The following is a 72,089-nucleotide window of genomic DNA, read 5'->3' on the forward strand; positions in this document are numbered from 1 at the left end:
CATATCGTTGCTCTCAGACTAAGGACATTTTTATACAAGTCAGAGCGGAGTTTAGCCTTTTTCTTTTTTTTTAAGTCATGAGAGAACCAGCCCTTGTAAAATATGTATCTTACCAGACAATCAAAGGGCATCTTTAGTTTTCTAAAATGATCTTGCACAAAAACATGTACATATATGTCATTCGTAGTTGTAAGTGGAAAACATTTTTGGAGTCTTCAATCATCAGATTTCCGTTCTATTGAGTCGATTTGGCTTGTTAATATCACCCAGAGAGCTTACTTATATAAGCTTACTTATATCACCCCATGAAGCTGTCGCTTCTCTCTGTGCCAAATATTCATGTATTTATTCTCCCAGGTAGAGACTGATTTCCTGACTATAGCCTACAGCTGTTTAGGTATATTAGTTTCCAGCTGTGTGTGTGTGTGTGTGTGTGTGGTGTGTATGTAGCCCGGGGAACATATTGCCCATAGCCTCTCCTGTTGTTATCACTACTGGGACGGTTTCCCTGCAAAACATGGTCAAACGCCACCCCATGCCACTCTGTCTTCTACCTCCTGTCAGTCTCACCCTGGGGGCTTACAGAAACTTCACTCAACTCTTTAATTCAATTCAATGTTGCTCTTGGGCAAAGGCATTCCATTCACCTCTGTGTATTCCTGAGAGGGTCATGAAGAGACCAACACAATGGAGAAAGCCAAGGGCCATTAATTCTCTCCCATTTACCTTTGTTTGGGTTTCACTTACCCCTTATATAAATTCAGATCCAGCCAGGAAGAGCAAATGAAAGGAGTCTTGTTAGGCGATAATTATTCCGCTAATTGCTTTAGGATTTCACCATTCTCTTAAAGTCAAGGTCAAGAGAGACTGTTAAGGTGGAGAAAGCTCTCATTTGTATGCTTGAATTAAGAGGTGGTGATCTGGTGCCAGGGGCTGGGGGGTGGGGGGGTTGGGGCGAGGGGGGGTTCGGGGGTTGGTGTAGTGATGAAATAAATAGTATAATTCTCCTGGCAACCAGTAATGTCAACTCACTTTGATTGAAGGCATTCCTAGTAATGGGACCCAGGGCACACAGATCAGTAGGAAGTAAGAAGCAGGGAAGAATAATGTCTACCCGGGCCACAATGGAAAGGTCAAGGACATTAGATCTTACCCTCGTAGCTAAAAGCCTGGCCCACCCCCCTTTAAATGCCATTTTGATTCCTGTGTCATTGTTAGATATGTTTTGCCCTTTCAATCTTTTTTCCATGCCGCCTTACAAGAGCACAATAGTCAATTTGGCCTCTGTGTGTGGACCTAAAAGGTTTGACTATTGTTCCTTGCTTTGATCTCCAAGTGTTTTATTCAAAATAACCTCCGCTCATGCCCTCTTGCTTCTCTCAACCAACGGGCTCTGGAGAAAGATGTGGTTTGTTTTGGGCCCTGTGTACGTATGTAACTGTTTTCTGCCCCCTCACAGAGACATCACATCAGGGGTGAGATTGACAACCGGCTGGACAAAGGAGGGTAAGTTACTTCTGTCAGGACTGTTTCCATGGATACCACCACTGCCAGCGCTACCACAAGCCCTTGGGCAGCTTCTGGACTGTATTACCACCAGGGAGGATAGGTGATCTTTCAAATCATTTTGCCCGGCTGCTGGATCACCTGCGAGGATCTGAAGGCCTGTTCTGGTTGTACTGTAGCCCTCTCAGAGTCTCAAAGCAGTGACTGCATTATCATTGGCTGACAGTTACAGTTTCACTAGGCCTCTACCTTCATGGTCTCAGCCTTTACCAGTGGATGTTCTACTCTGACTGGGATTCATGTCAAACCAAAGGAAATCAAGGAATACGCCAAAGGAATTGGAACACACAAAATCCTACCCTTTATAATGATTTGGTTTCATCCTCTTTTTACTTTTGATAACCAGCTCAGTATTGCAGTATTCTGCCATCTATGATAAACAGCAGGGCCTTGAATTCCCCAGGCCACCTATTCTGTATTGCCTTTAATGGTCGTTCTATGAGGGGGAAAACTGAAGTTTGACTTGCAATTTACAATATGATTTAGCATGTGGCTTTACTGGAGGTTGAAATAAACTTTCTCAGAGAAAAGTCGAGAAGTAATTGATGCCTCCCCTGTGCATTATGCAGAAGCCAACAGCTGATTTACAAATGCTGGTTTTATCTTCTCTTTTAAACAACCCTAGGGCCCTTTTAATTTAGGCTTGAGATTAATAATCCAATCACAGTCTATGATACTTATTTATTTATATTTGCAGGATTAACTATTACCTATTTTCACAGATAAAAAAACAGAGACACTTAAAACACCTTGCATTTAAAATTAATGGACCCAGTGGTATCTTTTCTATTGTATAAAAAGGTGGACTATTTTAGCTTTTCTAAATGGGGCAATATCATTTAATGTCTTTTCATGGTCAGGTGTCAAGATTTAGTAGTAGTACGATTTTGTGCCTGTACATGCAAACCATAAAATATGACACATTTATTGATTCTGTGCTGTACAGATCTTATTTATACATGCATTTTCTTTTCTTTTTTTCTTCACCATATAATGGACACCAAAAAGAAATGGCTTTTTTGAAGGCGATCCAAGTTCATCTGTTGCCATTTTAACTTATTTTGGCATTTAAACATCACAAAACTGACCTCTATCTTTTCTCACTAAATGGAATTCATTCCAACTTCAAGACCTTTCACATTTGATTTTCAATTAAGCGTCTACCCAACCTTTAATAGACAAATTTGTTATACCCACATGATTCCCCCACCCCCCAAAACAATTTCTACTCATATGAATAACGCCTGTGCCTATTTCCTGTGACTGGCCTTTTCCTTTAACACAGGTACATTTAAGTGACAAATCACACCACCACAGACATCTTGGCATGCCTACTGACTAATAACTAATGGACAGTATTTTCTCTCAGTTTCTAGCTTTAATTATACTGCAGTCATATGCAAGTCTGAAACATTAATCAAACAAAGATATTTTTGTAAGCTTGCACTATAAAGATGAGGTGCGTTATTAAGAATCCAACCCCCGCAGGTTGTACAATATTTAATATCAATGATAGGCGAGTAGATATTGCTTCTTGTTCTTGTCTAAAATAAACCAACAACAAGTAAATAAAGTAAATATTCAACCATTTTAACCAGAATTGAAGTCAAATAATAATGGACTTTCTGAAAGGCACAGTTGGTGTTTCATACTTTAAGTTAAACCTTCAGTAAACCATTAAAAAATCTACCACATTACTCACCAAGAAGAATAAAAAACTGAATCAGAAATAATGGCAGAGTAATTGAATGTGCCTGAGAAGTCTGCTAAGTGATAGCAGATAGCCCTCAGCAACTGAGTCCGGCCATTACTGTGTGTGGAACATTATATTGCAGGCTGCTAAATTGCAGTAATGTACCATTGTAGTAAATTAACACTGAATGGAGAGAGTGCAATTGTAAAATCTGTCTTGCACATGTTCATTTAAAGAAGGCTTTATTATTCTTTATCTTACACATATTAGCTTAAAAAAGGCTTTCTTATTCAGTAACATCCAAACAATAAGCAAACTACCCCATTCCCTTGCTAACTCTAGAAAGATGTTACATCCCATAAATTGTAAGTATCACCCCATTCTTGACACCTGCTTGAAAATGACATACCAAAATGAAAGTGGTAACTATTCTTGAACCCTTTTGACTACGGTGTAATTCTGGTCTTCTGAAAGCTACTAAAACAAAGGCGCAGAAGCTCAAACACAGTGAAAGTGGAAGCTTTCTCACCAAAACGATTTTCTGTTTTTGAATGGATACAGGTTGTTGAGACTGCGGCTGGCGCACTTAGAAACACGATGGAATCAAGTCACAATACTGGACAAATCCCCTTTCAAATTTGAGGACAATATCACCATAAATGAGCATTTTGCATTATTTTTTCTAATCTATGTCTAGTCAGGTTTTCAAAAAGGACATTTGGAGAGTCCAAAAGGACACATGAAAACAAAATTTTACTGCATTTTTATTATTAAACTATACAACACTTTTTATCCTGAAAAACTTCCCTCTGCCTGTCACCTTCCGCCTACCTGTCTGTCTCATCCTCCCTCTCCTTGCAGCTCTCCTCAGACAGCAACAGGCTGAAAAGACCATAGACAAAGACAAAGAAGTAGAATAATCACAATAATAGCGTCTTGCATACGAAAACTGGGCGGGTTAAGCTGAATCTATCAGCAGGGAGCGCCCCCCCCACTACACGTGGCTTAGTTGGAACAACTATTTTTCAGTCCATTTGTTTCGCCTTCAGGAACGATGGAGGGAAAAAACCCCACCCCTCTCTTACTTAAAACCGCCCGCCATATCATTTCTTTCCCTTCCACAGTCCTCGCACCCAAAAAAAGAGGGAACCGCTCCGCTGCGCTTTACGTCCCATAGCTCGTGCCAAAATAACTACACGAAAAAGTGCACAAATGGAGTGTGTAAGTGACCCCAGCTCCTGGGACCCCTAACACCTAGTACACAAATAAAACTCTTGGAACGTTAAGTGCACCGTGAATGAACAAATGCTACAGGAAGGGCTACTGCTCTGGGGGGTGGGGGGGGGGGCTGCACTGGAATGGAGGTTCAGCTGAGGATCTGCTTTCTGCAGTCCCCGCACTTAACACTGTCATAGTGACAGCCTCAGTTCCTAAACCCCCCGTTGTGTTCGTATGAGTGTAAAGGTACCAATCCGGCTGTTAAATCAATGAGTTTGGCACATCAAAAGAGCCCTTCTGAATATCAGCGTGCGTGCTTCTGCGTAATATGACAGTGAATACTCCCTCTGCTTCGCCAATCCACTGGGGTCAACCTGACAAACACATACAATGATTTGTCTTCAAAGAACCCGTAAGATATTTATAATAAATATGTCATGAAAATTAAAGCGTGCGTGCATATGCACACATGTACACACACACTCACACATCCTCTCTCTCACTCAGATCACAGACATCTGATCATTCACACTCCAGTTAATATAATGGAATGGATTTAGTGTAATGAATGAGGCAAGAGACCACAGCTACAGTAACATATTTAGTTTGGGAGATGATATTCCCAGGAATAAAAATACGTGGATAGTATAGGGTAGGCTATGTGTTTTGGGAAGAATTTTGGGAACTGTGCAAAAGACCATATTGTCAACATTGTAGCATTTATTTGAACTGGCATCTAAAAATTTAAGGAAAGCAATGAACCACTGTTTTAGGATCCAAAATGGCCCTTTCTTCTTAAGACATAACATACATTTTTAATGCTGTTGAAACATAATTGCTTTCTGGCGTAACAAGCTCGGACATATTTTGTTTTTATTCAGTATGTATTCCTTAAAACGGTAGTTACTTTTCAGTAAGACAGTGTAAACAAGAATAACTACAGAGGTGAAGCGATTTGTTAAGTGAATAGTTAATGCAAATACTCATTGTTTTCTTTCAATTCAAAATCTTAATCTACATATTTATAATGTGTTCTGCACTTTCATCCATTTATCCTACTGTATACTCGGATGGTCTGTAAACTTGTTTGTCACAAAGCAGGCAAATATTATGCACCCAGTTGATGATTTATTCAAACAAATGCTTGAAATCCTCGCTGAGCAAACACTTGCCATCACTGTAAATTGCTAAAGATAAGTCCACACCTTTCAGCCAATGTGTTAATCTTACTCCTTTTAGCATTTGCTTGCCGTGTAGGTTGTAGGTTTCATACTTGACAAGTGCTGCGTGTTTGCGACATCGATGTCAGAAATAATGATATGGTCCACAGTTGTGCAGCATGCATGGTAATGTACGCCGCATAAGATGGTGGAGATTTTCAAACTAATGGAGAATTTACTGGGTATTACTGAGTTGAAACCAAACAATATTACATATGAATATGTACATGAACATTCAAGCAGCAAAATAAGGATCCTGATAGTTATCTCGAAAACGAGCCGGCTAGCCAGAATTGTTTTGATTTTTCAGTTGTGTCTGACAGCATGATCTTATTTCTTAGTTTAAAAGGTAACTTCCTGAACAATTTCCATGTCACATCTACTTCATACATCATATTGTTGTATTCTAGCTGCCAACTGTGGTATGCTAGTTTGAAAGTTGATTGTACTCTTCAAGGGTTCTGAATTTCTGTATGTTTACACTAGGACTCGGAACTGTACTGTCCTCTCAGGTCCACTTTGCACTTGATTTGCACTTTGTTGTACGTCGCTCTGGATAAGAGCATCTGCTAAATGCCACGTAATGTAATGTAATGTAATACATATACTCACTGAGCACTTTATTAGGTATTTATTAGACTTATTGTTTAGACTTCTACTGCTGTAGCCTATCCACTTACACTTATGATGCGTTGTGTGTTGAGATATGCTCTTCTGCATACCACTGTTGTAATGAGTGGTTATTGGTGTTACTGTCACCTTCTAGTCAACTTTGGCCATTCTCCACTGACATCTCTCATTAACCAGGCATTTCTGTCTGCAGAACTGCTGCTCACTGGATTTTTTTGGTTGTTTTTTGCACCATTCTTTGCAAACTCTAGAGACTTATCTGCGTGAAAATCCTAGGAGATCAGAAGTTTCTGAGATACTCAAACCACCCTGCCACCGACAATCATCCGACGGTCAAAGTCACTTCAATCACATTTTTCCCCAATCTAATTGTTGATGTAAATAGTACCTGAACCTCCTGACCTGTATCTACATGATTGCATGCATTGCACTGCTGTCACACAATTAGCTGATTAGATGATCGCATGAATAAGTAGGTGTAATAAAGTAAAAGTGTTCCTAATAAAGTGCTCGGTGAGTGTATGATTAGACATGTTGAATGGAGCTAGTGGCACACAAAAGGTTTTCTTCATCATGTTTCCATTTTTGTCAAAATATTTTCTTGACCACCTAAGGAATTACTAATCAATCATTCAAGAACTATAACTTCTTTAATCACTGAGTAAAATAGCTAACTTGTGATATGGTTGGGGGAAAAAATCCCACTGATTGCCATAAAAGAAACACACAGTGGCAGACAGACACGCCCAGCTAAGGGGGAGAGACGTGTTCACGCTTGGAACCACACGCAGCCAAATCGTGTCAGTTGGACTGAGCTTCAAGCATCACAGTGGGAGACTTCTTCCCCTGTTAAGTGGTTCAGGCCTTTTAGCAATGCGGCTATGTCACTGGCTGTGGCTCTGCAAATTGGGGTGAGATTCCCAGTAGATTCAGATTCCTCTTTTGATTCATCTCCCTGTTGCTGACTCCACACACTTAAAAGATACAACTTATTAAGCTGTTATGCTGTTGGACAGTGCTCTGACGCTTACGCAATGTGTTAAAGTGAACCCGGATGAGCTCCTCCAGCTCTGAATGAATCCACAGATCTCTTCAGGAGAATCCATTGCCTTTCATAAGGGGGCACGGCATAATTCCTAGACAGAATGATTGCTTTTGGGTGATCGGAATTGTAATTCCGATCCGAGAGCCTGGCCATAGTGGAAACGCATTGTCAGAAGACAGAAAACGCTCTATGTTCCAGAATAACTCTGTATAAACCGAATGTGTAGTTAAAAATCTGTTATTAATTCTGCACTGATTTAGTAATGAACATATAGCACCCTCCCTGTGTCCTCCTCTGCATGTAAAATGTGTTCAAGGCCAGTCTTTGAAGGATAAGCAGCAGGCTGCTTTGCAGTTATCATTTTCTTCAGCATATAAGCAGATCATCAACACATTTTAAGGCTGGAACATGTCAATATGTGCACTTAGTTTGCAGCAAGCAGCAGAAAAATATACTTCGTTTACGGCATACATCATAACTTTTTATTTCATATTCGGCTAACGTATCAAAGCAACCACGCCTGGTTTGGCTAATGCAACCAGAACCACCCCTGCTGTTTTTTCAGCTTGAAACACCTATGCATTGTGCATTGTAGCTGTACGCTCCATTTCATTCCTTGAATATTATGCGTTTGTCTTTTCCTATTTCAATTCTTTCTTTTTCTCTGGCTTGGGATTGCTGGCATGCTTTTAGCCTAATCAGCCTACAATGCATGAGATGTGAAAATAATTAGCTAATATTGTACAGCTGTGGTCAAAGAACCATGCAAGAAATTCAATTGAATTGCTTCCACACCACAGTTAAACTACACTTATTAAACGAGCCCTGCAGTGAAAATCTATAATTTATCTATACCATCCGCTTTCTTCCCACTGCCTTTACAGAAAGATATCAGTGCTGCTATTTTCCAACTCCCTGGGTGGGGGAGCATGGTGGTTAACACCTTGGGGCTAAACTTAGCCTCTTTCTAGTCATCAGGGTGATGTTCCATACACACTACTGCTCTATACAAACTGCACTCCTATGGAATGGGGAAATACAGTGAGTGAGAGTCATAGCCCATGTTTCCAGTCCAGAGTCTGATGTCCTGATGGTTTCTCTTCTCCTCCACACTGGTAAATTCCCCATCAGTTTGTGTGTGGTTTCTCATCAAAACAATGCTAAACAATGTAAACACCTGTCAGATATTGCCACTGGTTCACAAGCTGAAAACAGTTAAAAAGGGTTAGCCGGCCTAGCCAGGGGCCAGCTGGGTAACAGGTACTGTGAACATACCGTTGCCGTTTCGAAAAAGTTTAGCTTTGTAATTTACATTTTGGGTTGTTTGTTGCTTTCCCCCTGATTTATTTATTCATTCATTTATTTTTGAAGGTTGCCACTTTCCGGAGGGAAGCTGAGTGTACTGTCGACCAACACAAAAAAGACAATGTTAGCGCACTCAGGGATGAAAACATGCTTCCCATTTTTGCTCCGTCCCGGGATTCCATACTGAGGTGTACAACTACTGCCATCTTGTGGCTACAGAAAAAAAAAAACCCAACGCTGTCTTACTGAGACCTAAGCCATTACTCAGAGTCATTACATCAGACGATGCCTGGGATCAAGATTTCCCGTAAACCCCCAGTCTGAACTGTACAGACAGGTTTTGGGGGAAGTGATGGTTTTGTATTGGATGATGGTCAGAAAAATTTGTCCAAAATCCAGGCTAGTTTAAAATACTGACATTCAGCAACAAAACCAGTTTTATTAATCCCATTCGAAACCTTACTCAAAATAGAACTTTTGCCCATGCAAAACCCATACAATATTAGCTCAAGATCAGCTCCGTGTGGTTTGTTAGTTACATGAACACATTAGTTATAGTGGGCTATTGTAAGGCGTGGCCAAAACGGCCCATCCACGCATGATTCATCCTCCCAGCTCATTAATTTAGCTCCACAAATTCATTTAGCCTTTAGACACCCACCTTCTAGGACAGACTCACTCGTCTCCAGTAAGACCGCTCTCTCTTCTTTTCCAGGGGGAGCTGAGAACAGCAAATGGAGTCACCGTAACACATGACAGGCGGGGGGGGGGGGGAGGGGGGATTTACCGGGGTAATGTTTTGGCACGGTGGGGCCGGCGCTCTCGCGACTGACTTATCCGTCTTCGGCTCCCGCCGCGGGCTCGGAGCCATGACAATGGCGGCCGTCATCCTTCAACCGCTCCCGGAGAGAGACGCGAGATTGCAGTAAACACTCGCTCTCTCGCATTGTGCCATCAGCCGCAAGCGACTTGTCGCCTCGCCGCAGAAATAGTCTGCTCGCCGAGGCTATTTATAAGCCTGGAAATGACCCTTAGGTTCCCGGCTCACTTCGGAGGTGCCAAAGCTAGCTTTCCTTTACCGAAGTATCGAGCGCTATAGGCCTGTAGGCCCTATTAACTATTATTCACTTGGTTTCAATAGCAGTCGCAGCCCTGCCTGTATTAAGTCGAGGCTGCGTGTTCCAGGCCTACACTTGCTACATTTGTTCCCTGTCGCCGCTTGGTAGCAAAGCGATCCGTCATTTTTGTCCCCCGGAAATTAGCTGCATCTAATTTGTCACCGTCTATGAAAATCAAAAACGCAGGTAGCCCATTGCGGTTATTTCGGTTTAAATCCTAACTCGCAGGCGTAGAAGCTGTCGAGTCTCGCTGGCCTAGTTTTTTTTTTGGTTTTTTTTCGGCCTGGGCCCCATGGCGGCAGTGTGCTGGGTGGTCCACAGCTGTGAGGGGGGACCAGGGGCTGGGCAGAGCCAGGCCCCGCTGCCAGACTGCTGGGCGAACAGACTCCCTCCCACACGCCCAAGGCTTGGTCCCGACCCACTGCTTCTCCCCTGGCCAATCTGGAGCCTCTGACAAGTCGCTGCCGCACCGCCGCGCCAAGTCACACGCTAATGTATTCATCTACAGCTGCCGAGGGTGGATTAAGAGATATGAGCCCTTCCTCTCGTCCCTTCCCAGCATCCTCCCCCTCCTTCACCTGCTTCCTGTAAATATCGCAATATGGCCACAGCTTTCCTCCATCCATCAGACCCGTTTTACATCCGCGCTTCGCCGGGACGGCGGGTTGAGTAATTACACTGTGAAAACAACACCTATGTGACCCTTAAGAAACAGCACCGTCTCTCCATATGTCAGTTTTTTTGGGGGTTGGTTTTTTTTTTTTTTTACTCCCTTGGCCAGTTCTTTGCCATGAAAAATATCCCCAACATCCCTGTTCTATTTACTGTTAGCTTAGCCTATATTTTGCCGATTTCTTCTTTCAAAACAATGAAGACATTTTGCCGTAGTTTAGTCACTGCGCTAGCTACACAGCGATGAACAGATGGCTTGAATCAGCCTCCCTGGCTCCAGAAGTCTTTCAGCAAGGTGTTGAGAAACCTGGGAGCAGCTCTGACCTCACGGGGAGCTGGGTGCTAATGTGGATTAATAGGCAACAGAGACTTCTGAAGTGTGATGCAGAACAGAAGAAAGCTGTCTCTATCAGTATGACAAAATGGAAATCTCACTCCTCATTAGCCTACTATTGCCTGAACAACAAACAATATATGTCTGCTCAAAATTCAATATCTCGCCAGTGAATGAATTTTCCCATACACTACTCGTTATTTTGTTTAAAAGCAGAAGTTGTTTTATTACATACAAAATAGTATGCACAGAGGCAGGGAAAAGCATGTGAAAAGGAACATAGAGAGGAGAGCTGACAAACCCCAGCCCCAAAAGGTCAAAGCCTCACATGGAGATGGGTAAACTAGCACCGGTGAAAGTATGCAAGAAAAGCGATGGTTGTGCCTTAGCAGAACACGGATTGCAATATGGTCTTGGTGCTGTTGCCAAGGAGGCAAACCAATGTTATCCCAATGATTCCACCTCCATCAGTGCCAGGTTCAATTAGCCGCACACTTCTGCCCACTGAGTTCTGTAAACGTTTAATACAATAGCCCGCAAAATGTAGGCGTTGGCCTATAGACCAAATAGAATAACCTCGACCTACTAGGCAGCCATTTGTAATCCGTGTGCGCATTACGCTCGATTGTCTATCGAAAGGAATCACCTTTCGTTGGTATGTGAACCGTTTTCTTAAGGCGGTTACTCTGACCGACCGTCTAATTCCCCCACTATTGGCGGTTGAAACGAGGTCAGGCGCTTAACGCTCTCATACAGACCGCCCCAGCCCCCCGCCACCAATTTAACAGGAATTGAGTCGAGGATCAATATGGTTTCGGTGGCGCACAAGCTCCTGTTGGAGATGGCGATGATTAAAAGCCCCAGCCTTTCAGACCCCTCCTTAACAACTGACACTCTGAATAAACACAGGAGAGGCATCGGAGGCCAGGGGAGTTTAATCGGAGCAGGGCAGGAGTTGAGTGCACTGGATAAAACACAATATTTACAGGATTTAGTGGCGAAAAACCAAGGCCAAGCCTACTTAACAACGAGTATTACTTTTACAGGACTGTTTTTCTATTTAAGTAGCGGTGTTACTGGAGAGTGGGGACCACCGGGATTAGATTGTCTATATACGGCTACGGAATGAGACATGGGTCAACAAGGGAGGGTCAAAACGGAGCCTCTCTGTTCTGATAGACTGCTGATTGAGGCGGGAGTGTGTCAGCTGAGAGAGTGAACCCCATGCATGCACGCTACACTTAAAATACGGAATGAAAAAAGGCCGCGGTAAAAAAATATTTACATTCCAGATGACAACGAAGGACTGTTTGCGAAGGAAACGAGACACATTCATGTGAGATCGAGATTCTTTCCAGGTTTCGCCGGTAAGAAAATATACAGAAAATGGCCAGTTCGGTGGAATGCTCAGAAAAACTATGTTCATTTTTTTGCATTTGAACAGAATAAAATTTTACTTTTCAATAATTTTAAAATATACTTTGTATACTATTCCTCTATAATAGAATGTGCCTCAAACTCACAATTTATTTTGTAATACAGAATTCCCAAAAAATAAATTAAACTGTGGTCTTGAGTTTAATCTTAATAGCATATTTTAATATATATTTATTCCATATAAACATGTTTAAAGCTTTACTAAGAGAATATGAAGCGGGTATATTTCACCAGCCAATTAAAAAAAAACATGAATATCATTGTCTTTTTTTTCATAAAAAGTCTACAGCTATATACATACACATGGCTATAATCACTGTCTTGAAACAGGACTGGGAATGCCCGTATCCATGGCAACACAAAGCTTTAAGGCCACAAGCAGCAGAGGCGAAGATGCACCTCACTGACACTGCGATGACGGGAGTGGAGGGAAGTTCAGTAGCCTATCACAGTTCATTCTGTCACAACAATCTGCAGCCTCTGTTATGACCTCCAACATAACACTAGGAACAAAGGAAAATATTCATGACTATTTTTAACCGTTTACAGAGCACGTTTTGGTACCGGTCTGAGAGTTCGGTTTTGATTATGAAGGCTTTCTGCCCATTCTTTGGTCTTTGCCACGTCGATAGAAGAGTGGAGGAGGGAAACACAGAGTTTTTTTGGGGGGGTTTTTGCAGTCCACTGTTGTTTTGCATTGTTTTCCCGTCTTCTCTTTTTGAAGACTGGTTTGGTTTCTTACGTAGCGTAGCTGGAAGGAGCTCTTCCTCACCACGTTCCACAGTCCTTCCGATGAGACTCAAATAAATATCATCTAACTGGCACACGGGTGGATGTATCCTGCTGATCCAATGGCTGATGGCCATTCAAGGCGTTTCACAGAGATCACACAAAGACAAGGCCCTTGCAAGGGCATGACAACAAGCCCTATCGTTAAAAAAACAACAACAACAGATAATCCCTTAACATTAAAATGTAGGCACAACATTTCATAGTAAACAAAAAAAAAAAAAAAACCCAGGCCAAGAAAAGACCTGCAATTAAGGGCAATAAATTACAAATCCCCTACTGTCGGAGGGGAAATGACTGGATTGCTGAAAGGGTCTTTGGGTTGTGTGCGCTGTTCCCAGCTTGGCCAGGCAGCAGCAGGGCCTGCCACTCTATGCGTCCATGGGCTCGAGCTTCACCTGGACGGGGACCAGGTGTGAGGAGGGGGAGGTGAGGGCTGAGTGCAGGGTGACGGGGAGGTCCTGCAGGCCCTGGGAGACGGCCAGCGCCTTGGCGCCGTGTTCGGCCTGCAGGGCGTGGTCCTCCAGCATCTCCACCGGCGTCAGGCCCTCGCTGGGGCCGCCCTGCTCCCCCAGCTCCAAGCGTCCGTCCACCGCGCCCTCCGGCTGCGGCTCGTGGGCGGTCTCCACCACGACAGTCCTGTAGCCGCCCTCCAGCTCCCCGTAGCAGTTGACGAGCGACTGGAAGTACTGCGCGTCCAGAAGCTCCTCTTTGACCTGCAGGCCCTGGAACTCTCCGGGCTTCAGCAGAGTGGCGATGACGGTGCCCGGTTGCTGGGCGACCAGCGGCTGGCAGCCGGGGCTGAAGTTGAGCAGGCGGGCCAGGCCATTCAGGGAGCCCCCCTGGGCGGAGGACAGGCCCGACGCCCCCAGGCTGGTCACCAGGAGCTGGGGAGGCTGCAGGCTCTCGGGCAGGCTGGCGGAGGTCTGGAAGGTCAGCACGTCCTTTCCGCCGGGCATGGAGGAGGAGGACGAGACCGCCAGGATGACCCGCTGAGGCTGGGAGGCGTGGTCGGGGTCCTCATTGGCCAGGACGGTGGTGAGTGGCATGGTCTGCAGGGTCACCGTCCCCCCTCCCCCCCCCTCCCTGGGTCAGCATCATGGGCACAGAGGTAGGCACGTTTATGGCCCTGCTGAGAGATAATGATACAAACATGTCTTAAAGTACAGTGCAGTCCATAAGTATTTGGACAGTAACACATTTTTCATTGTTTTTGCTCTGTACTCTAGCAAACAGAAAATAATAGTGTAGACTTTCAGCTTTAATTTGAGGGTTTTGACATCCATATTGGGTGGACCGCATAGGAATTACAGCCCTTTTATACATAGTCCCCTACATTTTATGTGCCACTGTTAAAAATTCTTACAGACTGCACTCTATATATTCCAAAACATTTAGAAAATGGTAAACCTTGTGTATTTTTACACTGACACTTTTTTCCATCCACTTCCTGCGTTTCAAAAAATCCCTCCCAGAAAATTAGTTTCACTCACGTAAACGTTATATTGTGAGAGCTAGTGCTGCTCTAACTTCCGTGTCAGCTTGTCTTTAAACTCGCTAAAGTTTAACTTACAAATGAAAATGGGACAGCCTGTAGCCTAATGGCTAAGGTACATGATTGGGACCCAGAAGGTTGGTGGTTCAAGCCCCAGTGTGGCCACGATAAGATCGGCACAGCTGTTGGGCCCATAACCACACATTGCTCCAGGCAGAATTGTCCCCCGCTTAGTCGAATCAAGTGTAAGTGGCTTTGGATAAAAGCGGCAGCTACATAACATTATAAAACACCCGTCTGCTTTGAATTGAACCCAAGATCAGGCAACATTCGCACACATACAATGGTACAGTGGGGAATACCACACTGTGGCAGAACACTACAATTTATCTGGGCTAGACAGGGTATTGTATTGTTGTGCCAATTTAAGTTCCAAGCAATGAAGCCAAGAAGACTGTAATTCACAGAGAGGCCCTAAGAAATGAATGAGACACCTAGCTGTAACAACACGGGGGTTGGCTGGCTGTGATTACAAGGGTTCACAATGCACAGACGAAAGAGATGACTAAATAGGGAGGGAGGATGGAGAATCAGGTGTCAAACTGTCACTGTTTAGAAAATAAACAATGGTTGTGTGTGAGTTTGTGTGTGGATAACAAGGAGTGTGTGCATGTGTGTGTTTGTGTGTGCGCATGCGAGCGTACATATGTGTGTGTATGCAAGTGTGCCTGCATGTGTGTGGGCAAGTGTACATGTGTGTGTGTGTGTGCGCATGTGCTTGCAGGGGTGTGTAGGGACATATGTACAGTGTCTGTATGCAAGCATGTGTGCATGAGTGTGTGTGTGTGTGTGTGTGTGTGTGTGAACTTGCAAGTGTGCATAGGGATTATGTTTGTGTACGACGTGTGTATGTGAGGATGTGTGTGTGCATTTATGTATGTCTGTGTGTGTATGTAAGAGTGTGTATGCGTGTGTGTAACTCTCTCACCTCACAGTGTGCACAGGGGCAGGTACAGCCGCTCCCTGATTGGGCTGCAGCACGTGCACGGCGTGTGTGTGTGCGTGTGTGTGTGTGTGTGTGTGTGCGTGTGTGTGCGTGTGTGTGCGTGTGTGTGCGTGTGTGTGTGTGCGTGTGTGTGCGTGTGTGTGTGTGTAACTCACCTCACAGTGTGCACAGGGGCAGGAACAGCCGCTCCCTGATTGGGCTGCAGCACGTGCACGGTCTGCAGTAGCTCAGTGGGCTTGATGTCCTCTCCCTCGTACAGCTGACAGGGGCTGGGCTCCCTCTTCACCGGTTTCAGCAGCACCGGCTTGCCCCGGGACGAGCCCCGGGCGGGGCCCCTGCCGTTCGGGGCCGTGCGGTGCCCGCCGTAACCCGGGTTACAGTCGGGGCCCTGGTCCTCGTCGTCGATGATGACCAGGTCGGGGGGCATGTCCTTAAACTGGTACACCAGCCGCTGGCCCTCCACCTTGGCCAGGATCCCACGCTGGTAGTAGTATCTGACAGGTGCGATTCATAGGATACGTCAGGTTATTAATATCCCATCATAGCATGGTCCTTTAACTACTTCTTGGGGGGCAGATTTTTATTTTATTTTTTTGATTGTGCATTTTCCAAAAAATTATTTATTGTCAGTTCAACCATTAATGTGTAGCTATTGTATATGTAGTTAGACTAGATGCCTTGTTATTTGCTATTTGCTATGAACATATTCTTCAGTGATCTACAACCCTAGTACTGGAGGGCCACAGGGTCAGCTGGTTTTTGTTGTTACTGTCTAGCCAACTGCTCTAATTGCTTCATTAACTGACCTCACCTGGTTTCCAGGGTCTCAACAGGGTGCTGATTATAAGGTGAAAACAAAACCAGAACCCAGTAGCTCTCCAGGACCAGGGTTGGAGACCACTGGTCTATATTGTTAATGTACCTACATAATAATTAGCATAGCAGCCAACATTTGGCCGCTGGGGGCCGGTTATAGCACTGCACTCACCTGAGGGCCCTGCCCATGGTCTCATAGTTCATGTCTGGCTTGTTCTTGTGTTTCCCCCACAGCTTGGACACAGCCTTGGAGTCCACCAGCTTGAAGATGCCCTTCTCCCTCTGCGTCCACTTGATGTACTTGGGGCAGGTGTTTTTGTCCTGCAGCAAGGCCAGGAGAAACTCCCACAGGTAGATGGTGTTCCCTGGGAAGGAGACAGAAAGCAGTGTTTCCGTGAAGAAGTGAATGACCTTTCACTGACACCGCGTACACCGCGCTTGGCAGAGCTCAGGAGTTTAAGTTCGCCCCTCTCGATAAAGCAGTTTAAAGTTTAACTCGCACCGGCACAACACCGTGACACACCGCCGGCATCATTCATCACGGGCCGACTACAGCGTTCCCCCCGCCCTCCGCGTCCCTCCCCGCGCCGGCCCAGAGCAGGATTAATTAGGGGCGCGCGGCGCGAGCCTAGCCGCGTTGGCGCTGCGAGCGGTTATGGTTATGAGCGGTTAAAAACAGAAACACCAGCAGCGGCCGCTGGAGGCTTGGCTGTGGAGACAGGGTGATGTATATGCTGCCAGACTCCTTCTGCAGTTTGGGGTATAGGGCGGGAGGGGGGAGCTCACAAAGGGGCCTGCACCAAGCGCCCTACGGCCCCAAACGCTTTCATTTGCCTCCGCCCTGCGGCTCTTTGAGACCCCCTCATCAATTTAGGAACCCCTGGGTGAACACTGTACACGACGCCAGACAGAATGGGAGGGGGACAGGAGGGGAAAGGAAAGAATGGCTGTGTGGCTGGCGAGTGGCGGACATTTTACACCCCTGGCTTCCTCACCTTTTCCCTCCTTGTTCTTCTTCTTCAGTGGTAGGCTGGGGGCGCTGATGGGGGAGCAGGAGCGCGCTGCCCGAGGTTTACGCACTGCGGGGCAGGGGGAATGGAGAATGGAGGGTGTAAGGAGAAAAAACGCCAGCGTTAAACCTCCATGTAGGCTGGTACAACAGCAACACAAACCTCACCACCAATCACAGTTTAGAATTAATCTGAATAAACCAAACAGCACAAAGTTGATATGTATATGGGTGCAGCACAAATGAGGAAAGATAAGGAATCCTTGCAAGGATTAGATTTATTATGACTTTCTCAATCAGGAACAGAAGAGCAGAGTCCTGGAGATCTACATCATGTTGGTTTTCACTCCAACCCTAACAAAGCACTTCTCATTCAACAGCTAGAGCAGGGCTGCCCAACCCTGTTCTTGGAGATCTACATGGTAAATGGTAAATGGTTGGCATTTATATAGCGCCTTTATCCAAAGCGCTGTGCAATTGATGCTTCTCATTCACCCATTCATACACACACTCACACACCAACGGTGATTGGCTGCCATGCAAGGCCCCGACCAGCTCGTCAGGAGCATTTGGGGGTTAGGTGTCTTGCTCAGGGACACTTCGACACAGCCCGGGCGGGAGATCGAACCGGCAACCCTCCGACTGCCAGACGATTGCTCTTACTGCCTGAGCCATGTCGCCCCCCTACATCCTGTAGGCTTTCACTCCAACCCTAACAACGCACACCTCATTCAACAGAATCAGATCTCATTGAGCTGCTAATCAAGTCATCCTAATTATGGTTGAAATGAGAACCTACAGGACAGTAGATCTCAAGGAACAGGGTTTAGGCAGTACTGAAGAACAAAATGAGAAGGAGGGGTTCAGTGGTCAGAACTAGGGACCGGTTACTGCCCCCTGTTGGCACAGGAAGAACGGTGCATTACCTTTCTTCCTCTGTGGTTTTGTTGGGGTCTTCCTCGGGATTTCGTCCATGGAGGAGGACTCGTCGTCCGGCGACCAGTCGGTGGAGCCGCTGGTCAGCTGCTCTGGCTTCAGCGGGATGTAGCTGATCTCAGGGTCCAGCAGCGCTCCATATGTGTGAACTGGGCAACAGCCGGGAGAGGAAGAGAGAGTCAGAGTTTCCAGCACTCCGCTTAAAAAACCCCATCCAGGAACAGGCAAACCGCAGCTAGTGCTGAGCTGTAAAAATGATCAAAGCTTTGGCTTACAAAAGCTTACGGAGCTTACAGTTATCACCGATTCTAAATGGAGCTTGAAATACATTTTGAGCTCTGATTTGGGTGTAGTTGGCTGGTGTCTGACTAAGCTTGCCATCACTCATTCTTTTATTTATTAATTACAGTCATTGAAACACATATACATAACTTTAAACAGAAACAAAAAAAAAAAAAAAAAAAAAAAAAAAGTTCAATATTTCAAATCAGTAATTCGCCAAGAAAGTATCTTCTTGTAACTTAACAGTAAAAGTGAGGTTTTACTGTTAGAAAGTAGAAAGTGAATGGTTATTTGGAAATTATCCTCAGAGGTTGTGTTGGGTGTTGGATGTACAGTGCGAATCACAAGACGTGGACAGCATGCCCCTCACACAACGGAAATAAACACATCAAAGCGAGCGCGTCCAACGGGAGCGTGGCGTCTTACTCATTCGCTTCTCATCCAAGATGTTGTTGGGGGACTCCATATTGAGTAGAGCAGCAGCTGCCTCGACAGTCTCCATGTTGTCTCCTGGGTCTGAACCTGCTGTTTCGACTGCTTAAAGAGACACATAGACTCCAATTAGAGCCGGCTCAAAACCGGTGTGTGACAACTGCTGTCCGCGAGCACCAGGTGTAGCTGCATAAAAAATAGGCTGGGAGTGATGGGAGGGTGCTATCAGTGCGGGGGGGGGGGGGGGGTGCTATCAGTGTGTTTGATTCTAGGGGGGAGTGGTGTTGGGGGAAAGGGGAGGGGGGAACGGGGGTTTAGATTTGGAATTGTGGGTTGAGTGGGAGCTGTAGGTGTAAGATGTTCCACAGAGACCCGACGTTAAAAAGTTTAAGCGTTTACCTTTTTTTTTTACATTATACAACCGCAAATATTATTTATTGTGTATTTCTGTTGAATGTCCCTTGTAAATGTTAGCATAGTAGACTACATGGTTCTTGAGATTAAGACCAGAGACTCGTGTCTGGGTTTTTGAAGGATATGCATGTCGGGTCACATTACCTGCCTATATCCTTGTAAACTCAAATAAACAGGAAATTATTGAAATAAGTCTGATTGACAGCACACCGTTAACTCCCGTCTATTATGACTGACAGCACACGATAGCTGCACCCATTACCGGCCAAATCTAATTTACTTTTTTATTTTTTTATTATTATTCACTTATTTCATTTTTAATATAATTTGTTTCAGGCAGTTAATGGGATTTTGTTTAGAATCGCTCAAGCTGATTTCCACAGGGTGTCTGGGAATCGCCCTCCGCCGGGCCTCACCCAGAAGCCCGATGTCCCCGGCCATGATCTGCTCCTCGGCCACGTCCAGGGAGGGGGCGGCCATGATGCCGTTGGGCACCTCGTCGCAGTCCAGCCTGCAGTACACCTGCATCAGGTCCGCCGCCGGCACCTGCTCCACGATGACCGAGGGGAACACCGAGGGGTCATCCAGCTGGGGGGGGAGACAAGACAGATACCTGGTGAGACTCCAAATTGGCACAAACCTCCAGATATCTGTCAGGGTTATGAGAGAAAAAAAAAAAAAAAGAAAAAAAAAAACCAGGACAGAGATATTGTACTGCAGCAACTTCTTTATGCTTTTCTTTTTTTTTCTCCCAGATACATTTCATTTTGTTGCCAGGGTGGTATGTATTGATGACTCCCATCATAGCAGACTGTTGTATTGCAGCAAATAACACCGAGTAACAGTTAATAACTTTATTTTATTAAAAATAAAGCGCAGAGATGAGCGGGTCACGTAGTGCATACGGCACGGTATGGAGCTTGGTTCTTCTTTACCCTTTCTGCACAGCTGCAGATCCTACTGTACTTAACCAACACAGCGCCACCTATTGGTGTAATTCAGAATGCCACACACATCTAAAAACATTATACTACATTTTGTGCATGAAGAGGTTCATTCACACCATTTTTCATCCGTTATTTTCTAGCCTTTCGCAGGGGATAAGACAAACTTGTTTTTAACACATTACATTACAACGCATTTAGCAGACGTTCTTATCCAGAGCGACGTACAGCGAAGTGCAGATCGAACACAGGAACAAGTGTGAAGAGGACCTGAGAGGACAGTACGGTTCCGAGTCCTAGCGTGACCATACATATACAATTGGAACCCTTGAGAATACATCAATTTACGAAGTAGCATGGTTGGCAGCTAGAATAGCCCGAGTACAACCACACAATATCTAATACAATAAAACAATAAACGTTAGTCACTCCTGCGATTAAGCAAAAACAAAAAGGCAATGGCAGCAGAGATAGCCGCTCCCTTCCCCATACTGCGGCCTCAAGGTGGAAGAAAGCCTTTAGTCTGAGCACTCAGTCCAGTCAGGACGGATTTCGTTTTACGGGAGGAACTGTCCCGACACCATAATGGGCTGGATAACAACCACACGGCCATCAGAGCAAAGGGTGACGCGAGGCAAAGCTGACAGACCAACAATTCTCTCAAAATGGCGGCAGCAAAAAGCCCTGAGTGCTTTCCTCTCTCCTCCTGCTAATAATGTCACTGATAGCCTGAGACTGGGGAACGGCGTCTGCGTTCGAGAGTGCTTGCGGTTCGCTGCCCCGCTACAGGCGAGAGACACGGGCATCGGCATATCGCGAGTGCCAGGTCCCAAAGCCATTTGAGTGCCTCCGATGGGGAGGGAGTACGAGAGCACTTGTCTTCATTGTAGGAACAAAAACGAAGAGTGCTGATCAAAGACCTCAATTGACAGGTAAAAAGGATGCAAATCACTATAATCCGAGCGCTAGCCTACATTTTCCTCCATGTCAGCGACTCCCGAGTGCTCTTGTGCTAAAACCGAGTCCACTGATGCACTGTGTGCCAATGGCAGGATGAAAGCGAGTTGGTGAACACTGCAGACATGATATCTAAATTAACTTTTATTGTCTAGATCAAAGCATGCCTCCATTACTGCAATGTGCATCTTGTAATGACACTACATTGTACCAAAACAGTATAAAATTCAGGGTCAGGGCCTGTCCGATTGCTGCTTTTCTTTTAAAACTGTTTCTCGATCCGTTATGGTCGTTGAAGACACACCACAACTTAATCTTTCTTAACGGAAAGCAGTTTGGGTTCGTTTTAATTGCTTTTGTCTCCGAGCGGTTTGTTCTCCATAAACAGATGTTTAGTTTCAGTAGCCAGGTGTGCACCTTCCCAGTTTTCACGACTTCAGCACGATTCCTTCTGTCGACTAATTCAACAGTCAATCAACGAACACAAAAATAAAACGTTTCTATGCGTGCATTTCCAAAGGCCTGTAAAAGAGCACAGAAAAGAGAACTAAATTGCCCGAGAACTGATTCGATTGATTACTTAACCCTTAAATAAATGTTGGGTAGCATTTCTTCAGGGCACATATATATTACTGATATAGCTAATGTAGCCTACGAGGGCAGATGATTAAGTGGTTAATTTGGTTCAGAAATAAACGCAAACATGCATTCACACTCCCTAACAGCTCATAAAACATGAACTGTACATTTCCTGATTTCTATTTCGATTTCCAGTCTATTGTACAGTTCCAGCTACAATAAAAACCAACAGGAAACACCAGCCATGATTTTAGGAGGCATTGGCAGGCAGTAAAATGCCACTGGTGTCAATTACCACCTCTAACCAGATGGTGGCAGCAGAAGCTGAAGGGTAAGATGGGAGCTGCCTAGCAGTCAGTTATAATCATGAAGCATTCAAATGTGGAAGCCAAAAGTTTTTTCTTCTTTTTTTTTTTTTTTTACTGAAATTGATTAATGATTGATTAATTTTATAAAGCAGACAGGCGTATCTATGGTGACTTGCATAATCTGCAGATAACACTATATAACATGCACATGATATAATTGAGATTGATATTTAAAGAAGGTTCAGTACTTTACTCCAGGACACAATGGAAGTGCCTCACATGGGACATAAACCTGCAGACACTCAGGACATAACTCCGGTTTCTTTACCACTCCGTAACACTGCCACTGAGACTAAATAAGTGTTGATTTGTCTCCTCATTAGCCCAGATTGAATTCATACACAAGTCATTCAAAATCAACACATTTTCATCAGAATAAAGTCTGGTAATTGTTAATCACTCGTGCGCATTTACATGTTTAACCAAAGCAACAATGCAAGTTCCTCAAATGACAATTAGACAACAGCTGACCTGAGGTTAATGTAGGCTGAACATAAAGACAACCATCGTTGTTCATTGACAGATTAATGCTGGTGTAACAATCACTACTGGTCACCGAAAGCAATGGAGCTACTGTACAGAACACTTAAACTGTGATTTAGAGGGTTCAAATAACTGGATCTTAGAATTGATTTCAACAAAATAATAAATGACCTATTGAAATCAAATCGACAGTGTTTAGCTGACACGTCCAAATCAACAGCATTCATAAATGTATGAACTTTCAATTCCAGGTTTCCTTTCATTAAATTACATTACATTACATTGCAATGGGCAGACACGCTCATCCAGAGCAAATTACTGTACAGCAGTCACTCCCTAAGAGATGATGAAAACAGGAAACAAGTTCATGATAGATATGACTACAATCCATACTGTTAATGACATTGATATTTAGAGTATAGGTCAGTATCAGGAACAACAACTATTGCCATGAGTAATTCTATACATTTTAATTTACTGTAAGCCACGTTCACTACACATAATCTGCCTAAAAACACTTTTAGTACCAACTCCCCAGAACTGAATCTATCTCAGGCCTAAGTAACAAACACTGACAGCAACTGAGCTCAGACCTAAACACGAGACCTTCCTAAGACTACCAAAATCAATATTTCATAACACTAAATAATTCAGCTCTTCAGGAAAGTGTAGTAATTATACACCATTAAAAAAATGTCCAGACATCTATTATGTCCTTGACATTTTCAGACAGATCCCACCCTTGCTCCCTTTTGTGGCACCGTATTCCTGGCACAGTTTTCCTGCCACGGGTCTAACGGACTGAAAGCTAGCTGTATTCTACAAGCGGAAAAAATCAGATTTTCCAATGAGAACACGGCATTCGACTGTCGTAGCCCTTCAGTCGAAATGTAAGGACAGACACGCGGATCAAGTCGATGGTGCCCACACGTTTATCAGGAGCAGAAGGCCATCCACCCTGGGCTTGGTCGTTTCCGGGCGCTACAGTGCGTGAGAGCGAGGTGTGACCCCGCACGAGGCTCTCTGCTTTCCCAGAAAGAAAGCGCTTTTTTTTTTTCCCAGAAGACTGGGCGAATCCTACACCAAGGCCAGAACAACAGCCGTCTGTTTTTGTCACCGCCACCGTTGTTTCACCGCGATTCAGCCACGCTTTTCTTTTCATCGACGATACCTGGAAATCGGTTTCCCTGTAAGCACCATCTTTACAAAATGGAAAACAGGAACTCGGCAAACTGAGTATCCCGCGTACAGAATTTCAGCAAGGTTAAGGTGTTTATGTTTGTTTATACTTACAAAAAGAATAATATTCTAGCATGGAATAAGCTTGAGTTTATGTTCATTGTTATAAGGCCAGCTAACCTAGAACTGCTATGGAGAGCTTGAATTAGTGAAAATTTGCTTGGATCTGTGATCATTCCCTGTCCCAGGTCTGAGAATGACCCCCTCACAAAAGGCAGGGTTCCCCAGCTTCCTCTCAGTTCTGTTTTATTTAAACCCTCCCTTCGCCAACACTGGCCAACTACGAGACACCAAAGGGTGACCTTTTACAGATCACACACTGACTCATCCTAGAATTATTCGCAAAGTCACAGAAAACTTACCACACCGCAAAAAAAAACAAAAAACTCAGTCTCAACAAGAGTTTTAGTCTTAGATCTTATTTAGACTTAAAATGTTATTCTATCACTTTTTATCACTAAATAAGATAAAGATATTGCCAATGAGGTGTGTACAGTTTGAGTCAATTCAAGATTTGCCAATGGCATGAGAAAATTTAATTTTTCAAGCAAACAGTAACTTGAAATATTTCTACTTGAGAGAAAAAAATAAGTCCCATTACAAGACTGAAACACTTGTTAAGACAGATTTGTTTTCATGTCCTGCATCCAGCAATCCCGCCCCCACCCCAATCCCTTCATTTCAAACTTGAAAGTGTTAGGGGAGGGTGGGAGGGGGGAGCAGATTCCTTCCTTCCCATCTGGTCGTATAATGGCAGGCCTCGACCGCGGCGGGAGCTAACCACTGGTTCAGGGACTGCTGCATCGCCCGGCCGTTGGCGGTAATTATTGACTCTGCCAAATCCAATAGGGCTACATCAGGGCTAATCATTACAGTACAGGGGCCTGGCATTGGTCCTGTAATTCATGTGGGAAAGTAAACACGCTCCCCCTCCAGATTACGCCCTTTAGGGCGGGCCCAATGGCACGGTTTAAGTTACATTACAGACCGCAATTAAGAGCGGTGTGGGGACACCCGCTGCACTGAGGACAGCCTTTCCGTAATTAACAGAGCCGGGCGACTGAGACACAGTGTAATCTCTCACTGGCAGCACTGCAAAAACAAAAGATTAAGTCAGCCTTAACAAGTATTTTCGTCTTATATTTAGACTTAAATTCTTACTTCCGTTACCATTTTTGTTAAATAAGACAAAATGATTGCAAACGAGGTGAGACAGTTTGACTCATTTCAAGATTTGCCCATGGGGCAAGAAATTTCACATGACAAGAAAGAGGCTACTTAAAACAAGCTGAAAATAAGCACGATCTTAAGACTCATTACAAGACTAAAGCACTTGATGTTTTAGCAGTGAAGCGTTGGCCTCCCCAGCCTAGGTAACAGGCCGGTCTGGTTGGGCCAGTATCCCCAGTGGTGAGGTGAGGACAGAGGTTCCGCATCGACTCGTCAGGCCTGATCTGCTCACTCAATCCCGCTATGCAGGATCTTCAGGATCCGCCAATACCTGGACTACAGTGTTTACACTGTCCATACCGTGCAGATACACTCGTCCCAGAGCAAGGCCCACACATTTTACCATAATCTAGACGCAAAATAGCAGTCTTCTAAGTTTTCCCGTCATCAACAAACTCGAGCAGCACTCTTGCTCCAATCCGTACCTACATACCTGTAGAGATATACTCATTCATGTGCACACGCAGACACACGCACATACACACACACCATACACACACACACCCACACACACACCATGTTCCTGCTCCACATCTCTCACTCTTTCCATATCTTCCTTGCCAGTGGCCTACACCCTGTTTCACCCCGCCCCCTCCCGTCTCCCACGGTAACATCACGGAGAAAGGGACCAAAGTCTGTGAGCAGTACCCACCCAGCTCAAAACCCTGCAATTTGCCCTTAATCAGGTGGAAGTGTACAGTTAGGAAACAGTGACGGGACCCGGGGGAGATGGCTAATTTGTTTGTCCAGACCTCAGTCTCACCATTACTCTCCTTTTTCCAAATGTCTACTCAGGCCAAGAAGCAGGACAGTTCGCTGGAATCGTATCAATGGCCTGTTCGTGAAAGGCCCTTGAGGAACAACCGCAACAAATTAAACTGAGCATGGAATAAAATGGTGAGTGAGGGGAAAACATAAAAAATGTCAAACTCAGTACCTGGTTGATTTCGTCCATTCCATTGCTGGCGAACTCAAACACCAGTTCGCCTGACTGGGCAACGGTTGTCATGGCGACCGGGGGTCAGAGGTCTGACCTGCCGTAAGCGGGGAGAAGGGGGGGGAGCGCTCCCTCCCCTCCTGTAACCTGCTATGGAACAGGAAGCTGTCAGAGCAACGGAACACTCCCCAAGGGGTGGGGGGGTGGGGGGGACGAGGGGGAAAGCACTTCCTCTCGGTATCCGGGGTCCCGCACAGGCTGGCCTTAGCTGGTCGGGGGCTGGGAGTGTGTGGCGGAGTGTATCCAAGATGGCACCTGGCTCTTCTCTCTCTGATATAGAGTCTGGAGCATTTAAACCTGCCAGGGAAAGCGAGAGAGAGAGAACAGAGGGAGGATGAGACGTTTCAGGAAGTGCTCTCCATGGAAACATCAGCCGCAGTGCGTTGCTCATTGTTCGCACGCCGAGCCGGTTCCTCTCCAGCCGCCGATTCGTTCCAGCAAATTCCGCTTAGAAATATTTGCGGTTAATTGCCCTGGGTTTTCCCCAGGCTTGGACGTGTGAGAATACAGGCGGCCTCAAAGGAAGGATCTCACAACCGATCCCACTGCAAACACCCACCTGCACACTGGAAAACACACACGGTTGCCCGGATACAGAGCCCACGTTACGTCTCACACACCTACGACCTTTCATTTTCTATCACTACAGTTTCTCTAGTATCAGGTGACATGGTAAGCTATGTTGAGCACGTATCTGCCAACAAATCTCCAGTTTTTTTTGTGTGTGTGTTTTCATTCACTAATCAACTTCACCAATCAACAATCAACTCCAAAAAAAAGTCAGTTAACATGAATCTATCAAAGTTTGTACGAAGTTTCCAGGAAAACATATAATTATGTTAAACCACATGGAAAGTGGTTATGAGGATGACCCAAGCACAAACAGCAGTGGCTCTTAAAAGCTTGTCTAAATACTTGATGAGCCCAACCACACTCCCTTGGCTTTATGTTTATGCTCTCACGGAACCACTCCTGGTGCATTTTAAGAACACTTAAAATTCCTTAAATCCTAAAGTCTGCAGTCCTGATCGTCTGTCGATTCTATGCAGAGCAGAACATTATTAAAAGTGTCGGGTTCTGATTTGATGCAAAAAGGGAACATTTGGAGCAATTAGAAAACAGAAAAAAGATTAGAAAAAAAAAGCATTAGCAAAAATGTAGCCATGGAAACAGACATCCCTTTTAATAAAAACGTTGAAAAGCATTTCTTTAAAACTGGCTACCGTTGACACAACCCAACACAATTTGGCGTCATCAAGCCAAAAGAAAAGAAAAACCTTCACACACCCCAACAGAAGTCTGATTTAACAAGTGTTTAACAAGACTTAAATCTTATAGTGTTCTCTCAAGAAGAAAATATTAGCTTGTTTTAATAAATGTTCTTACCCCACTAGCAAATCATAAAATGAGTAAAACTGGCTCGCTCACTGACATAGGACTGACATGTTTTTGGGGTTTTGTCAGTGGAGTTTGAGGAGCTGAGTAACTCATGAGTTATTCCAGCAGCACTACGGTCGTTGTGCTGAGGGATCAGTCCGTACGGAGAGCGGAACTGAGTCATCACGCCCCTTCCCCCCTTGTCTCACCCCAGCCCTCTGGGCCGGCGGAGCGATGACATCACCGCTCCGAGGAGGGGGCAGCGCTTTTATCGCTCACGTGGGCAAAGGTCGCCGGCGTCGCCGTGCGGGACGGGGGAGGGCGCAATTAGGAAGATCACGCACGCCTGTGAAGTCACCGCGCGCCGTCTCCAAAACAGCCGCGTGATGTCAACAGGGAGGTAACCTAGGGGATCGTCGAGGGAACCGCCGGGGTGGGAGGGGCCGGCGTGCCAGGACGGCGTGTGGGTGGAGGAGGAGAGGAGAGGAGAGGAGAGGAGAGCTTGCAGAGGAGGACAAGAAAGGAGGTGGTGGCGGGGGTTCTGGGCTTGCTGTTGAGCAACAGGGTGGGGCTGTTTGCCTGCGTGACTGACGGTGCACATTCCAGGGTGGATTGTATCGGGGGGGGGGGGGGGGGGTGGCGGGGCCGAGTAGGCAAGAAGGGGAGGGGGGGTGGCGGGGTGGATCTGGGAGGTCAGGGGTCAAACAAATGTGTGATTAAGTCGCCTTCCTTTTCTCCCTCTTCCCTGGGAGCAGCTGGTGGATTTGTCTGTACCATGTGGCCTGGGTTAGGAGAACAGAGGGAGGGGGGGGGGGGGGGGCTGGAGCCCTGCCTCTCATTACTCAGAACCAACCCCCACCCCCCCCCCATGAGAGACAGACAGATGATGGCCTGTTACCATGCCTACTGGCTGCACAGCTGGGCAGAAACATCTGGACGGGCCGTCCTCCGTCAGCCGTCCCCAGCGAGGGCGGAGGCGGAGCGTAATTAGGCCCCCGCTCGTGCGGCAGCCGTCCCAGGTGACCCGGTTCCTGGGGAAGGGCCGATAAACCTGGACGTGCGTGCATGGAGACGCGGCTCGCCGCCCCCAACCTCGTCTCATTTTCCCACCGCGAGCAAACACGGCTAATAACGTTTCAACCGCAGCCAACACGCCTCAGCACACACACGCACAGCCATCTTACATCACTTTATTTGTTTGCTTAGCCACTGCTCCTTATTCAGGGCAAATTACACATCTTTTTTTTTTCTTTTTTCATTTGACATATTACCCAGTTTTGCTGTTGGATACTTACTGAGGCCAAACGGGTGAGTTGCTAACGAACACCTACACCTGAGGCTCGGGCCTGCAGTACTCTGGTTTACATTTCCGTAACCACGGCATTTACATGAGAATAGCACTGTGCTGGCCGGCCTTGTCGGGAACCGACTGCCACTGTCACCGACTGCAGCCGCCACAACCCTGACGTTCGGCCATTTTAGGCACTGGGAACAAGGCGTACGGGCTCTTTAAGTCTCCGAGGTCACAAGCAGTCACCGACAACACTGTTGCCCCGTACACAGTTTAGCCATTTCCGTCCCCTTCAGTCTTCATACAGAAAACAAGTCCAATGAGGCTGCACACAAGGGAACTGAAGCAAAGCAGATAATAATAACGGTCATGTTCTGTGAGTGTGAATGACAATCACCATAACAACCTATTTGAGGTTCATTAAAAAAACAACATATGCCTACATTTCCCAGAAGTCTGTGCAGCATCATTCCTGCCTATCGGCTTATTGTTGACCATGAAAGGAGGAAACTTCACCCAGTTGGATGGCTAAGCAGTGAGTCACTCTGTCCTTGGCTGGCCTGAAACTGTCGAAAAATTAAATAAACGGATAGAACGAAAACAAAACCACGTGTTGACTTGCGAAAAGAAAACGTCTAATTACATTTCCCCGAGTATATTATAGTTGAGTGACAGAATTAGAAGCAAAAACACTGTAAACTTCGAAGGGCAGTAAGACCGGTGTGGTTCTTTGTAGTTTTTTTATACTCTTCCTGTGAAAAGTGAGTGAGATCATGGCATCAATTCTGTCAGCAATTTTCTGAGAAAAGAGAACTCTGAGAATAGCTCTTGATCTAATGACCACATAAAATGGGGGTGGGGGGGGGGGGGGGCTTTCCTGGTCGCCGGGGAAACAGACTGCCAGTCCTGGTATCTGGGCACGCAGGCTGGGATGGGAGGGGTCCTGAAGACTGAGCCCTCAGAGTGGCCTCGGACCTAAATCATAAACAGATCTGAGTCCATGTACCAACAGGAGCAGAAAGCATTGTCTCGTGACTGTGAGAGTATCCTCCAGAGGGATTCGATTTCGGTATGTTTTTGAGAAAATGGGGAAGTTCAAATATCTGAAAATAGTATGGGTGGGATTTTCACAGCCACTGTGACTATTAATACTCTACAACTGAATGCATTTGAGCTCTCATTCGCAGTAGAAACAGGACTAGAAATTAAAAACGCATTACTGCTGTCATTTATAGTTAGTTGCAGTTAAATAAAATATTCAGACCAGCTACAAGACCAGCTCCTTAGCCACACAAGCCCACCCCCTCCATGTATACTGAGACAGAGTAAAACCCAAGACATAGAGAAAAAAAAAAAAAAACGCTCACAAATTTAATTAATACACAAGTTCAATTTGTGCTCTCAGAAAGCAAAGGAGCACACAACCTCCTGGTGCCAAATTGGCTGCTGACTGTGAATTATACACTGCTTTAAAAAGACTGGTGTTTGCTAATTCAACAGAGAGAGCAGCCAGTAATTAACCAGCTATCTCAGTGCCAAGAAAGAGCTTCACACATTGAGGGCTTTTTTTCTGGGTCTGTTCAAACTGTCACAGTCTCCAAACCACCCGCCGAGCTCTCTGTTCTACATACATTAACTAATTTGAACAATATGAACCAGAGCCAGTGCCAGATGACTTGCTGGAAGCCATGGCACATTTAAACTTTCACATGAGTTTACATGGGGAAATGGGTAAGCCATTTTTTTTTTTTTTTTTTTTCTAAGTCCAGTAAATACATGGCAAGCAGTTGAAAGTTCTGAGGGAGTTGTTCTCAAATCACAGACAGCTGTAAACATAGCCGAAAACAGGGTGCTGGAGGAAGTAAAGAAGGGAAACAAAATGGAGTGAGTTAGAGGGAGAGAGATGAGAGAGAGAGCAAGAGAGAGAGAGAGAGAGAGAGCGCGAACGAGGGACAAATGCACTGCTAGCGTCTCCGCTAACGATGAGGTCTGCTGTACCGCAGCCAGCCTCAGCTGTCGTGTCGGAGACGAATGAAGACGGGCGAAAAAAAACCTCACCTCCAGCAGAGGCTTTCCGGGGGGCCAGGCGGAATTTAATCTCATCTCCTGCGAGTCTGTCCGCTCCGCGCGGTGGCACCTGGGAGAAGGTCCGCGGACGGCAGCGCGCGCGCACACCCGCCCGGGACCAGGCCCCACTATCGCGGCTCAGCCCAGATTACCCAGAAACACCCACGCTACGTGGAGCCGGTCCATGCAGCTGAGGAAACGCGTCAGACGGAGTGCAGGCGACGGCCGTTAATGGAACCCAGGCCGGTCTCCTCGCCGGGACTCAAGCGAGAAGCCCTCTGGTTACACGTCAAAGCCGGAGCACATGCTGGCAAGCACGGCTTTGAGTAATGCTTTTCTCAGTACCGTCAACCCCGATTTTACAGCAACGCAAGAAATACATCATTGATATTATTTCAGCATGTTCTCAATTGGCACAAACAGTTTGTGTGTTTGATGAAGGCTATTTTAAATACTTACTGAAGCTTCTGAATCACCTGCTGGTCTTATGATGGCAGGCATTTGGAGCAAGGCATTTACTCCAAAGCAGTATATGCACTGCCGTTATGCCTCCAAAAAAAATGAAGAGAGGGAGAGATGAAAGAGAGTGAATCTCCAGAAGTTATGTATTACCTGATTGTTCCTCGAGAATTTACAGTTACAGTACTTTCTTGTTTTAGACCACAAACCCCGAACGTTATGTACCTGCCATTGTAAAGTCAGCAGGTTGTCAGAAACATCTTTAATTATCTAAAATATCCTTCAACATACTCACAACTGTCTGGAACAATCACAAACTGAAATTGAAATATTTTTTGTTAAAGTTAACTAGCGCCCTAAAGCTAAATGCACGGTTGCAGAACTTTCTATTGCATTCCTAACATCGAGACAAAAAATTTACATTGAAGCAAAAATTGTTATCGGTTATAACTCTGTATTTTACGGACTGTATGTTTTGTCAGCATTTTTAACGAGGCGTCTGTTATCAACGCGCAGCAGAGCCTGTTTGTCAATATAAAGAACAGGAAGAGAGAGAGAGAGAGTGAGAAAAAACAGACGGAGTAAAAAAGCAGCCACAAACTGACCTGCGTATCCTGTACTGACAGGAAACGCGTCACTGCGTGATGCTCTGCTGCTACTTCCTGTCTGTTAGACCACAGTCAGCCAACACTTCTCTCTTTCCCTCTCTCTTTCCTTCTTCCTCCACCAGCTCTCACTGTTTTTGTTCCTCATTATCTCACCAAGGTCTTTTACACACACACATACACACACATCCATTTCACAACCTTGTAAATTCTCAAATAGAAGCAACACAATGTACAATATGTTTCTGTTATATGGACTGTCAGTGCCATTCAAAGAGCATGAAACATTAAAAAACATTATTTTCTGTTTGAATGAACTTGTGTAGTAAATCGTATAGCACTCTGGGTTGAGGTAGTGAATTGGTAGGGCTCTTGGGACACTTGTGGACAGGAGTCTGTTTCCAGCTGTCAGTGATGCAGGCACCATTTTACTACAGCTAATCAAAGAGAGCAAACATGGGAGCGTTCTCTTTGCATGGACTGCCTGTCCTATCACTGCCAGCAGGTCCACTGCATCCTCTCAGCTTTCTCCAGAGAGAGAGAGAGCATGTGTGTGTGTGTGCGCGTGAGACTTTGTGTGTGTGCGTGTGTGTGGGTGCATGTATGTGTGCGCACGCGTGTGTGTGTAAGTCTGTGTGTGTGCGTGCGTGTTTGTGTGTATGTCCGTGTGTACGCCTATGTGTGCGTGCGTGTGTGTGTGTAAGTCTGTGTGTGTGTGCGTGCGTGTTTGTGTGTATGTGCGTGTGTACGCCTATGTGTGTGCGCGTGTGCGTGCGTCTGCGTGTAGAGCTGTACAGGGTAAGCGCTAGCCTGGTGTATTGTGTGGCTCTTGGCACATACCTTCCAGTGCAGAGCGGTAAATGTCTGCTCTGCTCGCACTGCTGCCTGCACATGCACAGACAGCAGTAAACCCTCAGCCCCTCCCAGACCTAATTCCTGTTTTCGGCGATGAAGCTGCTGATTCCCTCTCTATCACCACAGAGACCGACAGCCCCCCGCCCCCGCCCCTCGTGGTTTCACAGCACTTCTCAGAAGCACAGGCCCGGTTCCTGCAGCGCTTAACACGCAACTGGTGGATATCACAATCGGAATCGATGCCTTTCTCGTTTCTGCGCTTGCTAGGTCACATGACTGATATGGAGCCACGGGCACAGCCCAGGCACAAGCGCCTGGCACATAGCCGTTATTTTTTTTAAAAAGGCCCTCGCCAAAGAAACGGCGTAGACGGCAAGTGTGCGACATGTCCGGGCACCTCAACGCACTCTCGAAAACATGCCTCTGTTGCACATCGGTGCGGTGTCTTTCCACAGAAAGCACGCTGTAGCGGACGCAGACGCACTATACGCTGCGGTGGTTCACTTCCCTTCTGAAAAGCAGCTCCCCTGAGGACTCCCCCTCCCATTACTCACAATCCTCTCTGTTTCTCCTCCATCCTTCTCAAAGATGATCAGCAATTGGTCGTTAGTACTGTATAGGAAAGGTGAACTGTATATAAGAAAAATGAATTTGTTTTTCATTGCTGACCTCCACAGGGTTTAAACTATGCGTTCTGACTGAGAGAGAGAGATAGATGTACAGGTCTGCATGTGTGTGTGTTTTGTATTTGTGCAAGCGTCTGTTTGTCTCTTTCAGCAGTTTAACCGACGAACACAAAGTTGACTCTCCTTTGTGTAACATACCAGCTAGTTGGCTATTGGCTGTATCACCAAGAGTTGAAGGGAATCACGCTGTATGGGAGAGGAAATAGCAGCCAATGGCATGAGATTAAAAACAGCTCCTGACCATCTACTGTCTGAGGCAGACTGCTGGAGCAACAATGCTAACGCAACAACAGCCAGTTCAACTCATCACACTGTCCTGTTCATCACTCGCTTTAGTGTACATTACACTGGAAAGACCTTCGCAAGTTCTACAGGAGCCTATGCAGTAAAAAGCAATAAAGTAGATCTATACCGTGGCATACGTTTATATCCTTTTGGCAGAAAAAAGACTTACAATGTGTCGTCGGCGACATTTAATTCACCTGTACAGAGGATTTTCGCTGCTGCAGCAATTTTACAAGAGGTTTGGGCCTTTGTGGATTTGACAATCACGTTGGCTTGAAAGGGACTTTAATGAACTCAAAGGAAGCCAAGGGGGATCCTTTCCCTTTGAAAAAGGACAGCATTTCCATACCTTTATTTCATAAAAAATTAATTCATCGGCGAGATTACCGTCGTTATCATTTCAAGCCTGCTCTACGTGTCAGGGCCCAATGAAAACAGGCAGGACAGGATCCATGCCCACTGTCACAGCACACAGGCCCCGGAACGGGGATGAATAGACGGGGATACAATGGGATAGAAAAGAGTATTAATGACAATACCATGAGAAAGTAGGGCTGCCTGCAGTATTACAAGTGCACAGTATTCAGGTGCCACAGATAGAGATATGTAGTGCAGGCAGGAACACTGGGGGATTTCAAGACCAGGCTTGATACGGCGCTAGGTACTGTTTAGCTTTTCGGCAAACTAAAGAGTAGGTACAATGTAGTGGTAGGAAAAGGCGAGCATTGCTGGGCTGAATGGCCTGATATGTTATGTTATGTTATGTTATGTTATGTTATGTTATACGTAAAGCTGGAAATAGAGGAGGGGGCGAGTATGGGGGGCAGTGGACAGCAGTGGTAAGAGAACCGGGCCTCTGTCCCCCTGAGCTGGGTACCCAAACCTAATTGGTTCAGTAAAATTTCCAGCTACGTGGACTGTTTTATCAGTGCAAGTCCCTCTGGATAAAACAGCACTTGCCGAAATGTCAAATGTAACATACTGTAACCCACAGACACAGAGGCCATGACTTGTACAGCTAGATTGATAGAGTGTACCATGCAAAAATGCAGCGTCTAATAACGCAAGTTCATAATCCCGCCTCGATCAGCGGCTTGAATGGACTAACAGGTTTAGGGCTAATCGAAGCTCACAGGAAAGAGCGGGCGAAAACGCTCATGTTCAATGGAGCGCAAACGGTTCAATAAAGCATTTGCTGCATTAGTGCGTGGTGGAGGGCGGTTAATGGGGCGAGCGCTATTTAGCATGTTCAGTGGTAAACGCAAGGGAATTTATAGAGGCCAGTCAAACGGTCTCCTGTGGTGAAGGTGCTGAAGCTCATGCGTGGTCACTTCAAAACCGGGTGGGTGTTGTCAGTTGTGCTTTATTGATGGATGATCTGGCCACACTGAAAACTGAAGTTCCTGCTCATTAATACACACACTCACACACGTACGCACACACTCACACACACAGACACGCTCAGACACACAGACATACTCACACAAGAGCAGGATGTTCAGTACTGGGAGATGGTGCAAGATGGTGCCGTCACATGAACGCAGAAAGCTATATGTGTTAAAAATGAAGCTCGCCCTGCTGAAATGGCTACAGCACATGCAACACAAAGGGACAATGTTAATATCCTTATTGCTCCAAAAAGAGAATGTCACAGGAGAGAAGAAGGCTTGTTTGATTGCAGCGTGCGTACGGGCAACATGTTGTAATTACTTTTCGGAAAGCACAACCTGAAATATTTGGCAAAGCAATGCTCAAGATATTCTTTGAACTCGTTTTTTTTAACTTGAGCTCTACTGAGCTTCTCTAGCACCGTATACATCAATACAAAGAGCAAGTCGATCAGAGGGCTTTGCCCAAAACTTTGAATGTCGGATTTAAGCAAGAATGAATTTGATACTTCACACCACCGATACACAAGAGAGCTCTCTGTTACCAACCATGACTTGGCTGGCATGGGCCAATCCCCTGATCCCGAAATATTTGAAATGTTCCGTGTTGTCAACATTTTTGTTCTTTTGGCTGTTGCGTGAGAATGATAGGCGATACAAGACCAGACTGGTAAATGAAAATGCAGGCCTCTCCCAGTTCTACCCAGTATCCAAATCGTCACAATCGGAGATGTTCCGTACATCAACTTGAGAAGAAGAAAAATGCAGCTTTTTTTTTTTTACGACTCAAGTCCTTTTGACAAGAGACACTGCCTCGACCCGCCCCCTCGCTCACGGACGAAGAAATCACCCTCAGGCAGTGCGGTCGGTGACGCAGGTTTGCCGCGGTGCTTCGCCGTACCGTTTCATTCTTTTAAGTTTCGCGTTGAAAGGTGCGCTGTTGTGTTGTGTCACGCCAAGGTTTGAAGTCATATGAAGTTTGTGGGAAGGAACCAGCAGAGCGTCAGACCACTCCCTTTTGCCCTGCCGCTGATGCTACGCTCACTGTTCAGGCCCACACTGATGGGGTGTCTGGAGGTAGGAGGAAGGCAGAGGAAAGCCATCAGTCTCACTGTGATATCAGGCTGCTCTGAGAGGACCACTGACCCCTCCTGGTTCTCCCAAACTATTGGTCCACGTGTTACCAAGACGACGGAAGAATGCTATAGCTCCTTTAGCTCGAAGCATTCTGAAAACACGTGGTGGAGGAAAGCTACATTTTTTTGGTTAGTTCAGCACCATAACTCTTGTGCTTCTTTGCTTTTTAAAAGATGCTAAGTCACTAGAACATTCCAAAGAAAGCGTCTGTATTAAAAATCACTGCGATTCAAAGAATAATGCAGGATATGAGCTCAGAGAAGGGTCAACGGTGATGGTGCTGTAGCGGGAGAGATGAGTGTGTGTAAGAGCCAGGCCAGCAGCGTAGCCAGCTGAGACTTGAGCTGGGAGTGCAGAGGATGGTTCTTCCTGCGAAAGAGCAGCACCCACGCCGTCCTGGCTGGGCCCAGCCAGCACATGGGTTTGTTTACTCATACCGAGGCAGACATGTCACGACATGGGCCGGGCTCAGCCCCCGACATACCAACAGAACATGCCCGCCGTGCGCACTCACTAACACACACTCACTAACACACACTCTCACACACTCACACACACACACACACACACTCTCTCATATGTACACACACACTCACTAACACACACACACTCACTAACACACACTCACACACACACACACTCACTAACACACACTCACACTCACACACACTCACACTCACTAACACACACTCACACACACTCACACACACTCACACTCACTAACACACACTCACACACACTCACACTCACTCACACTCACTAACACACACTAACACACACTCACACTCACTCACACTCACTAACACACACTCACTAACACACACTAACACACACTCACACTCACTCACACTCACTAACACACACACACTAACACACACACACACTCACTAACACACACTCACTAACACACACACACACTCACTAACACACACTCACACACACTCACACACACTCTCATATGTACACACTCACTAACACACACACTCACACACTCTCTCATATGTACACACTCACTAACACACACACTCACTAACACACGCACTCACTAACACACACACACACTCACTAACACACACACTCACTAACACACACACTCACTAACACACACACACACACACACACTCTCATGCCCGCCGTACACACTCACTAACACACACACTCACACACACTCACACACACTCACTAACACTCACACTCACACACACTCACACACACTCTCTCATATGTACACACACACACACACTAACACACGCACACACACACACACTCTCTCATATGTACACACACACACACACTAACACATGCACAGACACACACTCTCATGCACACACACACACTCACTAACACACACTCTCTCATACGTACACACACTAACACACGCACACACTCACACACACTCACACGCACACACACTCTCTCATATGTACACACACACACACACTAACACAAGCACACACACACACTCTCATGCACACACACACTCACTAACACACACTCTCTCATACGTACACACACACACTCTCATGCACACACACTCACGCTCACTAACACACACACACACTCTCATGCACACACACACTCACTAACACACACTCTCTCATACGCACACACACACACGCACACACACACTCTCATGCACACACACTCACACTCACTAGCACACACTTTCTCATACGTACACACACACACACACACACACTCTCGTACACATGCACACACACTCACACACACTCCCATGCACACGCCCACACACACACATACACACGTACACACACATATGCACTCTCATACAAACACACACCCACACACACACACAAGTCTCTCATCAAACTCTGGATAAAAACAAGCCAGCCATGAGACTTCCAAAGAAGTCCACGCCCACCTCAGTCAAAAACAAAGCACCACGGCATGCTAGGACTGTTGAAACATCAGGTACGATTGCCAAGTTTGTGTTTCCAGCAACAGGCACTGCCCTTAGTAAGTAGGATCAGCATTGACTGTGATAGTGACATGTACATAAATGATTGCAGTATGCACCATAAGACCTCAGATTTTAGGAATAGTGTTCACTAAGCCTGCTTGCTGAAATTTAGGCAATCGTGTGAGGAGAGTCAGGACCTGGCAGGTCAAACTGGGTCACATTCCAGAAAAAGGTCTGGACACAAACTGATTTTGGATAACCCCACACCCCAACCCTCGCATTGCTGGGACTGAAGACTGTTCTAACTCATTGCCCATCATTCCTGATCTTATTTTGAAAGGTTTCTGAAGCAACTTGAAATACATTTACTTGGGGTCATGTTCCCCAAAAACGGTCTGCATCATAGCTAGCTCACAGACAAAATCTTAACTGATAGATGATACACCCTTCTGGTTCTCTCAAAATGATCTGTTTGGCCATAAAGTGAAACATGGCGAGCATTAATTTCACATTGGTAATAGTTTCTGTAAGATCTGTTTTCCCAGAAGCACAGATTCTATTTGTCAGATACCATTTGTCTTACACTTAGAGACGGTTTACCTCCAGGCTGCATAAGAAAACTGCATGCACGTAGATTTACAAGTTGTACTCCTCAGAGTAACATTGTTCTCCCCTACCGTACGTCACTCTGGGTAAGAGAGTCTGCCAAGTGTTTGTAAGGTAATTAATGTATGGTCCATGTAACATGCACCAAATTTCAATATTTACACCTTTCAGGATGACACGTATGACAAATGTGACATCACTCAACCATATTACTTAAGGTGGGTCCAGTGTAATATACACAAGTCAAATTGCCCATATGAGCAAGAACAAAAACACAGTTCTGACACTATCCTCAGTTCAACAGTGGTTTCCAATGAGCTCTCTGCTTACCTCTCGACCGCTGGACTTTGCCTTTCAATGTTATGAAAGGATTATTTTTCCAGAAGCAGTAACATAATACCCATTACTATATCAGCAGTACCTTCCATTTTCTACAAAACTAAAAATGCAACAAAATATATATATATACACATTCCATGAGAGCTCAAGAGAGTGATAATTAATTAACATCATTAATTGTACATAATTACGCCATATGACATCAGATAAAAGACCCACAAGCATGTTTCCTCTTGTTTTCTGTAAAAAACAGGGCCACTGCACACACGGAACCCATCTTCTCATCTCAATTAGCTCATCTAACATTTCAAAATACAGATGGGAGAATTCAATGCCAAAGAGATTACCTTACAAACAAAGTGTCTGGCCCTTACCGTTACGGTCATGATGACGACGACGGCAGTCTTCTGTTTGGCTGCTTTGAGAAGGGCACTGCACTCTGTCCAATGAGGTTGTTGTTCAGACACCACCCCTCCTACAATTACAAACACGATCCGTCATGACTCAGTCGGTCTAAAGTTATGATTAGGTTAGTCCTCTTACAAAAACAAACTGTGTCTTGACAGTGACCAAACACAGGTCACGGCTTCATTCACCCTACAGAGAAAAAGAGGAGCCATCGCGAAGCACGCTCAGCCACAGGACTGGGTATCATCAACAGCTTTCAAATGCATCTGAATTGAAATGTAACATATCTTGGTTCATATAACCCAGCAAAGCATTAAACAGGAGGCTTATGTGCAATCATCCTGTGCAGACACTGGTTAGGGCCTACTCATTGTGCTTGAGCCTGGCGCTATCAACGCTGGGCTTCATTCTCTGTGTTTAAGCTTTCAAAGAAAAAGGTCAGAACAGTCTCCCCTTCATCCCTGTACGAGCTGCAGAACACAATTAACCATCATAAAAGAGTTACATAAGGGGTCAGCCTGCTGTAATGTCTAAAAGGTACGCTGTTCTGGAAAGCCAGTCGAGATAATTCATTTTAGTAGGAGTTTATCCCACAGAGAGGCTGTACAATAGACAATATAAAACATACAATATATGCTCCAATATTTCGTAGCAGACAGCACTCATGTTTGTGACTTTGACTGGCTCTGTATCAACCAGCCCATCAATTGACACTGTTATATTGTGTGGTAGCACACATGCTAGTTTAACACATTCATGCTTGTGGCTGTTCACAAAAGAAAAAAATTAATTATTTATATGCATTATAATGTCAAGAGAGGCATACATACAAAGAAGGCCACATCTGCAGTTACCTAGGATTCTACGCAGATATTTCATAGGAAAATGGCTCAATGTTTGATAACACCCATCCTATGTGGGTCCCCACAAAGCGTGCTGAAGCTACGTTATGTGTATGCCTTTAGCCGAGACAAATGTTCCTATTGTCATTGCAGATTGCCAGTGTCTGCAGGGGAAACTGATCCGATTCCTTGGTGTGACTACATGCTGTATCACAGCTTCAGTGGAGGGGATGCTTCGAAAGGAGCGACCCCATTGTGGATTTTACCATTTTAGTCACACAAGCAACACAAGCTGGTCAGTGAAACTCATTACATTTCGGCATCTCAAGGCCAAGGCTACCTTCCCAAGACCACAACACACAAAGGGAAGGTGTTTAAACATGATTAATGCCGCTACCGCACATTGTTTTTGTTTTCTCTAGCCGTCCTGACATTCTCAAAGCAAAATAAATGACAAAAAGAGTCTAGGCTACACAAATTGTAGCTGACACAAAAACAAGGTGATAGATAATGCTCCCCTTACCAATTATTTGTGGCTGGCAGCACAATGGTAGGAGCAGCAATGGTTTGCAGCATTTAAAGAAGTCCAGCTCAACAGAAACCCCATTAAAGGAGGGGCAGAGTTATTGAATGGGTACACAAAAGCCCCCTATCGTTCCACACCTCTGTAGCTCTCTACCTTTGCTCACTGAGTGGGAGTGTCCCTGTAATTCCTCATCTGATAATCTACACATTCCCAGGCAGGGCAGGGCCTGCAATCCCACTGCAACCCTGGGAAATTCCCTCCCCCCGAAACTGAACCCCTCCCCCACCCCCTCCTGACCAGCCTGTACCCCTACACCCAAGCCCAAGGGGCAATAGGGCTGTTAAAAGCCCCTTAGTGTTCGGGGGTCACCCCCAGCCAAAATACTAGGGGTGTAAACCTTTGACAATTTCCACAATACAATTGCTATTCTTGAGGCAATGGCTCGATAATTGAATAGTATGGAGATATGCACATCGACCAGGGTGCAAGGTAATATAGTTATACAAATTATATTATAAAGCTAGAGCAGTTAAAGTACAGCCTGCACCCCAGAACTCAATATAAATCTTCATTCGTATCAAACCGCGTTTCAATCCACTGTGGATCTTCATCAGGTCAAACTTTGTGCGGTTCAATAATTGGCAATATCAGATATAATAAGAACTTATGAATGAATTTACAGTGCAGTCAGTGCAGTCTGTCTATACGATCCAGGTAACACAATCCAGTGATATACACATGCAACCAAAATGAGGTTGAAAGGGCAAAAACAAACTGACCTCACGTTTAACAGGAGGAAAAGCAGAGCGTGTGATGATGAGGCAAAGTCAGAAACGTAAGCAGTGATAGAGAGCAAAGATTATAGACATCTAAATAAATATTTTGCTGTGACTTGTAACGAAACAGATCGATTTTAGCGTGTCGTATCGCCTGGATTGGATTGTTGCAGACATACACATTGATCCGGATCAATGTATCGTTACAGCCTCATGTTGACAGCACACTGGCAGCAGAGCTTAGTGGCGGAGTCACTATACTGGTGCAGTCAAGAGAAAGATGGGGGTGGGGGGGCGGGACAGGTACAGCCTGAACCGAGTCAATATTTGAGGAGTGGAGCCAAGCTTTTTTCCCCACCCACTTCATTTGTTTATGATAGGGAGGTTGGAGGCAGTGGGGGGGGGGGGGGGGTGGACACAATGGCGGTGGAGATGAGGATGATAAACCCAAGGGCTGCTGGGATATCGGCTGCCCGGCCTCGTCGGGCGACGGGAGACAGAGACGCCATGCCATAACCCAAACCGTCTGCCAAACGAACTCTGAAAGCCTGTCGGTGCCTGAGGTAAACCAAGCCTCAGCCCCGCACTCTTCCCAGGAATACAGATTAGCGCCGGAATCCTCCCGCGTTTAACTGTCATTACATTCGCCTTCACGCTCCTAACAGCATCTGAGAGCTGCTGCATGTCCTGGCTCTTCCGTTCATCCTCTCCCTCTCTTCCCTAAATCCAGGAGTACGGTGCATTTCAGGAGACTGTCGGTGAGGGTAGATCGCAGCTGCCGTTAGCGCTGAGGCTACAGCACATGAGAAGTGCAATTCTGAGAAACTGGATACAGGTCAAAACAACTGATAATAAGTACCCTGGTCATTTATTTCTGTAATACTGAAAGCAGACATCCAAAAGAACCTTTGACTATGCAAATATTCAAACTGCAAGATCACAATGAGATTACATGGACCGGGAGGCAAATGCTTGTTGATTAACAAAAGAAAACAGATAAAAACATTCCTACTTTCATTCTTACTCATTAAATTTCATGAACCAAATTACCCTGTGTAAAATAATGATGCCAATTCTTTCTGCCTGAAAACATGAGTGGAGGCAGATTTTTTTTGGTGAGTCATTATTCACACAAAGGCTCAAACGGTGATTGGAGAGAACAGGGCTCAACTAGTTATACTCCCATCTTGGAAACAATTGAACTTTTCAATACAAGCAAGGTTGAAATACATCTCAAGCTCAAAATGAGATGTGATCCAGAGGGATTTTGGCTTTATTTAGCGGGTGGGGCCGCCATTCAGAAACCACCACCCAGCCGTTAAAAAAAAAGGGTCCCAGGAGGTTAACCTCAGCCCCCTTACAGCACACAGGCTAAACGCCCCGTGTTCTCGGCCAAACCATGGACAAACAAGGAGTGGCTGCCTGTGAGGACCAGGCTTTTTGAGCAACATTAGCGCAGCGATTTGGGTGACGTGACTCACACAGAACCGAGAAGGAGCTAATTCAAAGCCTTGCCTGGACTCAGACGCAGTAAATCACCAGGCCTTACAAAACAGCCTGTACCAAACCCGACAGTGAAACATTTCTGCTTCACCACAACAAACTACTGGTTTTTCATATCTAAAATATATATTCATTGGTGAAACTGTGAAATGTGGCCTTTCCCTACTTAATGTACGCTATGAGCAAACTCCTCAAAATTGCAGAACAAAGTAATGACTTGTTCTGGGAAACCATAAATCTAACCATAATGTATAGCATGGTCACACATGGGATTGATTGCGCATTAAACAATGATTCTAATTCTTCCCAATTGTTCCAATTTCAATGCAATTTCTCAGCCTTACAAAAACATCTTTAGACCTGATCATTTTTGAAGGATGGTTAGACAGACACAAACCAAAATGGCTACTCATGAAACACGCACGCACAGCCTTTCTCTACTTAATGTATGCTACAAGCAAACTCACACCAAAGCAGTTTCGGGGAACGAAAAAAAAAAGATAGACAAGCTGTGATAAAAGAAACTGTGGTCAACGGGATGACCATGAGTTCACAGAAATAGGTCGTAGCAATAGGTCTTTCAAACTGTCAGTTTGAGAACACTTAGGGACTCCACTCAACTGCAGTCAGTCCCAATGGCTAAGCAACACACTTTGAATGCGTTCATTATGTCTAACACAACATTGCAAGTAATTTAAAAAAGATACACAAGCCTAAATGCATTCCAAATAGCTTTATGTTTCATAAGCTACGTACAAAGTGCATTTAAGTTACATCTAAAATGACTGGAATAGCCTAATTTAATTGTAACTGTTTATATCCAACTGAGTTTTAGTAATCAGTAACACAAGTTTGGCCATTGCTAAAGTCTACAACATTTGTATGCAAAGCATTATCCTGCACAACCTGGTCCCACCTGCTCCACTTTGGTCTCATGCGGGTTTTAGCAAACAAGACCAAATGCTTGAATGCGACGTCACTTCCTGCTTCTATGACTGCTGGGAATTCCACTAAAAGAATGAAAACCCACATCTGAAGCCCAGCTTTTGTAGACCCCATAACCAATGCACTGAAGACCAACAGTAGCACTCGAGGCTAGCCTCCCTGTCTGATCATTCCCAATAACCCCCACTGTATAATACATTACATTACATAAATGGCATTTGGCAGACACTCTTATCCAGAGCCACATACAGTTGATTACACTAAGCAGGAGACAATCCTCCCCTGGAGCAATGCAGGGTTCAGGGCCTTGCTCAAGGGCCCAACGGCTGTGCGGATATTATTGTGTTTACACTGGGGATCGAACCACCAACCTTGCGTGTCCCAGTCATGTACCTCAACCACTACGCTAATGTGTGGAGTTTTTCACTTTAATCAAAAAGGGAAAAGGTCAGTGCTCTATTGGGTTCACATTAATGACCACTGATATGCATCAGGGCACATATATCGTCATGCGCTTACACTGCTGAAATAGTAATGCGATACTCGCCTCTCTGTAGAAAGATAGGAACTTTGAAAACCCCCAGTAGGTGTGTAAAGTAGGCGTGGTTCTGAGGACAAAAAGTCACACACTCCCCTCACACTCCCCTCACTGTTTAAACCAGAGTTATAGAGATTAACTGTTTGGCAGTCAACAGATTATGTTTGTCAGCTGTATTTTTCCAATTATATGTTTTACGTGATCAATCATGGATAATTGGCTATAATTCAATACCCCCATTAAATCGGTCTTAAAATGCAGAACAAAATAATGGCTTGTTCTGGAAAACCATAAATCTAACTACAATATATACGCATGCATGGTCACATATGGCATTGATTGTGCATTAAACGTGAGGTTAATGACTCCAATTCTTCCCAATTGTGTCAATTTCAATGCAATTTCTCAGCCTGACAAAACACATCTTTAGACCTGATCATTTTTGAAGGATGCATTGTTAGACAGACACAAATCAAAATGGCTACTCAAAACACACTGGGACATACACACACACACACACACACACACACTAATAGATATGACTAATAGATATGTAAGGACACCAGAGAAAAAACGAACGGAGAATGGTGGAAGATTGTGAACGGTCCACTGACTAGATCGAATAGGCTAATGCTTTTCGCTCCCCTTCATCCATTCTCAGGTCTGTGTTTCAGCCCCGGCTACACACTGCACCACCTTCCTCCACGGTCAGCCATTTTGTTTTTGCCTTTGCGAATGCATCCACCCTGTCCATGGCCTGGGATGAACTCAACCAAAGTGAAGTCAGACTAGGAAAAGAGGAAGAAGGCAATGCCCCATGCCAGACAGGAGACCACAGAGCTTCCATGCGGCTGCTTTTTGAAAAAACCCGAACCACAGACCAATATATTTTCTTGGGGGGCTAGAGAAAAGCTGGTCAACTACCCTGCCACCCTGTCTGTATTCCCCCTACAGTCATGTCTAGACACTGTATGAAGAAATACTGCTTGCTGAGAGAGCTGGAAAAAACAGGGCCTCTTTCATTAAAGTGGCATGAGAGCACACCTGTATTACTGTGCTATATATACACATACATTGCATATAGTTAGCACGGCTACAGTGCTCTCCAAAAGTAAGGGAACAGAGTAAAATTGGTTCAGACAATCATGGTATTTACATGTTGCCAACATGTTTTACCATTTTGTAGTTAAAGAACGGTGTCAAGTCGCCCCACTGACAGCGGGAGTCGACCCCAGGTTACACAGTCATTTAAAGTAAACCAGCAGCCCAGTCCACCTCAAGACAAAGTTTTATGCACCGTGTCACCGAAAATCTTTTCCTTTGATGACAGAGAAAAAAAAAAAGCCCTTAAACCCCACCTCCAGAAAAGACGCGCGGTGTTATTTCTGCAGAAGTTTAATGTGACCTGCTCGACAGCGAGTGCAACAGAATCACTGTGGTCTGAGCACTGCTGGTGCAGGCCGCTTATTTTAAGAAGCGGCCCGACAGAATGGTTATCAGCAGCAACATGTGAAAGCTACAGGATGCCGCCTCCGTCACCACAATCAGCCTTGTGACATGTGATACTGACACCAGCTTAATGCAGCTTACTGCAAGAAAGAAATCATCTGACCCGGAGAACATTTCCTTAGACCTCTGACTTGCCGTGCTGGACACCTCAGGACTCGAAGCTTTATTTCCAAATGTATCCCAGTAGTGGAATAAGTTTTCCTTTTGCTTATGCGCTCAGTCACCACTTTATTAGGTAGACCTGTACACCAGCTTGTTAATGCAAATATTTCATAGGCCAATCATATAGCAGCAGCTAAATGCATAAAAGCACGCGGACATGATCAAAAGGTTCAGCTGTTTTTCAGACCAAATGTCAGAATGGGGAAGAAATGTGATCTTAGTGACTTTGACTGTGGAATGCTTGTTGGTACCACACATGGTGGTTTGAGTATCTCAGAAATAGCTGATATCCTGGGATTTTCACACACAACAGTCTGTAGAGTTTGCAGAGAATGGTGGCAAAAACCAAAACATCCAGTGAGCAGCAGTTCTGCGAACAGAAACGCATTTTTAATGAGTGAGGAGAAAGGGCAGACTGGTCGAAGCTGAACGCAAATAACCACACATTACAACAGTGGTATGTAGAAGAGCATCTCTGAACACAAAATGCATCAAACCTCTAAGTGGATGGGTTACAGCAGTAAAGACTTAATATGTCAAAAAAAAATAAGTCTAATATATACCTAATAAAGTGCTCACTGAGCATATATACAGACCTAATGGATCTGGTTTATACTACTGACTTCCCAGGTTAGGCCCACGCCAGTCTCTATGACTTTCTGTAAGGTCACACTTCTCACAGGGACCATTCCCAGGCTTCATTACTGTCCCGAGAGCACACACAAAAAGAAAGCAACTGTATTTTTTGCCCACTGTGGACCATCTTGAGTCAAAACTGGATGAAGCAAAAGCTTCCCCCCCCCCCCCCCCCCCCACAATGGGGTCTGACAGGGACACGGGTGGGCGGGACAGTGCCGTTCACAGGCTCCTCAAAGGAGAAGCTAGCCCTGTGGGCACTGGCAGCCCCTCCCTTGCAACGTAAAAGGGGAAATAGGTGGGTGCGACACCCGAGAATTTGAGCAATCAGTCAACGGGGCCTCTCCTCACCTGCTTTCCCAACATCTCAAATTGCGTGGGCGCAACTGTAAAAGCCGCACCGAAATCCCGGGCTTGTTGGATTAATCATTAGCGACATGACTTAGCCTCCTTTTTACTGCCGGGTAACAGCGGCCAATCCGGCCCGGCGCGGTCTCCCTCCTCAAGGCAATGCTGCTGCCGTCGTCCATAATTGGCACACAAAGAACAATGACAGCGCAGGAACCATTCCTCAACGCCATCTTACTGAATACCGAACAAGCGCAAGGCCTAGGGATAATTAGCCACGGAGGAGACAGCGATGTCTCGAATGATTTGTCAAATTTCAGAATTCTGATGGCCATTGAATTGGCTGAATCTGCTTTTTCTGTTCAGCTCTGGGGACAGAATCACAGACATGAAATACAGTTTGTGCTTGTACAGCAGTAGTCCAGGACAACCATAGGGCATACTGGGTTTTGTTCTCATGAATTGCTGAGTAACAACACAAGGAAGGAAACCCAGCAGCTCTCCATGTCCATTTCTGAGGGCCACTGGACCTGAGAGGGAGCAGATGTTCTGTAGTCCAGAATCACCATTCACCAACCCCCATTTCTCTCTCTCTCTGTCTTTATATTATTCACTGCACTATGTTACTGCACTATGTGGGGCGGCCTGTAGCGTAGTGGTTAAGGTAAATGACTGGGACACGCAAGGTCCGTGGTTCTAATCCCAGTGTAGCCATTGGGCCCTTGAGCAAGGCCCTTAACCCTGCATTGCCCCAGGGGAGGATTGTCTCCTGCTTAGTCTAATCAACTGTACGTCACTCTGGATAAGAGCGTCTGCCAAATGCCAATAATGTAATAATGTAATGTTATGGAGTCATGGATGTGATGCTTTAACTTGTGGAAGAACCTATGCACTTGTAAATCGCTTTGGATTAAAAGCATCTGCCAAATGACTAAAATGTAAATGTGAATGTCACCCCGAGTTAAAAGATGAAGCAGCATACGGAGAACCTGTTTGTGAAGTCAGAACAATACCCTGCCAGTCTGAGCTTGTTTACAGGGCTGTGTAGTTACAACACTGGGAGAGAGCTCAGTGAACAAGGAGAGAGTAGCAGGAAAATGTTATGCAAATTGCCCTGACGCTGGTCAGCATGCACACAAAGGGCTTACAGCCACAGCTTCTGGGGCCACGGACAGGTGACATCTTCTTTCATGAAACAGCCTCCTCCATACCAATCTAAACATCTTCTGTGATTCGCCCATTATTTCACACCATCCTCAAAAGGTGAAAAATGAAGAAATTTCAACCAGGCAACTGCGGGTGGTTCACTTGCAGACGCCTACATGAGAGCATAAGAATGTTTGCTTACAAGTACAGGCCGGTTTAGAGACTGTGATGCACATTAAAGCAGTTAGTTGCTGAACAAGCAGAAAATAGCCACTGAGTTCAGCCATGTTTGCTATCATGGTTTGGTTTGTCTATGCCCTAAGGGGAGAGGGGGGCGGATTCTGAGCTCAGAGCATTGTTTGGCCCTCAGCGTCTCTTTCTCCAGAGACGAGGGATGGACACACACTGGATTCTTTGTGTGGGAGAGAAGTGCACACAAGGCTAAATTTAGTCTCCAGGGGCAGGCGTCTACAAGGCCCTTAAGGACTCCCCACACTCACACATTCAGGAGACGTTAAGGTCAGCATCACCCACGCCCCCAGGGACGAGGGGCGGAGGGTGTAGACACACAAATCAACAACGTCGTGATGACCTCAACTATCTCGTGGCCTCCAAAAAGCTGTGCATCATGAGGTCTTGTCACTTAGCGAGAACCCCTTTATACACTGGGTGTTATCACACTGCAAAAAAAGTGTTTTAGTCTTGCAATGAGACTTAACATCTTTTTTTCTTCTTCTATCAAGTATAAAATATTAGCTTGTGTAAGGTACTGTTTGTGTGACAAGTAACATGTTCTAATCCCATTGGCAAAATCTGGAAATGAGCCCAACTATCTCACTTTACTGTAACAAGTTCTGTCTCATTTAGCAAAAGAAATAAGATTTTAAGCAAATATTGAGACCATAATACTTGTGGAGGTGGACTTTTTGTTTGTCCACTTTTTGTGGACTTTTTGTTGCACTGCACCCGTGGGTGCTGAGGGTCTTCGCCCTGATTGTGGATCTCGTTGACTAGAAAATGCAGCACCATCGAGAACAGGAAGCAAGCAAAGTAGAGCACGTACATGACTTTTATAGGACTGGAAAAAAATATGATTACCTCAAAGGAAACAACGTTATCTTTGGTGATGCATGCAATCCAGAGAGCATTCGTGCTCTGCTCTCTGTGCCTCAGCTACGACTGCACACGTCGATGCGCTGTTTATCGGGAGGGCCGCAGAGCCATGTGATCAGTTCATAATGGCAGCACTTAAAACAAAATGAGACAGAGGGAGACAGAACACAGAACACATGCTACCAGTCCAACAGGTTAACGTCTCACTGATGCCACACGTTCACATGAAAGAAAGAGAAAAAATGATCTGAACCTCAGCTGGGGAAAAGAAGGCAAACAAAGCAAATCCTTCCAGTTTGACTCATTTTAAGATTTGACAATGGGGTAAGAACATGTCAAGCAAATGGCAAGTGAACGCAAGCTAAGATTTTCCACTTGAGAGAAAAAAAGACTGAAACACTTGTTTTTTTGCAGTGTGCCAGGCTATATCAGCCAGACAATCCAATAACAAAGGGGACGGAGCGCAGATACCGGCCCAGCCCTCTACTGTTTCACACTTGGTCATGCCAAGGCAGTGCTGATTCAGTCCTCCCCTCCCCCCGCTCCTAGGCCTGATGATCTAATTACAGACAGTAGCCTGTAGGCAGTCAACGGCGGACACGCCTGCCTGCCACCCCTTTGCCTGCGAGAGAAACGCGGCTCTCCTCCCAGCCGCCCGTCGGCCACCGCAGGCCTCGGGTTCCGAGCCTTATTCACCTCATTTATCCGAATCAGACGCGGAGACGGACGCGTTTCCGAGCGCCACGTCGCTGGAGACGGTGTGCCGGGAAATCTATCAGGGTGCCGTTTTGTTTCCGATTAGCCCTCCCGATCGCGTTTCAGACCCGGGGTCAAATGAAATGCTGTCTGTGAAATTCCTGAAGACTGCTAGCAGTTTTAACAGAAACAAATGGATTTTCACCAATATTCATAGTGTACTTTTGTTGTTGTTGTTGTTGTTGTTAGGAATGCGTTTCGTAGATGACTCTCAGGTGCACAGGTGTTTTCACATTTTACCAATATCTTAAAGAGTAAAAGTATTTCAAATATGTATTTAGGATGAGACAATCGGTTGAATAAGCATACTGTTAAAAACATTTCACCCAGCAGACCCCCCACCACCACCGCCACCGGCACCCCATTTCAGGGCCGCCTGTGCTGCTGCCAAACCTCAGCGGACTTGGAGACCAGCAGACTGGGCTCTGTGAAAAGGAAGGCCCCTAACCATGGAGCAGTGTTTTAGCCAGCATCTCCCCTACGTGTGCAAGGTCCTGGCAGTGTCTCCGACATGACCTCCACTGCACAGACTCCTGCCCTCCTCAATGCCACCGAGACCGGCTGGGGTCTGAGGGACATGCCCTTCTCCTAGGACACACACTAGTGGAACTGATTGGTAGGTGAGACTCAACATACCCACCCAAAGAAAGATTTTCATGCAGGTCTCCAAGGAACAATAAGTAGTTTTTTTCTTCTCTTGTAAAATGAATACCTCGTACCTTCAACACACCTGGGTAGACACTATTTACGATGGAGGTAGACGCATATCTCAGACGCTTGCTTTTGTGTGTTTTTTTAGTTCAACAGTGGCTGGCTCCTTTGGTATGTGTCCTGTTGTGAAGCATTCCTCTGATGCAAATGCAGTGAGGTACTTTGGAGTAGATGCAGGCCACCTTGGGCCTGAAGAACTAGGCCCTGGGGAATTAGGTTGGTGCTACTCTATTCCCAGGATGGCTGAGAGCAGGGACTGGAAGGTCATGGTCTTTTTTTTTGTTTCTTGGAACTTAGGTGATTAATTAAAGTGGTTGATCAAACAGTTACCTGACCTCATTGGGTATTTGACCAAAATCGCTTGCTGATTTTAAGGTTAAGAAAAAACTGCAGACTGTGTTCCTCTGTTCCTTGTTGAGGACCCTTGGCTGAGAAAAGGCAACTAATTGCTTACTTCTTCTTATTAAAAACAAATGTGGAAGATGTGGTTGTGGTAAAAGTCCCCTGATTGAACAGCTGCTATATTTGGTGCTTGCTGCTAGAGAGAAGTCAGACCGGCTGTGTAGCTAAAACTGGAAGTACACTTTCAGTATTCAGATCTAATATAAAGAATATATAATCATCACTAACCTGCATGTAATACATGTATTATACCATAGACAGTTTCTCAAATTAAGCACTATCAAATTCAAAATGAATAAGGCAACTCAGACAGAACAGGAAATAAAAACATTGCCCTTGTATCTCAATGCAAACCTGCCGATCCCCAAAACAACTGGGTGAGCAAGATTCAGTCTTGGCTCCAGTGATCCGATGAGGTCCTGATAAGTGAGCTTGAAATTAAACAAGTCTCTGACACGCTGCACCAGGGTGAAGATAATCATAGGACCATATTAAACAGCGTGGCCATTTAAAGGGGTACACAACGGTCATGTTTTCATTACATGTGTGTAATGAAAAATAGTTTGGATACTTACAGAAGCCTGCAGGTCATCTGAAAATATTTAGAATATCCTTCATCGCACATACTGTAAAATATTTTCTGGGTCAATTGAATAAAGCTGAAGTAATATATTTTTTAAAAACTTCCCTTAAATTGCTATCCCTTAACTATCCCTTAAATTGCTTGGGAATTCCACACAAGAGCACTGATTGAACAGCATGTGTTGGAAAGCCCTACTGGTGTCAAAAAACTTGTTGTAGTGTCATTTCAATTAGCTATGGATTGTATGGTTTCCTTGTGTGGGTTTTATTAGTATGGCCTTAAATTTCCAGTCTACCTGGCCACATAGCTGAATCATACATTCGGAAACTTTGAGAAAGATAACTACTAGTGACTTTACACCACGCAATATTCAAAACCATAAAGGCTTGGCCAGTTGGCTTGCGAAACAAGGATCCCTGCCTTGCTCCAACAGCCCATATAAGGTAACGTGCCATAAAAACTAGAAAACCCAAAGCCACCCCTGACGAATCCCCAAAGCAAGACATTTTAGCCTTCAGTTCAAAACTGCAGAGTTAAGTGTGCCCAACTCTTATACCTCAGGTACATACATTCCAAGTATGGCTGAAACGATTTCATGATGGCAAAATACACAGCTATTTCAATGATACTCAAGGCTCGGTAATTATGGTATATACATCAAAGTTGGAAATTAGTGTTTGGAAATGTGCGTTATTTAGGCTGAAGCATTTGCTTTGACTTCGCTTTGCAGAAAAGGCATTGAACACACCCTCACAGCCAAATCGTCAGAATCCATGAACATGAAGTTAATGCGCAGCTTTAAGTTAATGACTTAAAATGTTTTCTACATACAGATTTTGCTTAGTTAGCTGATTTGACACTGAACTAGCCACTAATGTTTATGAAAACAACACAACTTACACAAGGTTAATGAAAGGCGAGCCGTCTAAACCTCTGTTTACATCTGAGTGTTTGAACTAACTCAAGTGTCTTCAAAGAGAAGACAAATCTAATTAAAATTAAAACACAAATGATTTTGATTACTAACCTCACTGGAAAACCTCCCTCTCAGTCTCCATGTTCCGAGTAGAAGAAAAAAAAAAAAAAAAAAAAAAAAAGTTAAGAACCTGATTTGCAACACCCCCACCCAAAAGAAAGAACCCCACAAAACTATAGAGCTGTCAGGTGAAAATAATCCTTGGGTGTGTCTGATGAGAGCACGACGACGTATTCCGAAGAATCCTGATACTGACCGCTCGCCGCGGTGTAGATGGCAACAGATACGAAAAGTAACAAAAAGAGACTACAACTGCTAGTGTAAATCGAGAAAGAAAGGAGAAGTTACGGTGAAGCAACTTGTTCTCTTGCAGCGAGTCTGAGGACAGACAGCCCCGGGAGGCCGAGGGGGGAAAGAAACTCCAACACCCAGCCAATCAGAGGCCTGGGGCGGGCCCTGTATGCAAATCCTTTCAGGTGAGACAGTCCTGCGCCAGGGATTGGCTGTGGAACAGGAGCGAGGGAGGGGATGATGGGACGGAATAACCAGCAGGCTGCAGTCCAGTAACACCTGGACTGCAGTAATGAGGAAAAACACAGGGTTTGGAGAAGCTACAGGTATGGATGCATTGTACATTTCAAAGGGACATTAGTGGAGTATTAGAAAATATACCTTCTACAACCAGCACTATTTAAAACATGCATATATACCAATATATAACCCATAGTAGCTTTGGATAGCAGGGAAAGAATAAGTTTACAGATCTTACATTGAAGGGAGTTTTATAACTTCCATATGATCTAACCGGCCAATATTCATGTTGCAGGAGAGGTGACGCCAATTAGTCTGAAAGGGGAGCGCCAGTTAAGGCAACAGAAGTGCCTATAAAAGATACTTTTTACAGCTGAAGGCTGAAGGGAGAGTAAAGCATCCTGTATACTTTATACTGTGACTTCAGGAAGGAAGACTGTGCAAAACCTACTTTGCTGCTCCTGCTGGGTTTTTCTAAACACTCGGCCCATAGGACATAAATAAAATGCATTTTCTCCCAGAAAATGTCTATGTCCAAGTCTCTAAATCACATACTGCAATCTGGGTGATTTTTTTATTTTTTATGAATTAGGATCATACCCAGAGGCATAAACGTATCACTACTTTAGAGAGATCTACCTTCTGGATGGCTGAATGCCCTCTCTGCCAGTTCCTCATGTACACTTGATGATGTAGATACCTGTTAGCGTATGTGGGTGTGTCGTTAAATTCATTAACAGCAGTGAACCCCTGCTGCACGTCCTCACCGTGCCCCTCATGCACACACACAGTCCAGGTAGGATATGTAGCTGGATATGTTTACAGGGCATGCACTCAACAAGCATCTTTATCTGAAGCGACGTGGCTGACAAACAGGAAGCTGAAGCTTGCGGTGGAGCCCGGAGTTTACAGGAGGACAAGAGACCCAGGGAGCCAGGGGGCCTGCTCCTCTGAGCGTGGGGGTAGGATGGGGGCGGAGAGGGGGCCACAAGGGGGGATCTGCGCAGGGGAATAGGGCCGAGAGACTGAGAAGGCAAGCACGACAGAAAGACCCGACAGACCGTAGCCTGTTCTAACAAGTGCCCGTGCCAAACGTTCCTATCTCACTCTGTAAAGACAGGCTTCTTCTTCAGTGCTGGCCTTGCCCCAAAAGAAAGCCAATAAAATACTCTCAGCAGCTACAGTACGCTGCACATTTAAAGAAACAATACCTGCTGTTTTGTGCCACTACTGGGGCTGCTGCAAGTCAACGGAGTGGCCCGATCCTTTCTGTTTTTTTGGTTTTATTTGTTATTGGTTTTAGTTAACCAAGAAGGTAGTGGGTTTTAAGAAGCCCTCAGTGACCCTTGGTAAGTGACAGTGGTGGCAGAAGGAGTGTGTGAGGTTGGAGATGACAGATACACACACTCTCCCTCTCAGACGTGGTACGACAGAAATTCATTACTGCCACCCATTAGCGACATGAGCTCAGGCAGTAAGAGCAGTCGTCTGGCAGTCTTGCATAGAAGCCAATCAGCTTTTTTTACTTCATTACATTAATGGCATTTAGCAGACGCTCTTATACAGTTGATTAGACTATGCAGGAGAGCAATGCACGGTTAAGGGCCTTGCTCAAGGGCCCCCAGATCTTATAATGCTATTATGCTACACCAGGGATCGAACCACCGACCTTGCGGGTCCCAGTCATGTACCTTAACCACTACGCTACAGGCCGCCCTCATTGGTGTGTGATTGTGTGTATGAATGGGTGAGTGAAAACCATCGTATGTACAGTGCTTTGGATAAAGGCTCTATATGAATGCCAACCACTTATACCCTGGCGCACTCCCCCTCTCAGATGTGGTAAGTACGTGAGAAGTTAATTACTGCCACCCTGACACGATGTGAGAACAGCTCGTGTCCACAGCACATACTTTGAATGCTAGCGATGACGTCAAGCAGAAGACAACACAGACCTGCCTCTCACAATACAGAAGTCATGCTCCCGTAATTCGAAACGCCAGTACCGGTTGTTCTCGTTTGGATTAATGGTTGAAGAGGGAGTTTCTACGGCATTCGGTTCTATCCACACAAACACACCCCACAGAGGGCGGGGGGCGTGTAATATTTCAAGGACCGACGTGATGAACTGTCAGCTGTCAGCCCTGTTTCAAAACAAGCTCTAATTACGTGGAGAATGGCCACACTGGCATACAGTATTGCTGATGTGCTTTGATGTGATGTCAATCACAAGTGGTAAGCAATCCAACCATTCTTATCCATTGTCCGCTGTCACAGAAAGATGTTGATTGGCTGAAGCAGATGAGCATTACCACATTATGGAAAATGTGCTTCATTTGCTCCTCCTAGCAACGTGTCCAGTCTGCCTTCATTTTTCAATACACTGGCATGTGAACCTGCTATAGCAGAGTCTCCAAACCAAACCCACCACTGGCTTCACTTCTGACACAGAACGACAGTTGCCTTACCAATCAGTTCACAGTGTTCTCTGTGAAACCGCTGATGATTAACTGAAGAACATTGTTGGTGGTGAGCACAACCACACCTTTTTATCACTTAACGTTGTCCCCCAAAGAAACTTACAAACACAATTCCTCTGGGTGCAAAGTATTGTATTTAAACAGACCTCAATATATAATGGGCAGAATTTACAATGCTGTTATGTGTTGGGGTAACTGCTGACTAAAGCTAAAGCTGACTAATCCTTGATAAAAGACGGCAAAAAAAGAAGAAAAACACTGCAGGCCAACTGACCTATACATCAACATGTCTGAACAATGAATGAGCAATTGAACAGTGTCACTATGTTGATGCATAGACATACACAAACACACATGTAGGCACAAGCACACACACACACTGAAGAGGCCAGCAACCTCAGGCCTAAACCACATGACTCAGTTAAAGTGTAAAGACGCACCTTTCCTTTACAGCCGAAAATAAAAGCTGCCTGGTTACATTTACACAAGCTCTGTGTACAAGTCTGCATTTCACACACCAAGCCTGCAAACAGGGCACATTTTTACACACACTTCTCTCTCCAGTACTGGTGTGGCACACGTCTACTTCAAAATAATTCAACTCCATACAAGTAACTCAGCACTGAGTGGACTATGGGCCAAAGTGTTTCACCTACAAAGAAAAATATAGGTCAAAAGCTGAAAGATGCATCTATTTGGATATTTATAGAGCAGGCTTCTTCAACTTGTTTGACTATTTCTGCTACCTTGTGTACAATCACACATTCAGTATGCACTAGAATAATGGAATATAAGCTAAGATACTGCTCAGGGCTACTGGCAAAGCAAATCCTTCAAATGACTACTGTAGATAAAAAGGACATTGTATCATGCAGGGCACATTTACTGTGCCTTAACTGAACATTGGGCATTGCTATCCAAATTCAACCCTAGAACCCCCATGTATTGCGGTTGTTCAGGAAACAGCCAATTCCTTCAGTAAATTCTGTGTATATGTATTGCATAAATTTGACACACTTGTTGATGGATTGATTTGATGAATCAATACATTTTCTGATGGACTGATGAATGAAATCAAACAAACAAAGCAAAAGCAAATGGCAGTGGGCCAAATCTGAGATGAGGCTGGAGCAGATTTTTAAAAAATCAATAAAAAATCATGGAAACACATAAAAACATGTCCTCTATGGCCTTAACTACTTACGGAAATTGACTGTAACAAAAGCGATTATGCACAAGGGTCCCCATGACTGGAATCCGGAAACCCCTTCCATTCATAAGACCCTGAGGTCATGTTTACTGTACCGTAAGATGCCCATGAGCATAAAACGGCAAACATGCGAGAGATGAAAATAGAACAACAACAAAAAAGGGGACGGATCCTTGATGGTCCTTCTCAGGGGCCGGCCGTGTCATTAGCGTGACTCTGGGGTCAGGGCGTGAGGCTTTTACGGGTCCTCAGGGAGGAGGGGTCACGGACAGCAGGGCCCACGGGACTCGCTAACGTCAGAGCGGGGGGGCGGTACGCAAACGCCGTTTAAACTGAGAAAACCGGAGGAAACGTAGCACGGGCCTAAAAATGCGACAAGTAAAAATGTGTGTGTGTGTGTGGGTGGGGGGGGGGGGGGGGGTTCTCTCTAAATGACAGGCTAACATCAGGAGGTAGAGCCACGTGGAGGACAAGCTGCCGGTGCTAACGTGGTGCGTAAATTAATCAGAAGTCAGGCCACTTCAGCCTAGGATACTGCCAAGAAAAAAGAAACAGTCAGCAAGGCCTCTGTTTCATAGTCGGTGTATCTGGCCCTAGCAGTGGGAAGGTACCGTTAAGAACACTTAACGCTCACCCTAATGCACACTGCTCCTCCCTCTCCAACAAATGGTCCCATTTGGTCCCTACAGCACGATGCCGACAAGACAAGTTTGAGTTGATACTGAATACCAAAACAGAAGTGGTTGAATATACTTCAATACGTTTTTGTTTTTTTTACACAGTCATTCTACTGCGCTGGAAAATTATCTGAACCCTGTACATTAGCGTACTGTATGTACTGTCAATTTTCATTTCCAAGCAGAGTCACATTTTTGTACAGCCTACCTTGGAATATAATTTCACTGCCTACCTAGGAAACCAGCCAGTGTATGAAACAAGATGTTGTAACATTTAACATCTGCAGTTCCTAATTGTAAGGAATGCAAAAAAAGGCTCTGACTTTCTGACCCTTGGGATGCAGCTAAAAATAAGATAAAAATAATAGGACCTTTTTATAAAATAATAATAGACAGCTACACGGCGAGGTACCCCGCAACAAATGAAACTGATGAAGGGGGGGGGGAGGGGGGGGGGGTCTGTGTTCTCTCTAAATGACAGTCAGGCCACTTCAGCCTAGGATACTGCCAAGAAAAAAGAAACAGTCAGCAAGGCCTCTGTTTCATAGTCGGTGTATCTGGCCCTAGCAGTGGGAAGGTACAGTTAAGAACACTTAACGCTCACCCTAATGCACACTGCTCCTCCCTCTCCAACAAATGGTCCCATTTGGTCCCTACAGCACGATGCCGACAAGACAAGTTTGAGTTGATACTGAATACCAAAACAGAAGTGGTTGAATATACTTCAATACGTTTTTTTTATTTTTTACACAGTCATTCTACTGCGCTGGAAAATTATCTGAACCCTGTACATTAGCGTACTGTATGTACTGTCAATTTTCATTTCCAAGCAGAGTCACATTTTTGTACAGCCTACCTTGGAATATAATTTCACTGCCTACCTAGGAAACCAGCCAGTGTATGAAACAAGATGTTGTAACATTTAACATCTGCAGTTCCTAATTGTAAGGAATGCAAAAAAAGGCTCTGACTTTCTGACCCTTGGGATGCAGCTAAAAATAAGATAAAAATAATAGGACCTTTTTATAAAATAATAATAGACAGCTACACGGCGAGGTACCCCGCAACAAATGAAACTGATGAAGGGGGGGGGAGGGGGGGGGGTCTGTGTTCTCTCAAAATGACAGTCAGGCCACTTCAGCCGAGGATACTGCCAAGAAAAAAGAAACAGTCAGCAAGGCCTCTGTTTCATAGTCGGTGTATCTGGCCCTAGCAGTGAGAAGGTACAGTTAAGAACACTTAACGCTCACCCTAATGCACACTGCTCCTCCCTCTCCAACAAATGGTCCCATTTGGTCCCTACAGCACGATGCCGACAAGACAAGTTTGAGTTGATACTGAATACCAAAACAGAAGTGGTTGAATATACTTCAATACGTTTTTGTTTTTTTTACACAGTCATTCTACTGCGCTGGAAAATTATCTGAACCCTGTACATTAGCGTACTGTATGTACTGTCAATTTTCATTTCCAAGCAGAGTCACATTTTTGTACAGCCTACCTTGGAATATAATTTCACTGCCTACCTAGGAAACCAGCCAGTGTATGAAACAAGATGTTGTAACATTTAACATCTGCAGTTCCTAATTGTAAGGAATGCAAAAAAAGGCTCTGACTTTCTGACCCTTGGGATGCAGCTAAAAATAAGATAAAAATAATAGGACCTTTTTATAAAATAATAATAGACAGCTACACGGCGAGGTACCCCGCAACAAATGAAACTGATGAAGGGGGGGGGAGGGGGGGGGGGTCTGTGTTCTCTCAAAATGACAGTCAGGCCACTTCAGCCGAGGATACTGCCAAGAAAAAAGAAACAGTCAGCAAGGCCTCTGTTTCATAGTCGGTGTATCTGGCCCTAGCAGTGGGAAGGTACAGTTAAGAACACTTAACGCTCACCCTAATGCACACTGCTCCTCCCTCTCCAACAAATGGTCCCATTTGGTCCCTACAGCACGATGCCGACAAGACAAGTTTGAGTTGATACTGAATACCAAAACAGAAGTGGTTGAATATACTTCAATACGTTTTTGTTTTTTTTACACAGTCATTCTACTGCGCTGGAAAATTATCCGAACCCTGTACATTAGCGTACTGTATGTACTGTCAATTTTCATTTCCAAGCAGAGTCACATTTTTGTACAGCCTACCTTGGAATATCATTTCACTGCCTACCTAGGAAACCAGCCAGTGTATGAAACAAGATGTTGTAACATTTAACATCTGCAGTTCCTAATTGTAAGGAATGCAAAAAAAGGCTCTGACTTTCTGACCCTTGGAATGCAGCTAAAAATAAGATAAAAATAATAGGACCTTTTTATAAAATAATAATAGACAGCTACACGGCGAGGTACCCCGCAACAAATGAAACTGATGAAGGGGGGGGGAGGGGGGGGGGGTCTGTGTTCTCTCTAAATGACAGTCAGGCCACTTCAGCCGAGGATACTGCCAAGAAAAAAGAAACAGTCAGCAAGGCCTCTGTTTCATAGTCGGTGTATCTGGCCCTAGCAGTGGGAAGGTACAGTTAAGAACACCTAACGCTCACCCTAATGCACACTGCTCCTCCCTCTCCAACAAATGGTCCCATTTGGTCCCTACAGCACGATGCCGACAAGACAAGTTTGAGTTGATACTGAATACCAAAACAGAAGTGGTTGAATATACTTCAATACGTTTTTGTTTTTTTTACACAGTCATTCTACTGCGCTGGAAAATTATCTGAACCCTGTACATTAGCGTACTGTATGTACTGTCAATTTTCATTTCCAAGCAGAGTCACATTTTTGTACAGCCTACCTTGGAATATAATTTCACTGCCTACCTAGGAAACCAGCCAGTGTATGAAACAAGATGTTGTAACATTTAACATCTGCAGTTCCTAATTGTAAGGAATGCAAAAAAAGGCTCTGACTTTCTGACCCTTGGGATGCAGCTAAAAATAAGATAAAAATAATAGGACCTTTTTATAAAATAATAATAGACAGCTACACGGCGAGGTACCCCGCAACAAATGAAACTGATGAAGGGGGGGGGAGGGGGGGGGGGTCTGTGTTCTCTCAAAATGACAGTCAGGCCACTTCAGCCGAGGATACTGCCAAGAAAAAAGAAACAGTCAGCAAGGCCTCTGTTTCATAGTCGGTGTATCTGGCCCTAGCAGTGGGAAGGTACAGTTAAGAACACTTAACGCTCACCCTAATGCACACTGCTCCTCCCTCTCCAACAAATGGTCCCATTTGGTCCCTACAGCACGATGCCGACAAGACAAGTTTGAGTTGATACTGAATACCAAAACAGAAGTGGTTGAATATACTTCAATACGTTTTTGTTTTTTTTACACAGTCATTCTACTGCGCTGGAAAATTATCCGAACCCTGTACATTAGCGTACTGTATGTACTGTCAATTTTCATTTCCAAGCAGAGTCACATTTTTGTACAGCCTACCTTGGAATATCATTTCACTGCCTACCTAGGAAACCAGCCAGTGTATGAAACAAGATGTTGTAACATTTAACATCTGCAGTTCCTAATTGTAAGGAATGCAAAAAAAGGCTCTGACTTTCTGACCCTTGGAATGCAGCTAAAAATAAGATAAAAATAATAGGACCTTTTTATAAAATAATAATAGACAGCTACACGGCGAGGTACCCCGCAACAAATGAAACTGATGAAGGGGGGGGGAGGGGGGGGGGGTCTGTGTTCTCTCTAAATGACAGTCAGGCCACTTCAGCCGAGGATACTGCCAAGAAAAAAGAAACAGTCAGCAAGGCCTCTGTTTCATAGTCGGTGTATCTGGCCCTAGCAGTGGGAAGGTACAGTTAAGAACACCTAACGCTCACCCTAATGCACACTGCTCCTCCCTCTCCAACAAATGGTCCCATTTGGTCCCTACAGCACGATGCCGACAAGACAAGTTTGAGTTGATACTGAATACCAAAACAGAAGTGGTTGAATAGACTTCAATACGTTTTTTTTATTTTTTACACAGTCATTCTACTGCGCTGGAAAATTATCTGAACCCTGTACATTAGCGTACTGTATGTACTGTCAATTTTCATTTCCAAGCAGAGTCACATTTTTGTACAGCCTACCTTGGAATATAATTTCACTGCCTACCTAGGAAACCAGCCAGTGTATGAAACAAGATGTTGTAACATTTAACATCTGCAGTTCCTAATTGTAAGGAATGCAAAAAAAGGCTCTGACTTTCTGACCCTTGGGATGCAGCTAAAAATAAGATAAAAATAATAGGACCTTTGTATAAAATAATAATAGACAGCTACACGGCGAAGTACCCCGCAACAAATGAAACTGATGAAGGGGGGGGGGGGGGGTCTGTGTTCTCTCTAAATGACAGTCAGGCCACTTCAGCCGAGGATACTGCCAAGAAAAAAGAAACAGTCAGCAAGGCCTCTGTTTCATAGTCGGTGTATCTGGCCCTAGTAGTGGGAAGGTACAGTTAAGAACACTTAACGCTCACCCTAATGCGCACTGCTCCTCTCTCTCCAACAAATGGTCCCATTTCCCTGCGCACTGAATATGCAATGCAACCGGCAACCACTTTTTAATTGACATTTCAGCAGCGCAGTTCCCGCATATTCTGCTTAGAGAATATTCCAGAAACTACAAGGTTTGGAGGAGATATTCATAATACTGTCAACTGGCCTGAAATAAGCAGCCCTGGACTAAAAGATCTGACCTGTGGCTGACCGACAGTGACTTGCTTTATAAGGCTTATCACACTACAGCTCAACAAGCAGAAGAATTTTCCAGCTCATTTCCTCACATAAAGTATGCCTAAATCTATAGCATCATTACACAAATGCTGCATTCTGAACAGATGGAAGGATCTGACTGCACGGGGAACATCTGAAGTACACGCCAGTCTGCAGTCTCGAGTTTTTGGAAGAAGCCCATACGCTGTAAGTGCTAACTGGGTGAGCGGTTGACACAGACTGAGGTTTGTAGCCATAAAGCACCTCAAACTACAAATGCTGATCTAAGATCAATTCTGCATTTCAGCTCAGGTAAAGGTTAGAATACGTCCAGGAGACACCTGACCCTAGATCAAAACTACTACCCTGACACACTTCATGAATACTAATTTCAAACTGAAGTGACACATTTGTAGCACTCTAAAACACCCTCTCTTCTCAGAAACACAGAAAACGCATTACCACACATTCAGGATTCACGCTACTCATCTTAGCTATTAGCATACTGTACCATCTACCTGCACACCTAAGGAATGCACACACCATCTGCTCATGAGGACTACCTGATGGTCCTCTACACAAGCTGCCAGAAACGCCCGCCAATACTAAGTCATCCTCTTCAGAAGACGGCAGCTCCTTCACACCGTTCTCAGGACGTGTTCACACATAAAATTCCCATCTGTCTGTCTTCAGACTCTGAAAGCAATGCTAATGTGTGAATTTTTACTTTGTACTGATTCACAAGTAAAGCAGGCAGCTACTCTGCAGAAGCGTTTGTCTGAGGAAGATACGTGTGCATGATTGAAAGAGTTCGACTTTCACCAGACGGCTGTATGCAAAATACGGGATGATTGTGTTGTTTTTGAAAAACATTTTTAAAGGTTTTTTCTTTTTTTTTAATATTCATGAATGTAAAAAAATAAAAAAAATAAAAAGAGTACTGGAATTTCAGCGTATGTCATTTTTGTTGTGCTAATAGCAAATTATTTAACATTCCCAGGCCGCCTGGATGCAGAAGTCATTGAATGGTAGAACCACCGTTTAAACAGAAGTAACTTTCTCCAAACTTCCTCTACTTTCCTCCTCCACAAACTGCAGTTTGCATGTTATATGTTCACATGCGGCAGATTTTGAAGACATGACTGCAATAGCCATTCATTTACAACTGTAAGTGCATGTGAAGTGCTGTATGCTGCTCAATGCTCACTGCAGTCTCATTGTAAAAAAAAAAAACCCAAATGACGTTTAGGCTATCAACCCACAACAAACCTGTTCCATAGTACGCTTGAGGAAAAACCTGTTCTGGAATAAACGGGTTTCATCCTGAAGCTCAGTGTTTACCTACATATAAAATGGCAGAGGATTGATTACTTACATTGTCTTTTGATACACCGAATCTCAGGATAGAGGAAGCTACTGTGACACGAAAAGTCGGTTTCTGAATCGAGAACAAAGCTCTGAGCCAGCGAGTCATGGGAACAGTCAAGGACTGCCTGTTATAAAAATGTGTGAGAATTCCAGCAGAGGAGGGAATTCACATAAAATTCACTCTAGTGTGACAAAATAAAAGTGAAACTCGAGGCTTCTTGCTTTCCCAAGATAATTCAAGAAACACCATGGAGGAGTCCCTACAGCATGGCGCCGACAAGACAAGTTTGAGTTGATACTGAATACCAAAACAGAAGTGGTTGAATATACTTCAATACGTTTTGTTTTTTTTTACACTGTGATTCTACTGCGCTGGAAAATTATCTGAACCCTGTACATTAGCGTACAGTATGTACTGTCAATTTTCATTTTCAAGCAGAGTCACATTTTTGGCACAAGCTTGTGTACTGCCTACCTTGGAATATAATTCCACTGCATACCTAGGAAACCAGCCAGTGTATGAAACAAGATGTTGTAACATTTAAAATCAAATAATAACATTTAATGAGAACATTTTAACATCTGCAGTTCCTAATTGTAAGGAATGCAAAAAAAGGCTCTGACTTACTTTCTGACCCTTGGGATGCAGCAAAAAATAAGATAAAAATAATAAGACCTTTTTATTAAATAATAATAGACACCTACACAGCGAAGTACCCCGCAACAAATGAAACTGATGAAGAACAAACTATTAGACAAATGTCTGATATTTCTACCATAAGACAGCCTGGAAAATGACAGCGAATGGTAGCAATTCTCCGCCGATCATATACATTATGTAAATCTGCTAACAATGCACAGGCCTGGCTGTGGATAGAATTAGAGGTCCACCTATAAGTAAATTATTTTGATGTAAACTATAGCTGTATAACAGACTGATGTAAAGTGACAGTGACATACTCCTGATATGCAGCTAAGGCTTGCTCTTTTGGCATTAGAGAGAAGTGATTAGCAAAGGCGCTCAAACTGATTGACACTGATTAAACTGATGTCCGTGATATGAAGACCTAGGAAAATATGTTACATTTTCTCACGTACTTGCTGTGCACATTCATATCTGTATTCTTACCAATATCCATGAAGATTTTGTGGCCAGTTTTGACTATAATGCAACATTTCAAGACCCCCTATGTTAAACTGGGCTCAAGAAGGATGACGAGGACAAAATTGTAATCAGAATCCATAACAGGCCAATCTGCACTGGGGAGGCCCACAGGACTGTACCCTGCAACCCTGACAAAGGTACGAGTGAAACAAACAGTGTTACCTGCAAACACACTGTTAAGATCAGGGTTGGCCAGGGCAATTTATCGTATTACAACTTACGAGAGAACAATTTATGGCAGCACTGCAATGCTGATGTCTTGCCGTGTCCACTAAGGAGAGCCAGGTGGAATTCAGAACAACAGAGCTTGAAGATGGCCTGCTTCCACAATGACATCTAATGTCGTAACTTTCCAGAAACTGTTTCTTCATACTTCCAAAGTTACGCAAAGGCACAACGAGACATAACTAACCAAGAAAAAAAAGAAAAAACTCCAAAAAAAACCCACTATACCGAGGCCAAATTCTTCAGCGTGTTCTCCCTGAGTGTGCTGTGATTCCTTACATCAGAATGAACACACTGAACACATGATTCGGGCTGGAACTTCCCTCGTCTCTCCGATCACACCTTTTCATCTCACCCTGTGTCAGTGAATCTCTGTGGACCTGAAACCCAGGTGACAAAGCCCCGGTGTTGAAGCTTGGATAAAAAAGGAACTGTCCACAACTGCTTTTCAACAGAAATGGGTCAACAGTTCTCTCTGAAATAGGGAACTAACGGAGCTTCCTTTTTTTCTTGCCCGACTTCCTTTGTATGCTGCTTGAAACACACTTTGAATCGCGGTTGACAAATGTCTACTGTCAAAGCTGCAAGGAATGATACAAAACAAATGCTGGACGTTGGCAGCCCTGAATCTAGCCCGCTTGTTTTCTTTTTTCATAACGGCTTGCAAAGTCCTCGTTGGACTGGAAATGTGTGCATGTTTGTGTCATTTCAATTACACATAGATACAGTACAGATAAATTCATTTTTTGACACGGAGGAAAAACTCAATATAAACAACCAACGCCACCTTGTGGCACACTATGATTTACTCAGCAATAGAAATTTACATCAATAAAATGTCCAGAAGAAGAGTAAAGGGGTATAAAACTGCCAGTATGTTGCCAGATGCCCCTGAGGTAACCGTATATTCTTGTTATAGCATGCAACTCATTCAGCTCTGGACGGCCCAGTCACACGGAGGATGGATTACTCAGCAACCAAGACTCACCGCTTTCATGTAGCCAATTCCCCTTCGAGAACAAATATTCCCCTCTCAAACCTTCAACCCTTTCCCTTCCTCCAGACTCTGTTCCAGGAGAAGGACAGCCTAGGACGGAGCTGGATTTACAACCCTCCTCCGCATTACAGCTGGGCAGCTCTTTCCCTGTTACTCCCCTCCGGGGGTTGCACGGATAATACGAGCAGTTATTCAAGGCAATTATAAGTAATATTCTCACAGTGGTGCCCGAACAGGACATCAAAGAGCACAAAGAGTTCACAATCTCCCCCAGCATAACCTCAGCACCAGCAACCAATCTCATGACTTATTCAGCGATGTGAGTTACTGCTCTCTCTCTCTCTTACACAGACACCCGTTTCCATCGGGCTCTTCTGTCGGACAGTGTCTGGCCAAATCGGACTGCCAAGTCGGCATTTCTCTGTGTAGCCGAATGCAGAATAAACAATGTCTGGTATGTCACCAAGTACACTGGAATTCAGTGTCAAGGAGACGCGTTAAGTAAACCATTCAGAAAAGCCCTTGCACGGGGTCTGAGATATTGATAACAGCACTTCATATTTGGAATACTGACAGCCAGTGTTCACTGCAGCCCACCCCCAATTTAGACACATGCATGCTCGTACAGAGCATCTCTGTCTTCAGCTCTTTAGTCTGCTCAGCCTTACTGACACTGACAACACAATTGGAAATTTAAGCACCAGGGGCTCCATTAGCTACACTACACAGACAGTGGCCTACACTAAAGCCTGACTTAACACACTATCAACTGCTGTCTAATGCCTCACACTCTCATTCGCCAACATTATAATCCCAGCCTTCAATGATGAAAGGGGAATGAGGTTAAATCAAAATCCCTTTTGTGCTGAGAAATCCCACTGGCACAAAAAAAAAAAAAAAAAAAAAAAAGAAGTTAAAAGGCAGAGCTGGGTCACTGCACATGACTGCCAAACTGAAAGGAGGATCATGGGAGGCAGCTGAAGGGGGGAGAGGCTCAGGAGAATTTGAGAAGGAGCGGTCTGCGCTTCGCAGTGGGGCGTAGCGACCAACGACGCTGCAGACGAGTGCATTTCGAAGCCCTCGTTGGGGATAATTGGTTTCAGAAGACTGCAATTTCCAATTATCTCCATGCCACAGGGGCTGCTGGGCTTGGGGTTGGGGGGCTAATGTTGAAGCCAACCGAACTCTGTGGACGGGGGAAAAAAGAGGGTCTCTCGGGGAGGCTACCACTAAGCAGAGTGTTCTACAGTTGCATTCCAGCCATGCAGCTGGAGGTCCCGACTTGTGTGCATCCATTCCTCCTCACCCCCACCCCCACCACCCCCGGGTCAGAACTGCAACACACAAATATAAACATCTGGCAAACATTTGGGTTGGCAACAGATGGTGAGAAAATCCAGCACTTTGAGAAATCACGAGTTTTGATCATCCCGCATCTGCACTGTGTGATGAAAGCAGTGGCAGAACAATGTTGGCTACACAGCGAACCCAACACAGCTGATAACTTATGCACAGCCATATACACAAGGTTTCCCCCACCGCTAAATATAAGGACAGCTTGCCTTGTACACACATAGTTCATTATGCTCTCCATTATTTTGGAGTTCCAATAATAACATGCATTTCATAGCACACAGAACTGTAATGAATTCCGTCAACAACAACAAAAAAGTACAAGACATGGCCGGCCTCCACATTAAACGAAGTAACAGGCACTGGACCGCCTAAAACCGACTCAAAGCATAAACTTCCATCAAGGCCGATAAACCAAGATTCTCCCAAGAACAGCGATGAATGAGGTGGCCTGTGTGCATTCATCGATCGTGCTTTTGCTTCTCTGAGGCGTACGGACGCAAAGCACTGCCAGGCACCACACCCCTCGTGCGGTTAACACATAACTGTCACATGGTACAGCGTGACGCCACAAATACATTATACTTGAATAAGGAAATAGTAACTCAGCGAAACAGTGCAACAGCAGGTCAAATGCGCGTGGAAGATATCCATATCAGAGTTACGTGGGGTCAAGGATTGAAAATGAAACCCGTATTACGCAACCGACTCGAGGCTTTACACGCATAACATACAGGTAAAGATACAATGTTAGAGACCATGATAATATGTTAAAATCCAGGATGGTGTGTTGTTAGTGTACACAGATAATAAAACCGAAATACAAGTCTCAAATCTTCGGCAAATTCAACGTCACTGATTTGAGTGTATACAGTAAATACTTCCGTGGCTTCCAGTGCATGGCTATTTGACTTGCATGCACGGATGTTCCAGACACACCCACGCACAAACTGGATTCTGGAATATTGTGCTGGCAGGCAAGGCGTGGGGTTACATCTTTCTTAGTCGCTCTGAATATGAGCATCTAGCCTACGTAATGTTATGTTACAAGTTTCTTTCATTGTTATATGTTAGGACGGCAAACCGCAGGACCCTACCATGCCCGATAACATTCCCACGCTGTTTTACGGTTTTTACCGTTTAGAGAAAACTTTTTCTACAGTAAATAGTTTGCTTCCCCACATCTTGCCGTAAATAGGCTACATATTATGTTCCTTGTTCTCGGTCAGTCATTCTCCAAGATTCCAAGGTAGGCCCACTGATGATCCAGTTGCTTGAAAGCTACTAAACTGAATATATATTTCCTTAAACTAATTAATTCGTTTATGCCAGTTAAACTGCTACCGCCTTGTAAGCCACCAATCAGTCACCAATAAAATACAAGGGAATGTGCTGAGAAAAGCAAGTCATTGACGTCAGTCGGGGTGCCCTTTTATTTAGGTAGATACGCACAGTTAGTTATCGCTTTACCTATTTTACCTACTTGTATAGCAACCCATCTTGTAAGTTTACAGCCAGTGAAAGTCTCTTTCTAGCTGGCTTATTAAGTGTGTCAGAACCACCGAGCGATGCAGTACATTTTATTACATTTTTTATCATTTCACGCCCTCAAAACGAGTTTCACATGAATGCAAGTGCTTACCTTGACTATCGTAATAAGCTTAACTTCTCTCCTTGCCTGGTAGTAAGACTAACGTTATTCCACTATTCATTCTGAAAGCAAGTCACAAAATATGTGGGGATTTCCTCGCGCAAGATGATTCTATTGGCCGTTGTGGATGAGTCACATTTTTCCTTGACTTTGACCAACATTCTCTGAGGGATACTCGCCAAACTACATGAGATGGACGGAAACATTAATATGCATATGAAGGAGAACGCTACTTGAAAAGTGAATACTTTCACTAAGATTACAATTTAAAACATAACTTAAAAACGACGAATAATTGTTTTAACTGCTGCACAGCAACTCAAATTGCTCTAACGAGACTGGCTTTAACGTTTATAAATGGTACAGTAGCCGGCAGTATAACGTTTCACTACTGACTCGTGACAAGTGTTCGCAGAGTAGAGCACAGGAAGGGAGTGGATCTTCAACAAATACTACATTCGTTCTTTAAAAGCGACTATTCATGGTTTAAGATCCATCTCCCAATATACATGGCTAGATCACAGAAATATAACTATATAGATAATCTGTCTGTAGTTGAAATTCTGAAAAGCGTACATGATAACTATAATGTAGATACGTAAATGTAGATAGTCCCTACTGTTATCAACAAAGTGCCCCGCCCGCGATGTACGACATCATGAAAAGCTGAGTTTCGGAACATAATAAAAGTTTGCCGTAACGCTTTCATAGCTATTTAGCAGTAGCGAGTGGGAAATACATTATCAACAGCTCAAAGTGTCTGTGTTTTCAACGGAATAGCGTTAACTGAATACAATCCAGAAATATCTAAGCACATAAACCCGTACATGTTATGCTAGATACACAGTTTGGGGAAAGGCTTTACATTAATCAGTAGAAACATATTACAAAATGTACTATGTCGATTAAACATAAAATAAAATGGAAACCAAAAAAGTGCCATTCCCATACCGGGAGTCGAACCCGGGCCGCCTGGGTGAAAACCAGGAATCCTAACCGCTAGACCATATGGGAGGTCATATTTCAGTATCTTGAACTACGGTTTAGAATGTTAATGTGTAACAGGTACAGTTTAGATAGTTCAAGACGTAAAAGGAAAATTAACATATCAACATGCGTCAAGGCTTAATTGCATATTAACGCGACAAAACAACCGTAACATGTTATGGTTAAATATGGAAATTACGATTAAAAACAAAGCGAGGAAGCCAACGCTGTGCACAGAATGTCGATTATTGGCAAACTAGCTAGCTAACCTTAGAACAGCAAGGGGAGTGATATCGACGGAGTACAAGGACGTATACATGGATGATAAATGCATACGTTAATTCTACGAAATAAACTAACGTTAGAGGCTTCAAATGGCCTGAATGCCTATGTTGTCAGAATTGCTGATCAGTTAGCATGAATCGGTATGTCTGTGACTGCTACAGATGAGATGTCCGGTCTAGTAAATTAAGGATTTTACACCTCGTTAAAAGCTCCACCACCCTTCACACTGTTCATCACAAAATCTAAATTTGGTTGCGTAGTACACAACCAATTCAACTAAAAATACATGGACAAAATAAACTGCATCTAGTGAGTGCTACGGCCACACGGTGGCAACAAACACTTACGGCTAGCTACCGTACCACCCTCCAAAGTTCAAGTAGACCCACGATAATTGCGTAGCGTTAATGCTACTGGTTTAATAATGGTGAGTGCATACGTTTAACCTTTTTTCAATGTAGCAAAAGTTAACCCCCTGGTTTATTCACACCCACTCCTGGGTTCATTAGTCTAACGCTGTCGTGAAATTCCACATTAATTCGGAATGATGAGAGTATTCCGTTTACAACTACACGTAAAGTATAGCATTCAGTTCATAGTAGTGTACGAGTAAACCCATTTCGGAATCATGGTTTAATTGGGGCAGTATACCGCACTTTCTAAAGGCTCATTAGGAACATTCCTGCTAGTCGTTGTTAGAAACCATTCCGTACATTTTTGCTGCAGCCATGTAGACAGCAAGGACATCGGACATTTGTGAAGGTTCAACATTGCAATGAGAACAAGACTAAAAAAACTGACATGATTTTTTTAATGAGAAATACACAAAACCAAAAAGAAAATGTACAAGTTGAAATAAAATAAAATTTAAAAAATTGCATTATTATAATTTCTTGGACTTCTTTTTTTTTTTTATACATAAACTCTTCCATTATTCTCCATGATCACTATTTTCACAGCAAGATCCCTTCCATCGGATTTCAGAATTACACCTTTTCAAGTGGAGTCAGCAGGATTTGGGCAACACATAAGCAGGTCACTGCATCTACGTTTAAGTAGTAGGTGGAGTTAGTGCCCTTCAGGGTGGCAGGAACGGACCCCACCCCATCACTACACCACCGTGGCAGAAGTGGTCGTGATTCTGGGTCTGGGTGCAGGTGTTGCCCTGTTGGGTCCCCCACGACACTGGGCACACTCATCTGGGGGCTCAGAACACCCCCGCTCACACACACACACACACACACACACACATTTACACAAACTATCAGTAATACGGGGTGGTGTTTTGTCCAGGTTGTGTATCTGTAAGAAGGAAAAAACAAAAATCAAAAACATTACAA

The 72,089-nt window shown here is 44.6% G+C and overlaps 2 protein-coding genes, 1 long non-coding RNA gene and 1 other non-coding gene across 4 annotated transcripts in view; 1 reads left to right on the forward strand and 3 right to left on the reverse strand.

The window, feature by feature from the left end:
* Window positions 1–12,378: 12,378 nt before the first annotated feature.
* On the reverse strand, window positions 12,379–53,485 carry LOC133123390 (ETS-related transcription factor Elf-1-like). Its single transcript, XM_061233844.1, is given in 11 exon segments — window positions 12,379–14,109; window positions 14,111–14,156; window positions 15,684–16,022; window positions 16,517–16,709; window positions 17,340–17,423; window positions 18,280–18,438; window positions 18,998–19,105; window positions 19,834–20,005; window positions 26,155–26,511; window positions 39,605–39,705; window positions 53,162–53,485. Coding segments are annotated over 9 exon segments (1,884 nt in total). The 5' UTR covers window positions 26,227–26,511; window positions 39,605–39,705; window positions 53,162–53,485; the 3' UTR covers window positions 12,379–13,398.
* Window positions 29,804–32,326, forward strand: LOC133123391 (uncharacterized). Its single transcript, XR_009708238.1, has 2 exons — window positions 29,804–29,951; window positions 30,886–32,326. It is a non-coding gene; the product is annotated as an uncharacterized LOC133123391 (long non-coding RNA).
* A 16,934-nt stretch (window positions 53,486–70,419) lies between the features above and the next one.
* Window positions 70,420–70,491, reverse strand: trnae-uuc (transfer RNA glutamic acid (anticodon UUC)). Its single transcript has one exon. It is a non-coding gene; the product is annotated as a tRNA-Glu (tRNA).
* A 1,055-nt stretch (window positions 70,492–71,546) lies between these two features.
* Window positions 71,547–72,089, reverse strand: part of med12 (mediator complex subunit 12) — a 34,537-nt gene continuing 33,994 nt past the window's right edge. The window contains exon 44 of the mRNA XM_061235101.1: window positions 71,547–72,051. Coding sequence (XP_061091085.1) covers window positions 72,014–72,051 — 38 coding nt within the window. The 3' untranslated portion in view covers window positions 71,547–72,013. The remainder of the gene's footprint in view (window positions 72,052–72,089) is intronic.

The sequence above is a fragment of the Conger conger genome, chromosome 3 (genome assembly GCF_963514075.1).
Source record: "Conger conger chromosome 3, fConCon1.1, whole genome shotgun sequence".
NCBI lineage: Eukaryota > Metazoa > Chordata > Actinopteri > Anguilliformes > Congridae > Conger > Conger conger.